Source organism: Dipodomys spectabilis, unplaced genomic scaffold, assembly GCF_019054845.1.
Source record: "Dipodomys spectabilis isolate Male_0828 unplaced genomic scaffold, ASM1905484v1 ptg000085l, whole genome shotgun sequence".
Classification (NCBI taxonomy): Eukaryota; Metazoa; Chordata; class Mammalia; order Rodentia; family Heteromyidae; genus Dipodomys; species Dipodomys spectabilis.
In genome coordinates this window covers 7,124,901-7,196,989 of record NW_024870762.1, presented here as the reverse complement: position 1 = coordinate 7,196,989, position 72,089 = coordinate 7,124,901, and the positions used below count along the sequence as shown (strand labels likewise).

The window sequence follows — 72,089 nt, the reverse complement described above, 5'->3', positions numbered from 1 at the left end:
TATGAGGATTTTGTTACCTATATTTCACATCTTATTTTGTTATCTATTTCTCATACCCTATTTAATTAGTAAGAATATAATTTTATGAATCATTGTAACTTTGTTCTGAAGTACAGAATGGAATTTATCATCTCACATACCATTTTTATAAGGCATTTCGAAGTATATTTTGTTCTGATATATAGCTTGTCAAGCAATAGACTTAAGTAAAATGTTTAGAATCTCTTTTAGAGTGGGAAGATATCCAGAACATCAGATATAGGAAAGAGATAAGAGACTAACTAGGGAGCCAAGTTTGGAAATAGTCCACTGAAAATACATTGGACAATTTTGTAATAAAGGATGTTATATGGGAAATTATTTTTCTTTATAAACCTGGACCAACTAATATGTATATTATGAAAGTCATTTTATGCATTTTCAATAAAAGAATGTGTTCTTTTAAAATGAGTAATTTTTGTTGTCTGGTTGATTATCAATGATAGCCAGCTGCACTAAGTGACTTTCTGTTACCCTTTGAAATGTCAGTCATTTCAACTACAATAAAGTAATGACTAAAGGACAAGTCTGTAGAAAACAACATCTGAGCAATGCTAAATTTTTATCTGCAGATCAGACGTCAGTTGTACTTATTGAGGCCTTTAGAACTTGTCTGTGATTGATTAAAATATTACTTACCACTTTGTAAACCTACACCTAAAACTTCCTCTTGATTTCCCACATGGGTAGCAGTGACACTAATTCACTTTGTTCTTTTTCCACATCTGTGACTCTTTCCTTTAAGCATGAAAGACATTTAGTTTGTCCTTTTGTCCTTTACCTGATAACCAAAGAACAATAGTTGTGCCTATAAAATAAGTTATAGTAATAGCTAAACCTACGTTGAGTGAAGTAATACATAACTACTAATTCTTTAAGACATTAAAACAGTTTAATGGTCTTAACCACTTAGCAATGCAGAAATATTTTGGTTTTGGAGAATTTTGGACAACATATTGATCTTTCATTATTGAATTCTGTTCTGTCCATTTTAAAAACTATTATTGTAAAGGTGATTACAGATGTATTACAGTTACATAAGTCAGGTATTGAGTACATTTCTTTTTGAACAGTGTGACCCCTCTGTCATTTTTTCCCTCCCCATCCCTCGATACCCCAAATTGTATAATTCATTTCCAACATAGAGTCTAGTATCACTGCTGAACTAGTTTACCCTTTGTTCTACCATTTGTGTGTTTCCCCTTCCTCCCCCTAAATCAGATACACTTACACACAAGACAAAAGGTACAGAAATCAAAAACAGTGACTATTGTGTTAATGTGATATTTTGATGTATGCATATATTAAAAACTTATTTATTCAAATTGGTTGCCATGTCTAGCATCATGTTGTATAATACACCTCAAAAGATCTATTGATATTGAACTGAAGTTTTGTACCCTTTTACTAACATGACCCTGTTTCCCATTTCTGAATCCCCAGCACCAAAGGCAAAGAGCATTCTAGTAGCCCTTTGTGCTTTTATGTGTTCAACTATTTTAGATTCACATATAACTGAAGACAGGAGGGATTTTTCATGGTCCATATAGCTTATTTTATTCAATATAATGTTCTACAGGTCTTCTATGCTGTTGCAAGCACCAATTTTTCCTTCTTTTTAAAGGTAACATACTGTGCATGGATGTGTGTATGCATGCATGTTATTACATTTTATTTATTCATTTATCTTACAATAGCCAGCTTTTTTGTGTGTCTTGGCTACTGTGAATAATGTGAATAATACTGTGACTAATCAATATAGACAGAAGATGCCTTTTCAACACAGTGATCTTATTTCTTTTGGATATACATACAGAAGAGGGATTATTGGATCACATGGTGGGTCTATTTTAAGTGTTTTGAGTGTTTTCACAATGGCAAACATTCCATCCATAGTGAGAGATTCTCTTTTTCTCCACATCCTTGACAGTGCTTGTTATTCTTTGTCTTTCTCATAATAGATTCTGTAAAGTATGAGAAAAGAAACATTGAGGGGGGCTAGATTACATATAAACTGGAAATTCAGTCCATGGTGGGGGTAGGAGAACTAGTCTGGAAGCTAGAGACCAAATGGGCTGCCTGGTCCAGGATTTCTTTTAGGAGGTTGGAGACGGCTGTGATGCATAGCAAAGCTCACTCTCCATCCCTCTTTTGGGTCAATCTTGCTTTGCTAGATTTCCTTTAAGACCTTGAATAAGGAGTGAATAGTAATAGGAAATTGCTCTTTCTACATTTTCAATATGACTTTTCTTATTTCTGTTTTATACTAGATACTGTGCTATCTGGATTCCTTAGCTGCTGTGAGAATAATTTTTTATATGTGTGTGCATAAATACTATTCAAATGACCATTTCTGTGTGTAGGAGATCAAAGTCCCCTGGAAATATTTTGTAAAATTATCTTTAGGTAGTTATACAAAGGAGTCGCCACTTGACAAAGCAGTTTATGAATGTAATATATCTTGATCAGTGTTACCCCCTTTCAATGGAAATCTTTTTAAAAACATTTATTGTAACGGTGATATACAGAAGGGTTAGTTACATAAATCAGGTAATGAGTACATTTCTTCTGGAATAGTGTAACCCCTCCCTCATCCTTTCCTAGTCTCCCCGCCCCCACCAGCCTGCCTTCCTTCCGGGCAAAACTATGTAGTTCACTTCCAGCATAGTGCCTAATGAGTATCACTGTTGAATTGGTTTACTCTTTGTCTCGCCATTTCTGTGCTTCCCTTTCCCCTCCCCAAATTATATAAACATATATAAGACAAAGGGAACAGAAGTAAAAAATAGTGACAGAAGGGAATAAGCCAAAGAGAAAAGGAAAGAAGGAAAGAAAAGAAAAAAAGCACAAACAGCTCTATTAAAAATAAAAATACTCTTGTTTCCATTTCTTAGAGTTCATTTTGATAAGCATCATTTTATATAATCATATGCACAAGTTGAGTCCTTGTGATCCTCTCCTGAAGTTATTCTTCTTTGTTCTCACTGTGTGAATGTTTAGATTGCTGTTTAATTAATCATGTCCAGGTGTAATTATTTGTCTATGACTATCCTCAATGAAAATCTTGTTTAATAAAACTCTCCAATTTTCTCCATTAAAAAAATCCTGTGTTCTTTTCTGTTTCTGCATTCCAAACATATGTTTTCTTTTAATGCACAAATATCTATTTCCTTAGAAATACCATAATTATAACATATGTTGCATTGAATGCTGGTCATATCTGCAAGAAGTTCTGCTTCATTAGTAATCTAAACAAAATCAGTTAACATAATCTTAAAGATTACCACAGGATTGCCTTTATAGTTTTGTACATTTTTCCTGAATCTTGTAGAATTTCTCACAATTATAATTTTGCACTCTTTGTATATGAAAAGATTGCCTATCAATGCCATCAGGTAGAACAGCAAGATTACTACAAGGGAAGAGAAGTGCTTATTTCTGCATAAACGATGTCAATAGAAAAATTAGGGAAGAATAGACAGTTCTGGGACTCATTTTTAAGATCACCTCAACTCCTATCACATGAGGTTTGGAAGCCCTCCCATTGCCAATCTAATTCTTTAAGCCAAAGTTTGTGAATTGGCATTTTCCTAGAACTCATGAAGTTCTACTGTAAGTAAATGCACTGAAGAACCAAGAAAAGAAGTTAACCTTTTCTAAGTAGAGAGAGAGCCTCATTACTCAGAAGGATCTGCTTCTTTAACCCATTAGTCTCTCCTTCCCAACCAGATAGAGGGGTGCCAATGTTTCTACACCCTGTGTTACACTTAAACCTATGTATATATGCTGATTTCTCTATTCACATGTAAGCCAGGAGGACAGGCTTATAGACACAAATACATTCCCCAGGGATTCACAGAAAACAGCTCTGGCTTCAAGCCCAGGAACAATCAGTATTATTTTTCTAAGCATATTTTTTTCTCTGACCTCTGGGGAATCTGCATGATTTATTCTTTGATCATTGTTGATTTGGAAATCAGAGAATTCTTTTTTAAAATTGTTTCTATTTCTCATCTATCAGTGACCAGTGAGCTCCATTACTCACTCAGGTTTCTATGTCCTACCTTTCCTCTACAAATGTACAGATGTAAAGGGAATTTATCATCTTACATTAGGATAACATCAATAATGTAAACAAAACAAACTTTCAGGTGGAGCTCTCTATGTATCAAAACAACGAGAAAAAAATACACCATTATGTTCATTACAGATGCAATTTGTACCCAATATTTGCAGTCTTGTTTGGAATTTATAAATGTGAGATCCAGCTACAGTGAACTGACTATAGACACAGCTAGCCCGGGACAGAGACTAATTCTGAAGACCTCATAGAACAAGATGTAGTCATTCCCTATAGCTGTGCTTTCAACAACCAGTTGTTCTGGATTTTACTCTGAAAACTTACATGTCTGTATTTCTAAGTAATGTCAAGTTACTTGATAGACACTTTCAATGACAATAATAAACAAAGCTGTTATTTAATGTCACACAACTTTTCTCCCATTCTCTCTAGATCTCTTTCTCTATGTGTATGTGTGTTTATGATGAAATGCGTTCTCTGGAAATTGTCACAATTCTACCAATTCTTTTTTTAAAATTCTGTCAATTTTAAAAATCACCAATGTCTATTGGTCCTAAGTGGTTCAATCTCCAATACAATATCCTTCAGAACAAATCTGGATTGTAATTGATTTTTGTTTGGAATAATGTGGTGCTGTTCCTTCTGATTATTTACTTAGATCTTGATTATATAAGGAATCAATCTTTGATGATACAAAATTTTAATTCCACGTGGATCTAAAATTTATATTAGTAAAAACAGTACTGTTATTCCCTCATAAGTAATAAGGAATGAAGGAAAAGGTTTCAGGTAACTCAAGTTAACCCATTCCCTTTTGGTTATATAGTGATGGTTTGGATATAGAGTACATCTTGGTTCAGCAGTGTTGTATCACACTGGTGACATTCCTAGGACATGCTTCTAATGAGGACAATTCTCTATGGGACATTACTTGACACCTTGGGATTTACCCTCCCAAGGGCCCAATCAAGGAAATATAGCCACATTCTTCCTGTTTCCACAAAGGTCCCAATTGCTTTATTTATTTATTTTTTTAAATTTCTTTTTTTTTTTTATTTACCAATTGCTTTAATATAAAGGTCCATCCCCTGATAACACTGAATGCTCTAATGAGCTTCTTCTTCTGGCTACAAATACTTTTAGTAGACTATCAGCTCTCTGACTGTCACTTCTGTAACTGGGATAATCACATTTGTTTTGCTTTGCTAACTCCATGTAATGGACCAGAATCTAAGGTGCAGGCAATTACTCATTCTGATAACTTTATGAGACAAACTCCAGCCATCAGGTTATCCACACAGAGGAGCAATAAACTCAGAAGACATACACAGCAGGAAGAACAGAAAGGGTTCAAATACTGTGAATTATTAGGTAAGAGCATCAAAAAACCGTAATATAATAAGAATTTAAACATTTTCATTAATGATTAAAACATGAGACTCTACTCTGCTTTTACCTCTACAATGCTGACTATGAATCCTAGAAAGCAGAATTGACCTGCAACCAATACCAGTAACTTTATTCCTGCCCCTATGGTAAAAAAATAAAATAAAATTAGACCATGAAAGTCTTGTCTTTACCCTACTTGCTTCTGGTATTTTCTTTTGTTTTCTCTTGTACCTTTTACCAAACTGTCTTTATAAGAATGTTGAGTGAATCATGAAATAGAGAAAGGCAACTCATGGGTGCCAATTTGGTGCTAAGACACTGAGGCATCTTTGTAAGGAAGCAGAAAGTTAACATCTGTGTGAGTGGAAAGGACTATAGCTTTTGGTTGCATGCTTCTTAAAAATGTATTTTTTCCCATTCTATTGATTTTACAAGAATTTTTAATGAAAGATTTCCATCATTCTTCAAATGGCTCTGATCTCCAAGGAATCTTCATGATTTATTCTTTGATTATTGCTAGGTCGGAACTGAGTGAATTCTTTTTTAATTCTTTCTATTTCTAAAGAAATTAATTTACTTAGTTGTTATTTATAGAGGTGCTATACAGAGGCATTACAATGACATGAGTCAGGTAATGAGTACATTTTCTTTCATACAGTATCTTCTGTACCCTCATTATCTTCCTGTCCCTCCTTCCAATCTTCACCCATGAGTTGTATAGTTCACTTCCACCAGTGTCCAGTGAGCTCCATTACTGTACTTTTTTTAAACTTTTCCCTCACATTCAGTGCCCTAACTTCTACCCTCTCATCTCCACAACTACACTCCCCACCCCCCACCGCTCGCCTAAACTGTAAAGTTTGTTTTTTGACATAGTGTCTTATACATCTCATTGTTGCAATGGGTCAAGCTGTATCCCTGTTTAAACAATTTGTTTTTCCCTTCCCCTCCACAAATTATACCAACATAAAATACAGTGAAAACAGGGGTTATACCATGGGGTAAAGACATACAAAGCAACAAAAAAATCATGTGGTACCTTATAAATACGTTAGAAGCAATAGCAAGAAAGAATAAACCACTTCCTAACAAATGGGGCCATGTCATTCTTTCTGACGGAGGCATAGAATTCCATTGTGTGTATATACCACATTTTCTTGATCCATTCATCTACTGAGGGGCATCTGGGTTGGTTCCATATCTTAGCTATGGTAAATAATGCTGCAATAAACATAGTTGTGCTGGTAGCTTTAGTAGGGGATTGCTGGGTCATAGGGAAGCTCTATGTGGAGTCTTTTGAGGAACCTCCATACTACTTTCCAAAGTGGTTGAACAAGTTTACACTCCCACCAACAATGCAGTAGAGTTCCCTTCTGGCCACATCCCCTCCAGCATCTGTTGTTATTAGAGTTCTTGATTATAGCCATTCTAACTGGGGTGAGGTGTAATCTCAGTGTTGTTTTGATTTGCATTTCTTTTATGGCTAGAGAAGTTGAGCATTTCTTCATGTGTCTATTGGCCATTCTTATTTCATCTTCAGAAAAGTTTCTCTTTAAGTCTTTAGCCCACTTATTTATTGGGCAGTTGTTTCTTTGAGGATTTGTTGTTGGGGGATTTAATTTTTTGAGTTCCAATTATATTTTAGATATGAGACCCTTTTCTGTTGTGAAGATCTTCTCCCAATCTGTGGGCTTTCTATTGATCTTGCTAGCTATGTCCTTTGCCATGCAGAAGCTCTGCAACTTCATGCAATCCCATTTGTCCAACCTTTTGTTGAGTTGTTGTGTTTCTGGGTGGAAATGACATTATTTTATTTATTTATTTATTTTTTATTGGTCATAGGGCCTGAATTCTGGGCCTGGGCACTGTGCCTGAACTCTTCAGCTCAAGGCTAGTGCTCTATCATTTGCGCCACAGAGCCAATTCCGGCTTTTTCTGCTTATGTGGTGCCGAGGAATTGAACCCAGGACCTCATGCATGCAAGGACTCTACCACTGAGCCACCTTCCCAGCCCCCATTATTTTATCTTATTTTATCATGGCTGTGTAAAATTCCATTGTGTATAGGTATCTCATTGTTCTGGATCCACTCATCCATTGTGGGACATCTAGAAGCAACTTCTTCCCTTTTTTTTTTTTTTTATAGAGTTCCTTTGTAAAAATGTTTTGACTGATTATCCCCGGATGGCTACTGAGTTGTTAGAAGTAGTGTAGCCTAGTAGGTAATTATTTACATTATTAATACATTATGAACTATGGGATCTGAATAATGTTGCAGTCTTAACCTGAATGTTACTAGATTTTCTCCTAAACAGACTTAAATTTTGAGTGTTGCATTTTTACCAGAGTCACGTTTGCACACAGAGGCAATTATAAGACCTCTTCCCCCGAAAGAGGAAACCATAGATGATTCTGTGTGACTTATTTTTTTTCTTATACAACAGCCTGTTAGGAAACAAGATATAAACTGCAGACCACAGGACAAGTAGTGAAAAAGTATGTGGTAAAAGTGGAAGAGGCAGGACTTGAGGTAAAAAAGGATTTTAAATGGTGGATTCTCCTGTATTAACAAGACAATTATAAGATAAAATGAAATATTAACCTTTCCACTGGGAAAAAATGGAAAACACACAGGAGAAAAAGAACCACATATGAGTTATAGATCTTTGTGTATTATAGAAGGTGAAAAATGGGAACTAATGTTCAATCGGGTTAAAAAGTAAGTAGTGATTGTATCACATTTTCTACGCCTCTGTAAAGTAAAATATGACCAAATAAACAACCCTACCAAATGACAACAATGTAATTTTATATTTCATATAGATATTTGTGTTATCATAGAATAAATTACTTTCTAAGCATCAAGGTGACAGCTGAGTTAATGATAATCAAAGATATCCTTAACCTCACTAGGGAAGATAACTGTCACAAAATAGTCTTTTGATAACACATTAGTGACTTCAGCTTTCTTTTCAGCATTTTCCAGGTGATTTCTATTTAGTGCATTACACAAAAGAATGATATATCACAAATATCCTCATATAAGGATGAACAGTCAGAAGAAAGAATGACAAAGTTAGTAGAATATCAAATGGCCTATGTAGAATAAAGTACATCTAACCCCAATTACATCCTTATATTCTGATTTGCTTGTTCCACTCAAAGCTCATTTCTAAGTGAAAAAATAAAGCATAATTAGGGATACCAACAGACACAAAGACACAAAGATGCATGCACAATAACCTATGAATATGGAGTGTAAGAATACTCCTAAAAGGATGTGTAAATATCACTAAATTGGAAAATAGATAAGTATAGGAGAAGGAAGATAAAAATTCTGTGTCAAAGCATAAAAAAACAAAGAAAATACGAGAGTTAGGCAAGGTAAAGTTGCTGATAGCATTTAGAGTGACACATATATATGCCACAAGGCTGAGAAATCTAAACACAGAGACTGGACAAAATCTCCACATAATATCAGTTACTTGTTGCACTTAACTTATACAAATTAAAAAAATACGTATTGTTATTGTTGAGGTGATGTACAGAGGGGTTACAATTGCATAAGTCAGATAAAAACTACATTTCTTTTTTTAACAATGACACCCCTTTCCTTACTCTTTCCCAGTTTTTCCATCCTGTACCCTCCCACAAGTTGTATAGTACATTTTCAACAGGGTCTAGTGAGTACCACTGCTGTACTTATTTGTTCATACTTTGGCCCACCATTTCTGTGAACCCCCCCCCTTATGCCCCAAAGACAGATAAACAAACAAGACAAAAGGAAAATGATAATTAAAATTCTAAGAAGAAATTTAAATTACTACATAATTATGCTCTTTAGCTTAGAAAAGAATTATGAATCATTAACAAAGGCTATGAAGTGGATGTTGCCATTACTGTACTGTCCTTGTGAACCATAGGGTGTTTAATTATATGTTTTTGGAGATGATGTGATATTTTTCCTTCAGGTCACAGGGAGCACATAATGATGGAACAAACCAACACTTCTTCTAATGATTATTTTGTTTTGCTGGGGTTTTCCAACTGGCCTCATCTAGAAGTAATTCTATTTGTGGTTATCTTGATCTTCTACTTGCTGACACTGATAGGAAACCTGTTCATCATCATCCTGTCATACCTGGACTCCCACCTCCACACTCCCATGTACTTCTTCCTCTCAAACCTCTCTGTTCTGGATCTCTGCTACACCACCAGCTCCATCCCCCAATTGCTGTTCAACCTCTGGGGCCCAGACAAGACCATTTCTTATGCTGGTTGCATGATTCAGCTCTATTTTGTTCTTGCATTAGGAGCCACAGAGTGTGTGCTGCTGGTGGTGATGTCCTACGACCGCTATGCAGCTGTGTGCAAACCCTTGCATTACACTGTCCTCATGCACCCTCGCTTCTGCCGATTATTGGCTATAGGCTCATGGGTATGTGGCTTTACCAACTCAGCACTTCATTCCCTCTTTACTTTCCTGGTACCCCTGTGTGGACATCACCAAGTGGATCATTTCTTCTGTGAAGTTCCAGCTCTGCTGCAAATATCATGTGTTGATACCCGAGCCAATGAGATGACCCTCATGGTCACAAGCTCTATTTTTGTTCTCATACCACTCATCCTCATTTTCACTTCCTATGGTGCCATTGCTCGGGCAGTGTTGAGAATGAAATCAAGCACTGGACTTCAGAAAGTCTTTGGGACATGTGGAGCCCATCTCATGGTGGTGTCCCTCTTTTTTATTCCAGTCATGTGCATCTATCTCCAGCCTCCAACTGAAAACTCCCAAGACCAAGGCAAGTTCATTGCCCTGTTTTACACGGTTGTCACTCCTAGCCTCAACCCTCTCATCTACACCCTCAGAAACAAAGATGTGAGAGGGGCAGTAAGGAGACTGACGGGACGAGGGTAGTCTGTGTCCTTGTTACACTGACTCTAATCTGCATCTCTTCTTGACCAATAAGTCATAAATTCATCAGCTCACCAACTACCCTTCTATTCAATAAACATTTACTAAGATAAAACTTTCACAAGCATGGAGGAGTTCTTCCTGACAAATATATATTAAGCACAATTTGCCTAACTCATACTAGTATGGAGAATACAGCCATGTAAATTCAAGATTGCCACATTTTTTCAACATCCCAACAAATATGAATCTGAAATCCTTTCTTAGTTAAACGTGATTGTAAAACAAATCGTAAATATTTTCAGAAGAGCAATGTATAATTCCGGTGGAAAGTCGAATTTTTTGATTAAAAACATCTCTACAATGTATCCTTGAATATCTTGTTTCCTACATAGTCAAGTTAGAGACATTGTGAAATATTTTAAGTAAAGCTGGGTGTGGTGGTAATTCAAGCACTCAGGAGGTAAAAATAGTAATATGAAAAGTTTCAGGCCTAGACAGGGTTTGGTGTGGCCTATGTCTATAATCCTAGCTACTAAGGATGCTGAAGTCTGACAGATTCAAAGCCAGCCCAGGCAGGAAAGTCTGTGAGACTTGTTATCTCCAATTAACTACCAGAAAAACAGATGTGGCACTGTGGTTCAAAATGGTTGAGTGCTAACCTTGAGCAAAAGAGCTCAGGGAAAGTGCCTAGGCCCCACAACCAACCATAAAAAAACAAACCTTTAGCTACTCCTCTACATAATGAGTTTTCTCCCAGCCTAGGCTACATAGTATGATTCTGTTTGAAAACAAACTAAACAAAACAGAAAAAAAAAAGAAATAACGGAACAGGAAAAGGATTTTTTACAATAATTTTCTTTGTTGAGCTAGGGCTATTAGTTTTGAAATAAGTATCCTACAAAGGTTCCTGTGATCACATTTCTCACCATCTAAAGTTTTCCCTCCAGTTATATTAAGGTATATTTGACAAATATTGTATGTATTTATGATACATAATATGAAGTTTTAGTATATATATGTATATATACATCAGAAATTCACTTATTCAAGCCAATTGTTATGTCCATTTTCCTTTTTCTACTTAGTATCCTTTTTTCAAATATAACCATAGATTTGTTACATCACCATATTTATCCTTTTTCTACCATATTTTCATGCCCCAGGGGCCTCTGGGATTCCTAAAAGTAATATAATTCTGAGTATTACAGTTTGAAAAGAACACTGGATTTATATTAGTTGTAAATGAATTTATTCTAATCATCTTTCTTATAAAAAGGATGACATACTTTTTTTGTCAAGCCAGTATTATGCTGTGCCAATCTACAAATCTCTCTTTTTTTTATTATGAAAATACTGTACAGAGGAGTTACAATTACATGGGCAAGACAATGAGTACATTTCCTATCAAGCATTGTTGCCTCCTCCTTTGTTTCCCCTTCCTATCCCTTCCCATCTCCCCCACCACCACCCCCCATCTCCCCCTCCCCTTCTCCCCCCCCTCCCCTGCAAGTGTTGAGGAAACCATTGTTTAACTACCTTAAAGATTTTCACAACATGCACTTTTGTTTTCTTTAAGGAAAGTGTTCAATGTTTTGATATCTTTCATTTGTTCCATAAGAAAGCCCTGCCTGGCTTGCTTGGCCTTGAGGAAAGTTTTTGGATCTCTTTTATGGAAAGTGTAATCTCAGCATTTGTTTCATCTCCTGCTTAGTTTCAAGGACTCAGCATACCTTCTTCACCCAATAGGTACTTTTCCTTTAACATATTTTTTCCAAAGTTAACTGACCCAGCATTCATGCTGCTTATACTGAATATACACCCCAGAAATACATTATTTTCTAGGAAAGTATCATATAAAATATTACTGTATTTTTTTACCCTTTAGCACTCATCATAGTCTTTATCCTGTGATATTCAACATATTTCCTAGAATTCCTATATTTTCAGAGTTTGGGTGAATTAAGAGTATCTGTGGACTTAAACATGAGTGCACACATTAACTAGCCCAGGATTGAGGATGACTGAAAAACTTACATTTGTAACCTGTCTCTATTGTAATGCTTACAACACACATAGACCTTTCTAGTACCAAGCTCTAAAACTAAAAGCATTCTATATTTCTCTGTATGTAACACTGACAAAGATACTTTAACTGGTAATTATGATTTGATTTGATTATGATGTACTTTCCCATCCGAGAATCCCAACTCTTAATATGGATATGATTTGTGCATGAATGCAAAATTCAGAGATTTTGGTGGTCAGAAATCTGCTAATTTTTAATTTCTTACCATTAGCCTTGAGAATTAAATTAGTACCACATGGTCTGTTATTTTTCAGCATTAATCTGGGTTTTTTGTTGTTTCTTGTGTGGAATAATATGAAATTAATTTTATTTCCAATTATTTTCTTTGATGGTTGGTCATATAAAAAGTATGTTAGAAAGATTCTATCAAATTGTTTTAATTACAAGTGTTTATTTCTTCATTACATTTGTATTGAATTCTCAACACAAAATCAATATCACATGACCGTACAATCTATTCATTATTTTTATAAATTGTAACTAATTTAAGGACAGAGCATTAAATTTTCATTATGAGTCATAGATCTGTATGTTTATCATTTTCATCGTTTAGTGATACAGACTTTGAACATTCTTATGCTCAAAAAATACATAAATAAATACACACTCATGTTGTTGGTTGAAGTAATTAAATTGCATTCTAATCGAGGGTAAGGTATTACTTTTTCATGGTGAGTGTTTTAGGTTGAAATGTTATTTTGTGTTTGAAGGGGTTTTGTTTAATTTGATAATTTATGTAATGTACTTTGATTCGACTTATCACATATATATTTTTTTTGATTAAATCCTTTTTTCTCTTCCCCCACTGTACTTAAGTTTTTAGTGAATTTCATTGTGTAAATAATCTTTGTTTCAATGAAACACTGAAATGTTTGCAAGTGGTCAACCCTAATAGCATATCTTCCTTCAACTGACTCAGAAAACTCATGCTAAAATATTTAAAAAGACTTCTTAGAAATTTACCAGTAGTATAGCTTCAATTATACTACATGTTTTATTACTTAATGATAAATTCTTCACTGAAACATAGAAAGACATAGCACACTTGCTAGTCAAGCAAGATTAACTTTTTGTGGTAGAGGTGTTTAAACTCAGAGCCTCATGTGTGATAGGGTCTCTTCCGCTGAGCTGTGTATCCATCTTTGTTACTGTGCGAGTTATCCTTAAGATAAGGTCTTGCTTCCTACCTTGTCTGAGCCTGGACTGAGAACCAACGATTTTAGGCTTCCTTCCCATGGCTAGGATAACAAATGTGTGCCACCACCCCTAACTTCCTCTGATGAGACGGCATTTAACAAACTTTTCTGCTTGGGATATATAATAGGTGCCAGACATTTGCACATGGCATAATATTCTTCTTAAATTTTCTTAAAAAGATAAGGCATCCAAATATATTAAAGTTGAGGAAGTTATGACTCATGAGTCTTTGAATGTTCTCCAAATGATGGCTTGTGCGAAAAGCTGCCCCAGACTCTTGGGAAGCTCAAAGGATCATGGAATGTTTCTTAAGAGGCACAAATAGGAAGCCCACTCGTGAGTGTTTGGAAGGGAACTTTTATGATTAGCTTAGAACAATGGAATTATATCATAGTATTTTAATATTTTTGCTACTTCAAGAAGTTACTATTCCTGATAATTATCTTATTATATTTTATTATTTTTATTCTATTTATTCTTTTATTCTATTATAATTATTATATTATCTTATTATATTTTCAAATCAGAGTGTCCATACTGGAACATTGTAGCCAAATATAATCATTGGCTGGTACAATTAAAACAATACATATAAATGACATTTTACAAAAAGAACATATAAGAACTAATGAGAGGTGAGTCAGGAGAGACAGCTTTATAAACCTATCCTAATTGTAAAATTGGATGTCTGCAAACTTTCACTTCAAACGGAAGATGCTCCTCACCAAGTTGCCTAATGCTCCCTTCACATCCTTATTCCTCAAGGTGTAGATGAAGGGGTTGAGGGTAGGAGTCACCACTCCATAGAAGAGAGCCATGAACTTGGGCTGGTCCCTTGTGATGGAGGAGGGGGGTTGAAGGTACATGCTAATGGCTGGACCATAAAATAACAAAACGACAATGAGATGAGAGGAGCATGTCCCAAATGCTTTTTTTCTTCCCTCAGAAGATTTGATATTAAGCACAGCACGTCCAATACTAGCATAGGAAGCAAGAATTAGGCATAGAGGAACGGCTAACATAAAAATGCATACCACAGACAGGGTGAGCTCATTGGCCTCCTTCTCACCGCAGGCAGTCTTGATCAGGACTGGAATCTCACACACCAAGTGATCCAGTGTATTTGTGCCACACAGGGGCAGCTTTAGTGTAACTGTGGCCTCTGATACAGCATAGGTAATGCCACACAGCCACACGATGCACATTAACAGGATGCAGAGGCGCTGGTTCATGATGAGGGTGTAGTGCAGAGGTCTGCAAATGGCCACATAGCGATCAAAGGACATAAGACCCAGAAGCAGACATTCTGTGCCTCCCATTATGTGAAAGAAATAAAGCTGAACTGCACACCCCACGTAGCTGATGGTCTTCTTAGAGCTGCCCAGGTTGAACAGCATCTGAGGGACGATGCTGGTGGTGTAACACATGTCTAAAAAGGAGAGGTTGGTAAGGAAGAAATACATGGGGCTGTGGAGCCGGGGATCTAATCTGGACACCAGGATGATGATGATGTTTCCCATCATGGCCAAGGGGTATGTGATCAGAAGAATAATGAATAGAGGAAGCTCCAGCCAAGGTCTGTCAGCAAATCCTAGTAGAATGAACTGCTCAGGATGACTTCCATTAATGAGAGCCATTCTTTTCAGTTTTTTTTTCTACAGTAATAGGGTAGGTTAATGATAACATAGAGAGAAATGACACATTAGTAACATAATATATAAAATGGAATATTAGTGTCAGTTTGAAATACCATGAAGGATCTGCCACCGTGTGATCTAGATTTCTTTCCTAACACTAAAAACTAAAAGAAGTTAAGTAAGTCACGTTAAACAAGTAATCCAATCCCACTGGATTTCTTCTGTAGGTGTCAATGGCTGAAATATTGAGATAGAGATAGAATAACGTAACTTAAGAATATATTCTTTTAAAAATAACATAAGAATGATTAGGAGTTAGACAATGATCAAAATAGGTGCCAGAGGCTCAATCTAGTTAGGTAAAAAATCATGTCATTTCTACAAGGAAGGGGAAGATTTTGAATTTAAAAAAAATCTATCTTTGGCATTTGAAATTAAGGAAGAATTTAAAACTGAACATGTCATATTATAATTATTAAGGAAGAAATTAAAAAGCTGATCGAGTCATATTATAATTATTAGTGACCTACTCAATTTCAAAGTTGAAAATCTTAAGGTTCTGAGGATTCTTCAAGAAGGATTTTTTTTGCATAATGTACTTCTCCATAATTGTTTGTTCACGCTTTTGGTATCTAGTATTTTATGTTGAATTTTCATTGCTTATCCATTCTGTAGAGATGTTTCTTTATCAAGTGACATTTATTTCTGTTAGCCTAAATTCAACTGCTGGTAATCCTGTCAAAAGAGATCCTTATTTAGGGTAAGTAGCATTGAAATCTAAAAGCTATTTTACATTTCTGTTTTTTGTTGGTCATGGAGCTAGAACTAAGGGTGCTGTCCCTTAGTTCTTTAGCTCAGGGCTAGCATTCTACCACTTGAGCCCCAGCACCATTTCTGGTTTCCTGGTGGTTTATTGGAGATAAGAGTCTCAGGGACTTTCCTGCCCTGGCTGGCTTTGAACTGTGATCCTCAGGTCTCAGCCTCCTGAGTAGCTAGGATTACAGGCATGAGCCACCGACCCCTGGCTGTTATTTTGCATTTTTACAATATATTTCTTAGTTTTTTTAGTCTAAAATAGACATTAATATAGGAATGAAAGGAAGAAAGGAGTGCTTTAAAAAAGGAAAAGTTAAATTTCATTTACCCATTTGCCTTCATCAGTGTTTCAGAGAAAGTACAATCTGTAAAATGACAGGTATTTGGGCGTCAAGTTAAGGAAACATCTCACTGATGTTATTCATTTTATTTATTTATTTTTTGTCGGTCAGGGGGCTTGAACTCTGGACCTGAGCATTGTCCCTCAGCTCTTCAGCTCAAGGCGAACGCTCTACCACTTGAGCTACAACGCCACATCAAGTTTTCTGGTGGTTTATTGGAGATAAGAGTTTCACGGACTTTCCTGCCTGGGCTGGTTTTGAACCACGATCCTCAGATCTCAGCCTTCTGAGTAGCTAGGATTACAGGCATGAGCCACCAGCGCCCAGCTCATTTTTATTCTTGTAGCCAGAGATGTGATTGTTCCAGATTATATTGTGAGAACTACCAGGTAAAATTTCCTTATACTTATTTGAAGAAGTGCTTAAAACCATCCTGTGAGCTGCCATCTAAAGTGACTCTGTGCCAAAATGTGAACCTTGCCTTTCATTATACATTATTATGAAATAAAAATGATAATGTGATAACTCATATACTAATAAAATAATAATTACAATAAGTTCTTAATATGACATTTATATTAAACTCTTCTATAAAGCTTTTCATCTTTTCAAATCATCTATTGCTCACGCCAAGTATTACAACATAGGGCATGTTATATGTATCTTAGGCTATTTTAAAACATATATTTTGGTGTTCTGCTAAATAACTGGGGATAATCTAAGCACCTACCAGTTCTCTATGCCTTGGGATCATCAATGAACATGGCACTTTGATAATCTCCAGAAAGCATCTGTATTCTAAGAATGTCACTCGAAGAACTGTGGCCCTTACAAAATGTGTGACCTCAATGATCAAAGTGTAATGTACACACAGTCAATTTAGGATCATCTTTAACCTCAGCTATTTTTCATGAGTATTATGTTTTGTATATGAGACATAAAATAAAAACAGTACTAATTAAGTTGATTATGAAATGACAATATTGTAATCTACCCATGTAATGGAAAAATTGTGATACTATACCTACCACGCATTCATTTAAATTCTTATATCATAATGTATTAGCTTGAGTCATCCATCAACTTCATAAAGAGAAATGCAAAATTTGAATATCCAACATTTTTTCTAAAATTCCTTTGATCTAACCCTAAAAGCAATGTTTATTTAGATTGCCTCAGCAACTATAGCAAATTTGTGTAGTTTGAGAGATTTTTCATATTATTTACCTTGTTAAGAGCAGTTTTGCTGGGCATCGGTGGCTCACGCCTGTAATCCTAGCTACCCAGGAGGCTGAGATCTGAGAATCACAGTTCAAAGCCAGCCCAGGCAGGAAAGTCCACAAGAAAACAGGAGTGCTGCTGTGGCTCAAGTGGTAGAACGCTAGCCTTGAGCTGAAGAGCTGAAGGACAGTATTCAGACCCAGAGTTCAAGCCCCATGACCAACCAAAAAAAAAGAAAAGAAAAAGAAAAAGAGCATTTTGTTTGTGAGTGGAAATTGCTTTGAGCTTTGCTCTTTCTTTTTGTACTTTCCTTTCAGACTTACTCTTGCAGTTAAATTAAAGTACATATTTCTATCCTTGGATTTGTCTTGTTTTATGGGCTTTTTCATGCTATTTCATTATGTTTAGCTTTTTGAATTTCATAACTTTTGAATTTTGTATTTCCAGTGATTTTTTAAATCACTATGTCAATACCTAGAGATCTATTCATCCAAGAATACTCAACTTCTCTTCAATAAATCACCTGGCTGTAACATCTTGTCTCTATTTCCACACATTTTTATTCTCTTGTAGCTAATTCATACTTTGTTATATTTCATACTACATTATATTTCATTTATACTTGTAGCACATTTTAGCTTTATAAGTTGTAAAGAATAGGAAAAATAAAAGCAATTTGAGACCATAGCAATTGAATGAAACAAGTAAACAAGTCTATTCATCATTTTGAAAATATATTTTAGAAACTGAAATGATTACAGACTTCATACATTGAAAATTTGGGCATATTGTATTTGGGGAAAATAGTGCTTGCTGAAATTGAAATAATTTTTAAGTCAGAGACTAAGAAAGAAATTAATTACAAATAATAGTCTAATTGTTCCTAAGAGGCACCAAATAAAGTCTTTGCAAAGTTTAAAAGAGGCTCTCTGAAATGCGATGTTATTTTTTTTCTTAAAAATTATCTTTTCTTTTTATTATCATCTTTAAATAGTTGTACAAAGGAGTTACCATTTGACAAAGCAGTTTATGAATATATCTTGATCAATGTCACTCCTGTCAACATTCTCACACATCCTTCACCTACCCATTTCTTCCCTCACTCTTCTTAATGTTGTAGACTATACATGGGATTGTGGACTGCATTCTCCCCTTCATTTATCTTCCCCTCTTCCATTCTTCCCCCACCCTGCCCCGCCCTGCCCTTTTCAAGTCCCAGCTTAATTTCAGTTTTGCTTATTATTTGTTTAATTTTGCTGAACTTTGATTTTCTTTAACATATACATTAGGCATTGTGATCTGCTCACATTCCAACCTTCCCTGAGGATGTATGACCTTGGAAAAAATAATCTTTTTACTCACCTTATTTTGATAATCTTTGATAAAAAAAAATATGAAGGAATATCCTTGATTTGTTCAAAATCTGAGAGAAGGTCAGAGAAATTTGTCATAGGACTGTTAATATACTGGATAGAAAAATGCTTAGTGAAGGAAGGCAATATAGAAAAAGCTCACAGAGGATTGTGAGTATACTATTTGACTGCTATTCCTGAGGCCCCATGAGCATTATTTCTTTGTAGGACACTCATTAATTCCTCTTCCACATCAGACATATCCTGGGAATAGAATTCTCTATGGAAATATTCCTGTGCACAATTAGGTATCTGCTGAACTGAGTTGGTAGCAAGTATCTTCAATTGTTGGATGTGTTTCTGAAATAAACTGGTTCCATTTCCCAGCACACTGAACACCAGCTTAAAGTAGTGTACAACTGAAGGTCAGCTAGTAGGATAAATACTTCTAAGGAATTTAAGTGAGAATTTCTTGAAATTGTTACTTTATTGAGCAAGATTTTTTTTAAAAAAATAGGTTATATTTTTTTAAAAAAAATAGGTCATGAAATGATTGCAACATGAAAATGAAGTCGAATGTTTACTTGTCATAATATTTAAGATCATTGACTTACTGTTTTGAGCTGTATTCTTTCACAAATACAATCAAACATTGATTACCTTGCAACATATTTAACCGTTTTCACCCTACTTTCATTCCTCAATGATCTTTGAACGTTTGAAAGATACTGTAAGTCTGAATATCACATTGTGAAAAGACTTGGATTTATATTAGTTATAATGTATTTGTTGAATTATAATCTTGTAAGAAATATGATGTATTAAAAAAAAAATCTTAGCAGGTATAGGGCACCAGTGGCTAATGCCTGTAATCTTAGCTACTCAGGAGGCTAAGATCTGAGGATCATGGTTCAAAGTCAGCTGGGGCACAAAAGTCCATGAGACTCTTATCTCCAATAAACCACCAGAAAACTGGAAGTGGCACTGTGGCACTGTAGAGTGCTAGCCTTGAGCTGAAGAGCTGAGGGACAGCACCTAGGCCCAGAGTTCAAGCCCCATGACTGAAAAGAAAATCATAGCAGGATTTTTTGTATATATTTTTTATTGTAAAAATACGATACAGAGGGGCTACAGTTACATGAGTAAGGTAATGAGTACATTTCCTATCTTTGATTGTTACCCCCTCCTTTGTTTTTTCCCTAACATCCCTTCCCTCCCCACCTCCCCAACTTCTCTCCCCCCTGCCACAAGCTGTAAAATTGGTTTTCAAAATAGTGTCTTGTACATCTCATTGTTACAATGGGTCATCCTGTTACCTTATTTCAGCATTTTGTTATTTCCCTTCCCTTCCCCAAATTAGAAAAATGTATGTACAAGATTCAGGGCACAGGAATCAAATGCAGTGAAAACAGGGGTTATTTCATGGGGGAAGAACATACCAAAGAAACAAAAAATCACATGTTACCATTTAAATACATTAAAAACAATAGCAAGAAAGAGAAAACCAATTGTGTCCCTATCTTGGGGTTCATTTTGCTTATCATCATCTTATATGGTCCTATGTACATAGCTTTTGACCTTTTCTTCTTGTCCTAGACATATACTAGTTATTGCAAATAAGGGTAACCATGGGACCTATGTGTCCTTAGGCCTGGCTTACTTCACTTAACATAATTTTTCCAAGTCTTTCAATTTCCTAACAAATGGGGCTATGTTAATATTTCTGCTGGAGGCATAGAATTCCATTGTGTATATATACCACATTTTCTTGATCCATTCATCTATTGAGGGGCAACTGGCTTGGTTCCATACCTTAGCTATGGTAAATAATGCTCCAATAAACATACTTGTGCTGGTAGCTTTAATATAGCCTTGTTTGTAAACGTTTGAGTAAATGCCCAAAAGTGGGATTGCTGGGTCATATGGGAGCTCTATGGGAGCCTTTTGAGGAACCTGCATACCGATTTCCAAAGTGGTTAAAGTTTATGCTCTTACCATCAATGCAGTAGGGTTCCCTTTTGGCCACATCCCCTCCAGCATCTGTTGTTATTCAAATTCTTGATGATAGCCATTCTAACTGGGGTGAGGTGGAATCCCAGTGTTGTTTGATTTGCATTTCTTTTATGGCTAGAAAACTTGAGCATTTCTTCAAGTGTCTATTGGCCATTTTTATTTCCTCTTCAGAGAAGTTTCTCTCTTTTTTCTTCTCTCTTTTTTCTTAATATATATTTTTATTGTAAAGATACTGTACAGATGGATTACAGTTACACGAGCAAGGTAATGAGTCCATTTCCTACTGAGCATTGTTACAACCTCCTTTGTTTTTCCCTTTTATTTTTAACCATCCCTTCCTTCCCTACCTCCCTAACTCCTCCCTCCTTCCCCACCTTCCTGCAAAGATGTAAAGTTCATTTTCAACATATTGTCTGCACATCTCATTGTTACAATGGGTTATCCTGAATCCTTATTTCAGCATTTTGTTATTTAAGTCTTTACCCCACTTATTTTATTTCCATTAACTCCTTTTGTCCACCATCGATACTGGCATTTAGATTTTTGTTTGTGATCAGAATATTTCATAAAGAAAAAGAGATTGTCTTAAAAACAAAATTCAAGAGCAAAATGTGTCAGTAGTTTTCCTATCTCCAGTGTACCCCAGCAAAATATTCACAGCTGCTAAGAAACTGATAAACTGCCAAGCTGCAATTTACCATGTACTTAGAAACAAATGTTCAGTATATTCCTGAAAGCATACCACATTCATACAAAACAAGAGAGGCTAAAAATCAATAGTGAGCAATGACTTTCAGAGTCTCAAACTTTATTAAACCAATGACTGGGCAATTCAATCCCCTGAGCAGTTGATCTCTCACCATTTCCTAAATTCTGAAGATTAACTCATTCAAAAAAAAAATCTCTGTGCTGGGAAGTTGGCTCAGTGGAAGAGTGCTTGCCTTGCATACATGAGGCCCTAGGTTCAATTCCTCAGCATGCAAACACAGAAAAAGCTGGAAGTGGCACTGTGGCTCAAGTGGTAGAGCGCTAGCCTTGAGATGAAGAGCTGAGGAACAGTACCCAGGCCCAGAGTTCAGGCCCCATGACTGACAAAAAAAAAACAACAACAACAACAAAAAACACCAAACAACAACAGAAAAAAAAACACCTATGTGTTTTCCCATTGTTTTCGCAAAATTCAACAGATGCATATAGGGGTAGTGATAAGTCTTTGAATCTTTTTTTATTAAGTTTTTAAATTGTAAAATACTGTACAGAGGAGTTACAGTTACAGGAGCAAAGTAATGAGTATGTTTCCTATCAAGCATTGTCACCTTCTCCTTTGTTTTTCTCCTACCATCCCTTCCCTCCCACCTCCTCAACTACCCTCCCCAAAATTGTAAAGTTTGTTTTTTAACAATGTCTTGTACATTTCATTGTTACAATGAGTCAACCTGTATCCTTATTTAAACATTTTGTTTTTTCCCTCCCCTCCCCAAATAAGAACATCAAATACAATAAAAACAGGGGTTATACCATGGGGGAGGAACATACAAAGCAACAAAAGAATCCCATAGTACATTCTAAATATGTTAAAATGAAAGCAAAAAAAGAAAAAAATTATTTGTGTCCTTATCTTGGGGTTCATTTCACTTAACATTATCTTATCTGGTCATATGTACATAGCCTTTGAACTACTCTACTTGTCCTAGACATATACTACTTATTGCAAAAAAGGGAAACCATGGGACCTATGTTTCTTTGGGACTGGCTTATTTCACTTAATATAATTTTTTCCAAGTCTTTCCACTTCCTAACAAACGGGGCAATGTCATTCTTTCTGATGGAGGCATAGAATTCCATTGTGTATATATAGCACATTTTCTTGATCCATTCATCTACTGAGGGGTATCTGGGTTGGTTCCATATCTTAGCTATGGCAAATAATGCTGCAATAAATCTAGTTGTGCTGGTAGCTTTAGTATGGTCTTGTTTGTGATCATTTGGGTAAATGCCCAAAAGTGGGATTGCTGGGTCATAGGGGAGCTCTATGTGGAGTCTTTTGAGGAGCCTTCATACTGCTTTCCAAAGTGGTTGAACAAGTTTACATTCTTACCAATGAGACCCAGAAACACAAAAAAGCAAAGAAAGGTTGGACAAATGGGATTGCATGAAGCCACAGAGTTTCTGCATGGCAAAGGACATAGCTAGCAAGGTCAATAGAAAGCCCACAGATTGGGAGAAAATCTTTACTAGCCATACAATGGATAAGAGTCTCATATCTAAAATATACTTGAAGTCAAAAAATTAAATCCCCCAACAACAAATCCTCAAAGAAACAACTGCCTGATAAATAAGTGGGCTAAACAAGTTTACATTCCCACCAACAATGCAGTAGGGTTCCCTTCTGTCCACATCCCCTCCAGCATCTGTTGTTATTAGAGTTCTTGTAGCCATTCTAACTGGGGTGAGGTGGCATCTCAATGTTGTTTTGATTTGCATTTCTTTTATGGCTAGGGAGGTTGAGCATTTCTTCATGTGTCTATTGGCCATCCTTCTTTCCTCTTTGGAGAAGTTTCTCTTTAATCTTTAGCCCGCTTATTTATTGGGCAGTTGTTTCTTTGAAGATTTGTTGTTGGGGATTTAATTTTTTGAATTCCAGGTATATTTTAGATATGAGACCCTTGTCTGTTGCCCGGCTAGTGAAGATCTTTTCCCAATCCATAGGCTTTCTATTGATCTTGCTATCTATGTCCTTTGCCATGCAGAAGCTCTGCAATTTCATGCAATCCCATTTGTCCAACCTTTCTCTGATTTGTTGTGTTTCTGAGTCTCTATTGAGAAAATTTCGACCTGTGCCAAGGAGACTTAGGGTTTCTCCTATTCCATCCTGTAATGTTTTCAGAGTGTCTGCTTTGACTCTGAGGTCTTTGATCCATTTGGAGTTGATTCTGGTGCAGGGTGATAGATAAGGATCTAGCTTTAGTTTTCTACAAGTAGTTAACCAATTTTTCCAGCACCATTTACTGAAGAGGCTGTCTTTCTTCCATTCTATTTTATTAGCTCCCTTATCGAAGATTAGATGGCTATAGGTCTGTAGGTCCATTTCTGTGTTTTCAACTCTATTCCATTGGTCCTGGGGTCTGTTCTTGTGCCAGTACCAAGCTGTTTTGATTACTATGGCTTTGTAGTAGAGTTTGAAATTTGGTATTGACATTCCTCCAGCACTGTTCTTTCTGTTAAGGATCATTTTTGCTATTTGGGGTCTTTTATTGTATATTTATACAATAAATTATATATAATTATATAATTTTAATTATATAATTATATACAATTATATATTTTTTGGATTGCCTCTTCTATTTCCTTGAAGAATGAGGTTGGAATATTGATAGGTATCACATTGAATTTGTAGATAGCCTTGGGAAGTATTGCCATTTTCACGATGTTGATTCTTCCAATCCAGGAGCATGGGAGTTTTTGCCACTTTTTAGATCTGTTTTGATTTCCTTTTTCAGGTTTTAAAAGTTTTCATCATAGAGGTCCTTCACTTCTTTGGTTAAGTTAATTTCTAGGTATTTTATTTTTTGTGGGGTTATTACGAATGGAGTTGCTTTCCTGATTTCAACTTGTTCAACCACTTTGGAAAGTAGTATGGAGGCTCCTCAAAAGACTCCACATAGAGCTCCCCTATGACCCAGCAATCCCACTTTTGGGCATTTACCCAAATGATCACAAAGAAGACCATACTAAAGCTCCCAGCACAACTAGGTTTATTGCAGCATTATTTACCATAGCTACGATATGGAACCAACCCAGATGTCCCTAAGTAGATGAATGGATCAAGAAAATGTAGTATATATACACAATGGAATTCGATGCCTCCATCAGAAAGAATGACATTGCCCCATTTTTTAGGAAATGGAAAGACTTGGAAAAAATTATATTAAGTGAAGTAAGCCAGACCCAAAGAAATAGGTCCCATGGTTTCCCTTATTTGCAATAACTAGTATATGTCTGAGTCAAGCAGAAAAGGTCAGATAAGTTGATGTTAGGTGAAATGAACCCCAAGATAAGGATTCAAATGTTTTTTCTTTCTTGTGATTGTTTCTAACATATTTATAAGAAGATTTCTTTGTTGCTTTGTATGTTCCTCCCCCACAGTATAACCCCTGCTTTCATTGTATTTGATGGTGGTATAATTTGTGGAGGGGAAGGGCAAAAATAAACCATTTAAATAGGGATACAGGTGGACCCATTGCAACAATGAGATATACAAGTTGTTATGTTGAAAAATGAACTTTACAACTTTGGCTGGGCAGGGCGGGTGGCGGGGGGCAGGGAGATGGAAAAGGAATGGAAGGGGAAACAAAGGAGGAGGCAACAATGCTTGATAAGAAATGTACTCATTACCTTGCCCATGTCATGGTAACCCCTCTGTATGATATTTTCACAATAAAATTTTTTTTTAAAAGTGGACTAAAGATGTAAAGAGATAAGAAATATAGTTGTTATCTTGCCCATGTAATTGTAACTCCTCTGTATGGTATTCTCACACACACAAAAAAAAAAGACAAAGAGAAACTTCTCTGAATACGAAATAAGAATGTCCCATAGACACATGAAGAAATGTTCAACCTCTCTAGCCATAAAATAAATGCAAATCAAAACAACATTGAGATTCTACCTCACCCCAGTTAGAATGGCTGTAATCAAGAACTCTAATAACAACAGATGCTGGAGGGGATGTGGCCAGGAGTCTTTGAATCTTTAACAATAATCATGTTTCTTCACTGTAAGATATATTAAAAATGTTGACATATGCAATATGTTATCAATATGGAAGATGCAGCTTTAAAGATTATAAATTTTTTCTTTTTTCTTTTTTGGGTCCAGTCGTGGGGCCTGAACTCTGGGCCTGGGCGCTCTCCCTTAGCTCTTCAGCTCAAGGCTAGGGCTCTACCACTTGAGCCACAGCACCACTTCCGGATTTTTTCTTTTTGGTTATGTGGTGCTGAGGAATCGAACCCAAGGCCTCAGGCATGCAAGGCAAGCACTCTACCACTGAGCCACCTTCCCAGCCTCCTATAAAAATTTTCTTATGGTGTCTTTGGAATTTAAATAAATTATGTCCCAATAAAGGAGCCTAATGTAATTTCTAATTATCTAAAATCTTGGAAAAAAATGTTAAACTTCTAGTCTTTAAAAAATTCATTCTTGACATATTCATTAAGACAAATTAAAAAAGATTTAGCTACGTTCCTTTAAAAAAGTTGGTATTGTATAACTGTTATACATTATCCTCCCTAATTTATTTTCATTCTTGGACCTTCAAATCATCTTGTAATAAATATGAAAATTTGTTAGTATAAAAGTGAGTTCATGATTTTGTCACTTTGGAAACAAAATTAACAAATATTTTCCTGTGACTTAATAGGAACTGTCATTCTTGTATACACTTCTGAACTTTATAACTTGTAACAAATATATTGCTATCATACAAAATGTTTTTAAGATTATATTGAAAGCACTAAATATGTACATGGTTGTCTAAAATATGTGGATTGTTTTTTTAAAATTGATATCCATGCATCCATATTGCATTGAAAACATACTCATCAGACTTATATGCACTTTTTAGAAAGCAAGTTTAAAAATCTGGAATTTTTTTTAAAGTGATATGACTTGGAAGAGAATCTTAAGCATGCTAATCATACCTTATCTGAACTTAGCAAGGACTTTTAAACTAATTTAGAAAACAAAAAATTCCCTGCAGTTTGAATGCTCCTTCTGAAATATATTGCAATATAAATGCAATAACTTAATGGTTACCATTTGGTTACCATTTACAGAAAATTGCATTTCTTTTAGATCATTGTATTGAACATTCAAATTACTGAACAATACATAATATTACAGTTTACATTTTTTGAAAACAAAGTGAAGGAGTATTTATGTCACCTTAAATATAAGATGATGAGTTTAAAAGGGTTTCATATCTCTTTTAATACCTTTAATTTATATTAATGGTTCAGGAATGTTTTAGATATATATATGTAAATATATATCTATATGTGTATATATTTCAACAAGAAATGTAAGTATCTTTAAAACCAGAACATAGCACTGGTAGCTGCTTTACATATGGAGGTCTTAGGGTCATTAAGGTCAAGCTACTACAGTTACAGTAAGTATACTTTTAAAAAGACTGAAAACGGCAGCAAACTTGCTGAAATTCTTATTAGAAGTCCATTTCTTTAAATCCTACTGATGTGTCAATTCAAGGTGTAATTCACTTTACAGAAAGCATTTGTCCCTTCCACTTGGATTCACTTCTGGAAGTCTCTATGTTCCTTGATCTTGTATGAATAGCATCATTTTCCATGTCAGTTAAAGATCAGGAAAACAGCTGGGGTCTTCCTTGTAGTCATCAGACATGATAAAGATAGAGCCAACAAACTCATCATATTGAAACTGATCATGGGAAATACAGGCTTATCTAATTTTACAGGAAGCTTCATTTCAACAAATTCTCTAAGCTTGTTAAATTGCTTGAAGGGAGCTATTACTTCTAGAACATTCAATAATAATTCAATCCCTATGGGAAATTCCTGGCTCATGGCTCTTGTGGTTTTAAATGTCTTCTTACTTTCTTTGGACACTAGTTCTTTCCCCAGATGAAGATATATACTCTTCCCAAGTAAAAGTTTTCTGAGGAGGAGGGGTAAGGGACTCTTCGAATAGGTTCAAAATTCTGTTCCGTTATGTTTCCACCATTACTCAAACTTTCCATGCCTTATTTCGAAGAATATCCACTTTCCTAAGATGTTCTCTTCTTTTCCTTGATTCTAAAACAAGTCCATTCACCAGATAGAAGTCTGCCAAAAACTTTCCTACTCTCTGTTTTGTCTTCTCCAAAAGGCATCTGGTTAGGGAACATGTGAAAGAAATTGATTTGGTTGATGAAGTTGCAGAATATCACTGCTCATTAAAATGTCAACCTCTTCTTTTGTGTCCATCTCTGATTTATCATGGTATATCTGCTGATAAACCTTTGTTCATTGTCTAATACCACAAAAGATTCAGAGGGTGCCACATACTCATTGAAAATGAAGCTCAAATCCCTCGTTAGCACTTCATGTCAGTAAAGTCTATGAGAGTTGTGTCAAGCCTGATATTGATAGCTTGTTTGTATATTTTACATGCATCAGCAGGCAGAATTCAGGAAAATAAAGGCAACCAGCTTCAAAAAGTATTAGATAAAATAGATATTAGCTCTTTCAAGATTTTCAATAATCCAGGTGGTTTTTCTTCAACACTTTCTCTGGATTGCTGCTTAGGTTTACTTAAAAGAGCTGTAGCCGTCTATCTCCATTGCTGATGGCTTTTGCCAGAGATCTCCATCCCTCAGCACTTTGCGCTTTTACTGGAGCATTGTGAGCCAAAAAATAATTTCTTTATTTCCTAACAGCACAGCAAGCTGTAAAGGAGTGTTTCCATGATTACCCTTCTGCCCCATCCTGTGCGTGCGGATGGGGGAGGAGAGTCTCCTCACCACCCCCTTTAAGATGCACTGGTGCACCAGATAGTGTGCTGGGCAGTTGAGTCTCCACAGCCTTAGGGTTGGTGCCAGCCACAGGAGCTGCAGCTGGTGCCGATGGTTACTGACGATCTCATGGCAGGTTTGGCAGCCCTTGCCCACTCCTGTGGTGAGGTTAAAGGTAGCCTCCACTTCCTCATCGCCAGGCTCCAGCAGGTGGCCCTCCTCCTCCTTGCTGGGCTTGTGGTCCCTCCGCAGTGAGTGGATCTTCTCCCTGTCTTCACCTTCACTGGGGGACCTTGAGGGGATTTCAGAGGCTCACTGTGAGCTGCTAGCTGAACCGGGTAGCTGTAGCTGCGGTGGCACAGGTTGCTTAGAGCTGCAGCCTGGGGCATGGGGCAAAGCATGAACTACCAGAGTGCCCCGGGGGGCCACATCTCCCGGATAAGCATCATTTTGTATGCGCATATTTTCATAGCTATTGAGCCTTTGTGATCCTCTCCTAAGAATATCCTCCTTTGGTCTCACTGCCCAGAGATTTGGGATAACTAGAAGAGAATAACAAAATATAGGAAATCAGCTGGTGAATGTTGGCAATGCTGTTTTACTGATAATCTAATTAACTAAAATTTAATGGTCTTTATAATTAATTTTATATTATATTGTTAATAGAATTGTATGTAATATTTTACATTATTAATATTTGGCTACTTCAAGTGAATACTGTATACTAACTGAAATAGAATTATTATTATTTATATTTATATTTTGTTATTTTTTGGTGGTTGTGTGCTTTGTTTCTAGTTTATTTCTAGAGAAAGTCTCATTTTTTTGTCAAGATGGACTTTAACCAAATCTTTTCTGCCTCTTAAGTAGGTAGGATTACTATGTCACATACATGCCTGACAAATTATTTGTAAAATATCCACAACACAAGGCCATAGTGATGCAAACAGCCTAAGTATAATCCGTACTAACATGAATATAAAAGAACATAAGTAAAATGGCATATTTTAAGAGAAGAACAGGGACTTTATAAGAGAAATCTGAGTGATAAAATGTGAATTTATGTTTACAAACTTACACTTTGAATGGTAGATGCTCCTCACCAGCTTACATATTGCCCCCTTCACATCCTTATTCCTCAGGGTGTAGATGAAGGGGTTGAGGGTAGGAGTCACCACTCCATAGAAGAGAGCCATGAACTTGGGCTGGTCCCTTGTGATGGAGGAGGGAGGCTGAATGTACATGCTAATGGCTGGACCATAAAATAAGAAAACTACAATGAGATGAGAGGAGCATGTCCCAAAGGCCTTTTTCCTTCCTTCAGAAGATTTAATCTTCAGTATAGCACGTCCAATGCTAGCATATGAGGCAAGTATTAAACACAGAGGAACAGCTAAGAGAAGAGTGCATACTAAAGAGAGTGTGAGTTCATTGGCTTTCTTCTCACCACAGGCAGTCTTAATCAGAACCGGAATCTCACATAACAAGTGATCCAGTATATTTGTGCCACACAGGGGCAACTGTAATGTGAGAGTGGCCTGTGAGACAGCTATGATCACTCCACACAGCCACACAGTGGACACTAACAGAATACAGAGGCGCTGGTTCATGATAAGGGAGTAGTGCAGAGGTCTGCAGATGGCCACATAGCGATCAAAGGACATAAGAGCCAAGAGGAAACATTCTGTGCCTCCCATTATGCTGAAGAAATAAAGCTGAACCACACACCCCACGTAGCTGATGGTCTTCTTAGAGCTGCCCAGGTTAAACAGCATCTGAGGGACGATGCTGGTGGTGTAACACATGTCCAAAAAGGAGAGGTTGTTGAGGAAGAAATACATGGGGCTGTGGAGCCGGGAATCTAATCTGGACACCAGGATGATGATGATGTTTCCCATCATGGCCAAGGGGTATGTGATCAGAAGAACAATGAACAGAGGAAGCTCCAGCCAGGGTCTGTCAGTGAATCCTAGTAGAATGAACTGCTCAGGGTGACTTTCATTAATGAGAGCCATTCTCTTCAGTTTTTTCTGCAGTAATAGGGTAGGTTAATGATGTTAGCATAGACAGAAATGACACATTAGTAAAATAATATGTAAAATGGAATAGTAATGTCAGTTTGAACTACCATGAAGGATCTGCCACCAAGTGATTTAAATTTCCTTCCTGACACTAAACACTAAAGGAAGCTAGGTTAAATGAGTAATCCAATCACTACAAACACACTGAATTTCTTCTTCTGTAGTGACAATGGCTAAAGAATTGCGATAGTGATAGAATAAAATAACTTAAGAATACTTAAAAACAGGGAAAAACAATTACCTAAATAGGTGCACCCTGCTCAGTTTAGTTAGTTGAAAAATTATGTCACCTCTGCAGGGAGGAAGAAGATTTTTGAATTTAAACAAATCTATTCTTGGCGTTTGAAATTAAGGAAGAAATAAAAAACTGATTATGTCATATTTCTAGATTTTTTTCATATTCTACTCACTTTCAAAGTTGGAAATCTTAAGTTTCTGAAGATTCTTCAAGAAAGATATTTTTTTGCATGATACTTCTCCATAATTGTTTGCTCAAGCTTTGGTATTCAATATTGTATGTTGAATGTTCATCACTTTTCCGTTCTGTACAGATTTTTCTTTATCAAATGACATTTGTTTTCTGTTAGCCTAAGTTCAACTGCTGGTAATCCTGTCAAAACAGATTCTTATTAAGGCTAAGTGGCATTGAATCTAAAAGTTATTTTGCATGTTCATAATATATTTCTTTGACTTTATCTAAAAATGACATTAATATAAGGATGAAAGGAAGAATGGAGTGCGTTAGAAAAGGAAAAGTTAAATTTCATTTACCCGTTTGCCTTCATTAGTGTTTCAGAGAAAGTACAATTTTCTGTAAAACGATGGATATTTGGATGTCAAGTTAAGGTAACATCTCACTGATAATATTCATTGTTATTCTTGTAGTCAGAGAGTTGATTGTTCTAGATTATATTATGAGGGCTACAAGATAAAATTTCCTTATATTTTATTTGAATAAATACTCAAAATTACCCTATGAGCTGCCATCTAAAGTGACTCTGTGCCAAGATGTGAACCGTGCCTTTGATTATACATTATTATGAAGTAAAAATGATAATGTGGTAACTCTTACACTAATAAAATAATAATTCCAATAAGTTCTTAATGTGACATTTATGCTAAACTCTTCCATAAAACTTTTCATCTTTTCAAATCATCTATTGTTCATCCCAAGTATTACAAAATAGAACATGCTATATTCATATGTTCGGCTATTTTGTAAGACCAGTGCTCTAACCCCTGAGCTATAGGGCTGGACTCTTAGGCTGCTTTAAAATATATGCTCTGGTATTCTGCTTTAAAAAAAAAAACTAGGCATAATCTAAGTATCAACCAGTTCTCTATGCCTTAAGTGAGATATTATGATCATCAACGAACATGGCACTTTGATAGTCTCCAGAAAGCATCTGTATTCCAAGAATGTCACCTGAAGTACTACGTTCCTTATATTGTTTGACCTCAATGATCAAAATGTAATGTGTCTGCAGAAAACTAAAAGTGAACCCCAGCTTATCACCATGCACCAACATCAATTCAAAATGGATTAAAGACCTTAACATTAAACCTGAATCTCTGAAACTACTGCAGGACAGAGTAGGAGAGACACTTGAACTAATAGGCACAGGAAGGAACTTCCTGAACAGAGTCCCAGGGTCACAACAAGTTGGAGAGAGACTCGACAAATGGGACTACCTTAAAATAAAAAGCTTCTGCACAGCTAAATCTATCGCAACCAAGCTAGAAAGACAACCAACTAATTGGGAAGAAATATTTACCAGCAATATATCAGACAAGGGGTTAACATCCTGTATATACAGGGAACTCAAGAAACTAATCCCTCCCAAACCTAACAAACCAAGGGAACTAAAGAGGGACTTCTCAAATGAAGAAATAAAAATGGCAAAGAAACACATGAGAAAATGTTCATCATCCCTGGTGGTGAAGGAAATGCAAATAAAGACAACCCTGAGATACCACCTTACCCCAGTCAGAATGTCCCACATCCACAAATCAGCCAACGACAAATGCTGGAGGGGATGTAGAGAAAGAGGAACCCTATTACACTGCTGGTGGGAATGTACACTTATACAACCACTTTGGAAAGCAGTCTGGAGGGTCCTTAGAAAGCTAAAGATTGACCTCCCTTACGACCCAGTCATACCACTTCTAGGCATCTACCCTGAACAACAGGAACCAATATACAAGGACACGTGCACCTCCATGTTTATTGCAGCACTGTTCACAATAGCTAGGATATGGAAACAACCCAGATGCCCCACCACAGATGAATGGATCCAAAAATTGTGGTATCTATACACAATGGAATATTATGCAGCCATTAGAAATGACAAAATAACGGCATTTGCAGGGAAATGGATGGAGCTAGAAGGAATCATGTTGAGCGAGGTAAGCCAAGAGCAAAGAGACAAACGGTACATGGTCTCCCTGATAAGTGGATGCTAAATCCAAAATGTTAGGTGATACGACAAAACTAACAGGACTTAAGAAACAAAGAACTCCCACTCATCTGGTCGAACCACTACTAAATATCGCCATGCTGCTGATCACATGTATGGTGTATATGTGTACACTGTTAAATGTTATAGACTGTGATAGACAATTTGCTCCAGGAAAGTTAGAATGAACTTGTGACTTTAAATGAGCATCATTAGTCCACAGTACTATGAAATTTGGGAAATTATGTAATCACTTAATCACAATTAAAAAAAAAAAAGAACCTCAAGAAAGGTGGGGAGGGAAGGGATGGTAGGGGGAAAACAATGGAGGGGGTAACAATGCTCAATAGGAAGTGTACTCATTACCTTACTCATGTAACTGTAACCCTCTGTATGGTATCTCTACAATAAAAAATAAAAAAATATTTTAAAAAATGTAATGTGTCCACAGTCGATTTAGGATCATCTTTAACTTCAACTGTTTTTCCTGAGTATTCTGTTTTGTACATGAGACATAAAGTAAAAATATATTGTTAATTAGGTTGATTATGAAATGACAATACTGCAACTTATCCATGCAATAGAAAAATTGTAATACTATACCTACTATGAATTTATTTAGTTTCTTGTATCATAATATACTAACTTAAGTCATCCCATCAACTTTTTAAAGAGAAATCAAAAATTTAAGTATCCACCATTTTTCTAAAATTCCTTTGATCTAATCCTAAAAACAATGTTCATTCAGATTGTCTCAGCAATTATAATAAATTTGTATAGTTTGAAATTTGTAGTTTAATTTTGTATACAAAAACTAAACAATTCTTTTAGATTGCTAAGAGCAGATTTGTTTGTGAGTGGTAATTCCTTTGAGACTTTTGCAGTTAAAGTCTATATTTCTACCTTTGGATTTCTCTTGTTTTAAGTTTTTTTCATGCTATTTCATTATGTTTACCTTTTGAATTGTGTATGTTCAACTATTTTTAAAACCACTATGCCAATGCCCAGAGATCTATTCATCCAGGAATATTCAACATTTCTTTAATAAATCACCTGGCTGTAACATCTTGTCTGTATTTTCACACATTTTTATTCTACTACACCTTATTCATACTTTATTTTCATCACCCTGTATTTCATTTATATTTATAGCACATTTTAGGTTATAGGCTGTAAAGCATAAGAAAAAAAAGAAAAGAAATTTTGAGACCATAGTAATTGAATGAAACACATAAAGAAGTCTATTCATCAAATTTTGAAAATATATTTTAGAAACTGAAATGACCAAAGACTTCATACATTGAAAATGTGGGCATTTTGTATCTAGGGAAAATAGTCCTTGCTGAAAGTCAAATACTTTTTAAGTGAGAGACTAAGAAAGAAATTAATTACAAAGAATAGTCTAATTGCTCCTAGGAGCCACTGAATGGAGGCTTCCCAAAATTTAGAAGAGACTCTCTGAAATACAATGCTATTTTCTTTTTAAAAAGTTTTTACCCAGGCTGGGAATGTGGCTTAGTGGTGGAGTGCTTGCTTAAAATGCATGAAGCCCTGGGTTCAATTCCTCAGTAACGTGTAAGCAGAAAAAGCCAGAAGTGTTGCTGTGGCTCAAGTGGAACAGTGCTAGCCTTGAACAAAAGAAATAGGGACAGTGCCCAGGCCCTGAGTTCAAGCCCAGGACTGGAAAAAAAGAGCTTTTAACCTTTTCTTTTTAGTATTATCTTTAAGTAGTTGTACAAAGGAGTTTCCATTTAACAAACCAGTTTATGAATATAATATATCTTGATCAATGTCACACCTGCCAACATTCTCACACATCCTTCCCCTACCCATTCCTTCCATCCCCCTTCCTCCTCCTCCTCCTCCTCTTTCTTCTCTTCCTCCTTCTCCTCCTCCTCTTCCTCCTTGTTCTTCTTCTTCTTCACCAGTTTTGGAGCTTGATTGAACTCAGGGCCAGCACACTGTCCTTGAGACTCTCTATGATCAAGGCTCTACTACTTGAGCCATAGCGCCACTTCCAGCTTTTTCTGTTTTCTGGTACTGAGGAATCAAACTGAGAGCTTCATGCATGCTAGCTTCATGCACTCTACCACTAAGCCACATTCCCATCCCCTCACTCTTCTTAATTTTGTAGAATATACATGAGATTCTTGTTTGTTTGTTTTTTTTAACTGCATTTGTTTTTGTCTTTTCTTTTTTGGTACTGGGGATCGAACCCAGAACGTTGCACTTGCTAGGCAAGCATTTTGCCACTGAGCTACATCCCAGCCCTACATGAGATTCTTGACTGCATTCTCACTTTCATTTATGTTCTGCTCTTCCCTTGTTTCCTCCCCACCCCTTTTCAAGACCCAGCTTAATTTTAATTTTCCTTAATTTTTTTTAAGTTAAACAAGTGAAGGGAAAGAATTATTTTATTATTGTCAAGGTGATATTCAGAGGGGTCACAGTTACATAAGTAAGGGAATAAGTACATTTCTTGTCAAACTTGTTAGGCCTTTTTGCTGAACTTTGATTTTCTTTAACATGTATGCATTAAGCACTGTGATCTGCTCACATTCCAACCTTCCCTGAGGATGTATGACCTTGGAAAACAATGACTTTTTTACTTACCTCATTTTGATAATTGTTGATAAAAAGTATGAAGGAAGACACTTGATTTGTTCAAACTCTGAGAGAAGGTCAGAGAAATTTGTCATAGGACTGATAATATACTAGATAGAAAAATGCTTAGTGAAGGAAGGCAATATAGAAAAAGCTCACAGAGGATTGTGAGTATGTTATTTGACTGCTATGCCTGAGGCCCCATGAGCATTATTTCTTCGTAGGACACTCATTAATTCCTCGTCCACATCAGACATATCCTAGGAATAGAATTCTCTATGGAAATATTCCTGTGCACAATTAGGTATCTGCTGAATTGAGTCAGTAGCAAGTATCTTCAATGGTTGGATGTGTTTTGAAATAAACTGATTCCATTTCCCAGCACACTGAACACCAGCTTAAAGTAGTGCACAAGTGAAGGTCAGCTAGTAGGATAAATACTTCTGAGAAATATAAGTGAGAATTTCTTGAAAATGTTACTTTATTAGACAAGGATATTCTTAAATTCTGGATTACTTCTAGTCATGAAAATGATTAAACCATGAAAACTAAGTTGAATGTTTACTTGTCATACTATACAAGATCATTGACTTTCTGTTTCAATCTAAATTATTTCACCACTACAATCAAACATTGATTTCCTTACAACATATTTAACCATTTTCACCCAACTTTCATTCCTCAATGATCTTTGAACTTGTCAAGAGTATTTTGACTCTGAGTACCACATTCTGAAAAGACTTTGGACTTTATCAGTTATAATGTATTTGTTGAATTACAATCTTGTAAGAAATATGATGCATTTTCACTGTATTTGAGGTTGGTATAATTTGTGGAGGGGAAGGGAAAAAACAAATCGTTTAAATAGGGATACAGGTGGATCCATTGCCACAATGAGATGTACAAGTCGTTATGTGGAAAAACGAACTTTACAACTTTGGTGGGGGGGGAGGCAGGAGGATTGGGTGGGGGGTGGGGAAGGATGGGAAGGGATGGGAAGGGGAAACAAAGGAAGAGGCTACAATGCTTGATAAGAAATGTACTCAGTATCTTGCCCATGTAATTGTAACCCCTCTCTACAGTATTTTCACAATAAAAAAAATCTTAACAGGATTTTGCTATGTGGATCCTTGAGCATTTCTTAGTGTTGTAGAAAAATATTTTTTAATCTTTAAAAATTCTTCTTTGAGAATTTTCCCCATGAATCTACAGTACTTTTCAAGTTAGGGTTAAATGCCTGATGATTCCCATTTGTTCTTTAAGAAAGGTTTGCCTGGGGGCTGGGAAGATGGCACCATGGTAGAGTGCTTGCCTTGCATGCATGAGGCCCTGGGTTCGATTCCTCAACACCACATAAGCAAAAAAGCCGGAAGTGGCCCTGTGGCTCAAAGTGGTAGAGTGCTAGCCTTGAGCTGAAGAGCTGATAGACAGCGCCCAAGCCCAGTGTTCAAGCCCCACTACTGACAAAAAAAAAAATTGCCTGGAATATGAGAAAAGTTTTAATTACCTTCCTGGAAAAAATAGTCTTGGCTTTGATTATGCCTATGAAGGACAGAGCATATTTTCACCATTCAATATATACTTTCTTCTTAACCTGGCTTTTCAACAGTCAACTAAAGTAACAGTGATGTTGTTTACAAGGAATGTGAAGCATTCTGGTACCAGTAAAACATTTCTGTGATTAATACCATTCCCTACTATCTTTTTCACTCTGAGATTATTGCTCTGTGTGTGTGTGTGTGTGTGTGTGTGTGTGTGTGTGCGCGCGCGCTTGTGTGCTTGTGTGTGTGTGTTTGTGTGTGTGTGTGTATCCCGCCGGGGCTTGAACTTAGGGACTGGGTGCTGTCCCTGAGCTTTCATGCTTAAGGCTAGCCCTCTACAACTTGAACCACAGCTCCACTTTTGTCTTTTCAGTAGTTAATTAGAAATAAGTCTCATAGACTTTCTTACCCAAGCTGGCTTTGAGCTACAATTCTCAGATCTCAGGCTTCTGAGTAGGTAGGATTACAAGTTTGAGCCACTAGCACCTGACATATTATTATTATATTTCCTCATATTGTCAGCATCCTGATATTATAAAGCCTCTTTTTTTTTTTTTTGGATCCGGTCGTGGAGCATGAACTCTGGGCCTGTCCCTCAGCTCTTCAGCTCAAGGCTAGCGCTCTACTACTTGAGCCACAGCACCACTTCTGGCTTTTTTCTTTTTGCTTATGTGGTACTGAGGAATGGAGCCCAGGGCCTCACGCATGCAAGGCAAGTGCTCTACCACTGAGACACCTTCCCAGCCCCTTATAAAGCCTCTTGAAATGAGAATCTTTATAATCCTAAATATTAGTAGCAAACTTAAACTACTGGAGAATAGAAGATGATTTTAAAAAAACACAGTGTTTACTGGTGTGTGTGTGTGTGTGTGTTTCTTGCCGGTGTGGGTCCTGAATTCTGGGCCTGGGCACTGTCTCTCAGCTCTTCGGCTCAAGGCTAGCACTCTACCGCTCTGAGCCACAGTTCCACTTCTGGCTTTTTCTGCTTATGTGGTGCTGAGGAATCAAACCCAGGTCCTCATGCATACAAGGCAAGCACTCTACCACTGAGCCATCTTGCCAGCCCTTACTGATGTGTTTTTGATATTTTTCCTTTTGTATTTCATCTCCAAGACTAAACCACTATTTTATGTAATACTAACATAGAATATATTAACTAGTATATATTACCTAAGATATCATTATGCATTTTAGAATTATAATTCTTTATTTTCCTATATGTTTATATGAGAAATTTTAAACATTTTCTAACAATCAGGCAGAATCTGCCAATTTAATTTCTTAGTTTTCTTTTCTAAACTGTACAGGGACTATCGGTCCAAAGAATTGTTCAATACCCAGTGACCTGGAATTTTTCCGAGGGAATCTGGGTTTTCAGTTAGTTCTCATGTGGAATAGGATGAGGCTTTCATCCAATTATTTTGCTTTAGGTCTTTATTATGTCAGAAGTTTTATTAGAAAAATCTGAATGACTTTTCATTTTTCTTTAAGGTATTTATTTTTTTCACAACATCTCATGCTAATTCCTAAGATATTAATTCAACAGCACAAAACACTTTGATCCACTCATTTGTTTTACATTAGCTACTACTAATTTTATGAGCCAGTTTCAGCTTTTTGGTGTGAGGCCTAGCTGTGTGTTTTAGCACTTTCAAATAGTAGCAATACAGATTTAACAATTCTTATGTCCAAAAATGTATATCAGTAGGTCCTCTTACTGTTTATCAAATAAATGAATTATAAATTATAATGCTTTGCTTTTTGAGTTTAATCCTTTGTACTTTTTTTTTCTCTTGTGGGGCTTAAACTCAGGGCCTGGGTACTGTCCCCAAGCTTTTTTGCTCAGGGTTAGGGATCTACCACTTTGAGCCTCAGCTCCATTTCCAGTTTTGAGTGGTTAATTAGAGACAAAAGCTATGTACATATGATCATATAAGATGATGCTAAGTGATAGAGGCACAAGTGGTTTTTATCTTTCTTGCTGTTGTTTTTAATGTATTTATAATGTACCATGTGATTTTTTTTTGTTTCTTTTGTATGTTTTTTCCCCATGACATAACCCCTGTTTTCACTGTATTTGATTCTGGTGTCCTGCATCTTGTATATACATTTTTTCTAATTTGGGGAGGGGAAGGGAAGTAACAAAATGCTGAAATAAGGATATGGGTTGACCCATTGTAACAATGAGATGTACAAGAACCATGTTGAAAACAAACTTTACAACTTTGGGAGGGGGGAGGGAGGAGTTAGGGAGAAGGGGAGGGAAGAGATGGTAGGGAAAAAACAAAGGAGAAAGTAATAACACTTAATAGGAAATGTACTCATCACTTTACTCATGTTGTAACCCCTCTGTACAGTATTTTTACAATAAAAAATGTATACCAAAAAAAGAGCTTCACAGAGACTTTGCTGCCCTGGAGTTGGCTTCAAATCAGGATCCTCAGATCTCAGCCTCCTAAGTAGCTAAGATTACAGGCATGAGCCACCAACACCAAACTAATCTTTTGTACTTCTAAAAAAGATTTCTTCTTGTTTCAATTTATGCACAGAAAACTTCTCAGGTTGTCAATATTTATACCACTTTCTTCTTTCCAGTACTTTCACAGGTTCAGAAGACTCAAAAGATTTTAAAGAAATCAGTAAAATATTTCCCCTTTTTTATTCTGTCCCTTTCAGTTTTTTCACTAATTAACCATATAAAAACCACTGCACATTTATGTGTCCAGCAAAAAATAACAATACATTTTTAAGGAGCAGATCATCTACACAAACTGAAGTAGAACAGATAAAACACGGGATTTTAGTTTTATTGTTATTGTAAAGGTGTTATACATGGGGATTATAATTACCTAAGTCAGGTAATGAGTGAATTTCCTTTTGAACAGTGTCAACTCTTCCCTTATTTTCTCCCAGTTTTTCTCGCCCAGCCCCCATCCCCGCAAAAGTTATATGGTTCATTTTCAACATAGTGCCTACTGAGGGTCACTGCTACATTTGTTTAGCCTTTGTCCTATGATTTCTGTGCTCCCACTTACCCTGCCCAAATCAGATAAACTTACATGCAAGACAAAAGGTCTAGAAAACAAAAGCAGTGACAAAGGAAGAAAAAAACCCAAAAAACTAAAATAACAAAAACCCCCACTTGTTTCCATTTCTCAGAGTTCATTTAGATAAACATCATTTTACATGTGCATATGTTCATAGCTATTGAGCCTTTGTGATCCTCTCCTAAGACTATTCTTTTTTGGTCTCACTGCCCACAGACTTGGGATAACTAGAAGAGAGTAAGAAAATATAGGAAATAGGCTGGTGAATGATGCAATGCTCTTTTTCTGATAAACTAACTGTCATTAAATTAATTGACTTTACAATTAAATAATTTTATATTATATTATTAATAAACCTGTACAGAATAATATTTTATATTATTGGTATTTAGCTACTTGATGTGAATACTTCACGAATTCAAATAGTATTATTACTATTATTTATATGTTATATTTTGTTATTTTTCATGGTGCTGAGATATGAACTCAGGGTCTTGTGATTTGCTTTGCTTATTTTCAGAGAAAGTCTCATTTTTTTGTTTTTGTTTTTGTCAAGATGGACTTTAACCAGAATCTCCTCTGCCTTTCGAGTAGCTGGAATTACTAAGTTATACACAAATTATTTGTAAAATATCCACAACATACAATGCTGTAGTGATGCAAACTGCCTAAGTATAATCTTACTAACATGATTATATAAAAGAACATAAGCAAAATGGCATATTTTAAGAGAACAGGGACTTTACATTAGAAACTTGAGTATTAAAATGTTAAATAATGTCTACAAACTTTCGCTTTGAACGGGCAATGCTCCTCACCAACTTACGTATTGCCCCCTTCACATCCTTATTCCTCAGGGTATAAATGAAGGGGTTGATAGTAGGAGTCATCACTCCATAGAAGAGACCCATGAACTTGGGCTGGTCCCTTGAGACAGAGGAGGGAGGTTGAAGGTACATGCTAATGGCTGGACCATAAAATAACAAAACCACAATGAGATGGGAGGAACATGTTCCAAAGGCCTTTTTCCTTCCTTCAGAAGATTTAATCTTCAGTATAGCACGTCCAATGCTAGCATATGAGGCAAGTATTAAACACAGAGGAACAGCTAACACAAAAATGCATATCACAGGGAGTGCGAGCTCATTGGTCTCCTTCTCACCACAGGCAGTCTTGATCAGGACTGAAATCTCACACAACAAGTGATCCAGTGAATTTGTGCCACACAGGGGCAGCTGTAATGTGAGAGTGGCCTGTGAGACAGCTATGATCACTCCACACAGCCACACAGTGCACACTAACAGGATGCAGAGGCGCTGGTTCATGATGAGGGAGTAGTGCAGAGGTCTGCAGATGGCCACATAGCGATCAAAGGACATAAGAGCCAAGAGGAAACATTCTGTGCCTCCCATTATGTGAAAGAAATAAAGCTGAACCGCACACCCCACGTAGCTGATGGTCTTCTTAGAGCTGCCCAGGTTAAACAGCATCTGAGGGACGATGCTGGTGGTGTAACACATGTCTAAAAAGGAGAGGTTGGTGAGGAACAAATACATGGGACTGTGGAGCCGGGGATCTAACCTGGACACCAGGATGATGATGATGTTTCCCATCATGGCCAAGGGGTATGTGATCAGAAGAATAATGAATAGAGGAAGCTCCAGCCAAGGTCTGTCAGCAAATCCTAGTAGAATGAACTGCTCAGGATGACTTCCATTAAGGAGAGCCATTCTCTTCACTTTATTTTTACCTATGACAGAGAATTGTCAGGGAAGTTTAGCAAAGTGGTGAAAAGAGAAGGAGATTGGCACATCGTTTGCATGGGCACAAAAATAGGCTATGGTAATATGCTCTTAAAATTACGTATCTAAGCCGGGCGCCAGTGGCTCACATCTATAAACTTAGCTACTCAGGAGGCTGAGAGCTGAGTATTGAGGTTCAAAGCCCACCCAGGCAGGAAAGTCCTTGAGACTCTTATCTCCAATAAACCACTAGAAAACCGGACGTGGAGTTGTGGCTAAAGTGGTTGAGTGCTTGCCTTGAGCTGAAAAGCTGAGGGACAGACCCAAGCCCAGAGTTCAAGCCCCACAACCACCACCACCAACAACAAAAATTACATGCATGATCTAGCACCAGGTGATTTAAGTTTCCTTCAAACAGGAAAGTATTAGAGGTAGCTATCTTAAGCAACCAAGACATTCAGATATTGAATGTCCTTTGTCTGGTGAGGCTGGCAATTCCTGTTTTCTAGTGACGATTACATGAAAATAAAGTATGCTTGAGAAACTCCAAAACAATGGATTCCAAACTTTTACCACCATAAAAATCAGTTGAGAAAAGTTATTAATATCAAATTTATCACTTTGTATTTTCAGTTGTTGCATCTGAGTATCTGAAGCCAAGGAACTGAATGGTTTAATTTGCAAAGCACAGCTGTAAGATGTTAAAAAGTCTGAAGAAGAAGAAACAACTGCTCAATAAATAAGCGGGCTAAAGACTTAAAGAGAAACTTTGCAGAAGACGAAAGAAGGATAGCCAATAGACACATGAAGAAATGCTCAACCTCCCTAGCCATAAAAGAAATGCAAATCAAAACAACATTGAGATACCACCTCACCCCAGTTAGAATGGCTATAATCAAGAACTCTAATAACAACAGATGCTGGAGGGGATGTGGACAGAAGGAAACCTTACTGCATTGTTGGTGGGAGTGTAAACTTGTTCAACCACTTTGGAAAGCAGTATGGAGGTTCCTCAAAAGGCTCCACATAGAGCTCCCCTATGACCCAGCAATCCCACTTTTGGGCATTTACCAAAATGCTCACAAACAAGACCATACTAAAGCTACCAGCACAACTATGTTTATTGCAGCATTATTTACCATAGGTAAGATATGGAACCAACCCAGATGCCCCTCAGTAGATGAATGGATCAAGAAAATGTGGTATAAATACACAATGGAATTCTATGCCTCCATCAGAAAGAATGACATTGCCCCATTTGTTAGGAAATGGAAAGACTTAGAAAAAAATGATATTAAGTGAAGTAAGCCAGGCCCAAAGAAACATAGGTCCCATGGTTTCCCTTATTTGCAATAACTAGTATATGTCTGAGTCAAGCAGAAAAGGTCAGATAAGTTGATGTTAGGGAAATGAACCCTAAGATATGTATTCAAGTCTTTTTTTTCTTTCATGCGATTGTTTCTAACACATTTATAAGATTATTTCTTGGGCTGGGAAGGTGGCTCAGTGGTAGAGTGCTTGCCTTGCATGCATGAGGCCCTGGGTTCAATTCCTCAACACCACATAAGCAAAGGAAAAAAGCCAGAAGTGGCCGTGTGGCTCAAGTGGTAGAGCGCTAGCCTTGAGCTGAAGAGCTGAGGGACAGTGTCCAGGCCCAGAGTTCAGGTCCCACAACCAGACCCCCCCCCCAAAAAAAAAGATTATTTCTTCGTTGCTTTGCATGTCCCTCCCCCACAGTATAACCCCTGCTTTCGCTGTATTTGATACTGGTATAATTTGTGGAGGGGAAGGGGAAAAACAACTCATTTAAATAGGGAGACAGGTAGACCCATTGCAACAATGTGATGTACAAGTTATGTCGAAAACGAACTTTACAACTTTGGTGGGGTGGGGTGGGGGTGGATGGGAAGGGATGGGAAGGGGAAACAAAGGAGGAGGCTACAATGCTTGATAAGAAATGTACTCAGTATCTTGCCCATGTAATTGTAACCCCTCTGTACAGTATTTTCACAATAAAAATATTTTTAAAAAGTCTGAAGAAGAAATTATGTACTGAGAGAATAATAGAAGGAAGAGAACACATTAATATGTGAGAAACAACAAAACAGGCATGTCCAGCAACTTCCTATTAGTTGAATAACATATTTTCTTCGTGAGGAAAAAGAAAACTGAATTTCAACAAATCTAACCTAGATATTTGTAATGGAACAATTTAAACACCATGAACATACATTTCTTCATGCTTGTACAGTATTGAGGAGATACTTACAAGTTGGAAGAATTAAGTAACCCAAACAGAGCCTTTTTATATTTGCAATTTGATCTTGTAGTCTTTTTAAAAATATATTTCATTGTTATTGGAGAGGTTATGTATTAAGAGGTTACAGTTACATAAGTCAGGTAATGAGCATTTCTTTTTAAAATAATTTTGTGCTCTTGTATATAACGAGTTCAAGCTTTGAGAAATTAATATCTGCTGTAAAATTTTAGTTAGTTTATCCACCTTGTAGGGATTTTCTTTTATCAAGCAAATTTAATATTTTCTTTTGTCTAACAGGTTTTGTATTTGTCAGGGACCCACTGATTTTATGTAAGTACAAATACATATTTCAACTCAGATAACTTTGGTCAAAAAAATCCTAGTTCAGCTGTAGCAACATTCAAATCTTGGATTATACATTTTCAGCATTTTTTTTTGGTTTTTGTTTTTTGCTTTTCAGATAAAAGGCATATTGAATAACAAAATCACTGAGTTGAGTGAAGCAGTATTTTGGAAAAGAAAAATAGTTTTTATTTACAGATTTTCCTTTATTACTATTTTTTTAAATCCATCAGCTTCTGTAACATAAGGAATATTCAATTGCAATTATGAGATGATATCCCACTGACAAAATTTCATCTTACCCTTTCACTCAATGAGCAATCTCGTGGAAACTTTATATTGTTAGTTTTACAAATCACGATTTTTGTATTCTCTATTTCATTAAATTCTCAAAGCATTTATGTGAATTTTCATACATAACTACTACTACTCACTACTCAGAGGTAAGAGGTGAATGTTGCCCTTTCATTATATATTATCCTTCTTCACACATATACTATATTAATTTGACAATGTAATTAGTTATAATAATAAAATAATAATAATTCTAAGGAATTCTTAATGAAGACATTTTGCTAAATTCTAAAAAGCATTCACCACCCTTTAAAGCATGTAATATGCACCCAAAATATTATAACAAAGGCTACTTTGTATCTATGTTGATATATATTTGTTATGCTGGTCTGATAGAGATAATCTAAATAGTAAAGGATAATAAACAATAAATAATCTAAGTTAATAGATAATCAAATAGTTCTCAATGCTTTAATTGAGGTAACAAAATTGTGGACTATAAAAATCAGTAGTTCAAGATGCCATAGAAAACATTTCTTCTCAAAGGATGTTATCTGAATAAGTGTGCCCCATACACATGGACTCACTTCAATTTTTATTTCAAAATTTAATATTTACACAGATAATTTAGGACCATCTCATGACCTAAATTATATTCTTCTAGGAACAGTTCTGTGTCAGAACTAAGATAGAAAACTGTGGTATCAATTAATTTGATATGAAGTAAATTAAATGAATATCTTAAAAACCTATAACTCCATGCTATTGAACAACTAGAATATGACAACTACCACATATGTATTTAACACTTATAATTATCTTTTCAATTCATCAGTTTTTAAAGAGGGATTTTAGATTTGGGCCTCCATGAATTCCCCTATAATTCCTTTGATCTAACCTAAATAATAATGCTCACTACAGTATGTTTTCAGTACCTTCATTAAATTTGCAGTTTTTTAGAGTTTTTTTCATATTACTCTCTGTATTTGGTTTGTGCATACTAAATCATCCCAGAGGTATTTTCCTTTCTTGTAGTTTCTATTTTCTTACAGATCAATGAATATGATTTACTTTGGTAATATATTTACAACCTATACTTTTTTCATTTTTATATGTATTTTTATTGTAAGATACTGTACAGAGGGTTACAATTATATGAGTAAGGCAATGAGTAAATTTCCTATTCAGCATTGTTACCCCTCCTTTGTTTGCCCCCTACCATCCCTTCTCTCCCTACCTCCCCAACTCCTCCCTCTTCTCTGCGTGCCCCCACATCCGAAGATGTAAAGTTCTACAACCTATACTTCTATCTTTGCTTTTCCATCAAGTATGTGTTAGTCCCATGATATTTTAATCTATTTGGCTCTCAGATTCCATTATTTTTGAATTTCTACTTCCAGTGATTGTTTTTATTCATTATTTCAATGCATGAGGAATTACTTATCCAGTCATGTTTCAAAATCACATTAATAAATTGTAACAATATGTTTCTATTGATTCTTCAATTGTGTGTCCACTCACATTTTTATCTTAGTATATATTATTCATATTTCATTTCCAATGCACACAGCATTTTATTTATATTCATAGCAATGTCGGCTTTATTGATAACAAAAGATAATGAAGAAACAAAAATCCTTTTACCTGAGACTTTATCAATTGGATGAATTGACATAAATCAATCCCTCAAATTTTAAGCATAGATTTGTAATTCTGAATGATAGATAGAACACTTCATACTTTATTTAGACATTTAAAATCTGAGTATTTACTAATATTTAATAACTTTTTAAAGTTTAGTCAAAGTAAAAGAGGAAGAGAGTTATGAGAAAGAGAAGTCAGATTTTCTTAGAGCCAATGAACTAGGAATTTCTGAAGTTTGTGAATGCTTCACTGAAAATATTTGCTCAGTCTGTCAGATATATATTAGGTGCTATGCACTATACACAATATAACTTTCTTAAGAAGACATGATCTTCAAAAATTATCTTTTTACTTACCTTCTTTTGATAAGTATCTCTCAATAAAAGGAATTTTGAAGAAAGACACTTGTATTTTCAAACTTTCAGAGAACAGAAAAACTGTTGAAAAGAGATGTATTTAAGAATTTGCAAACAGTATAATTCTTTACAAAGACTAAGTCAGAGCCCAACAAAAGTACCAAGAAATGGGAACTTGTAAGAGGGAAGGATGGGGCCAAGGAAAGAGGGGTAGAAGAATGAAGGGGGAAGTGGGGAGGACTCAGGCAAGAATTCATTGTATAATCACAGAATTGAGAAATACAAAGGAAGGAATGGGTTAAAGGGAGCTGAAGATATTGAAGTGATGACACAGATCAAGATTCATCGTACATATAAACTGCTTTGTTAAATCGTACATTAAAAACTGCTTTGTTAAATTGCAAAAAAATTCAATGCATAACCTAAAAAGTAAGCATGGGAAGGGATGGGTTGGGTGGGGTGGGTGAGAATGTTGAAAGAGTAACATTGATCAAGATGCGCTGTATTTATAAACTGCTTTGGTGAATGGCAATTCCTTTGTACACCTACTTAAAGGTATATATATATATATACATATATATATATATAATAGGTATGTATGTATTGTATATATGGAGGGAGAGAGAGAGAAAGACAGAGAGAGAGAGAGAGACAGAGAGAGAGAATTTGCTATAGGCCAGGTGCCAGTGATTTATACCTGTAATCCTAGCTACTTAGGAGGCTGAGATCTGAAGTTCTTTGTTCAAAACCAGGCAGGGCTGGAAAATCTCCAATACTTATCTCCAATAAACTACTCCAAAAAGCCACAAGTGGTGCTGTGGCTCAAGTGATAGAGCACAAGGAGGCTCAGGCACAGTTCCCAGACCCTCAGCACCAGCCAAAAAAAAAGGAAAAGAATTTTCTATAAACTGAGACATTCAGTTGTAATGCATTGCACAACTACTAGAGGATAATTAAAAAATAAGAATTTACAAAATGCTGAAACAAGGATACAGGTTGACCCATTGTAACAATGAAACATACAAGATACTATGTTGCAAATGAACTTTACAACTTTGGGGTTGGTGGGCAGGAGGAGGAAGGACTTGGAGAGCTGGGGAGGGAAAGGATATTAGAGGAAAAACAAAGGAGGGGGTAACAATGCTCAGTAGGAAATGTACTCATTACCTTACTTATGTAATTGTAACCCCTCTGTACAGTATCTTTACAATAAAAATATTTAAAAAAATTACCATACAATTCTTAGTATTTCAGTTGACATAAATGTCCCTGAGTTAGAAAGACAAGAATAGAAAATGTCAAGGATGTTTGTGCTTGTGGTATTTGGATATTATTATGGAGGACTCTTGAGCTTTGTTTTTACACAGGACATTCATTTATTCTTCTCCCAAATGAGTTAGCAGAGATAGTTCCTGGAAACAGAACTTTCTGGAAATACTCCTTATGTTATACAGCGAATGGAGATTGATATCATGTGTCTTCTGTTGTTGAATGTGTTTTGAAATAAGCAGATTCAATTCCCAACATATTGACTATCAATTTTTATCAGTATAAAACTGAAGATGAGCTTGTTTGAATAAATGATTCTGAGGAATTTGTGAGTTTCTTGAATGTGTTATTAATTGAGCCTTATAGTATGCCACACAATTATCTCTAGCCATAATACTAAGGGGCCAAAAAATATAAGCTGAGTAGAAAAAAACTACAAGAAAGAACATGTCCAAATAAAAAAGAATGAAGTTATACTTGAAAACTTTTGTTTATTATTTTATAACAAAAATATGAATGATAAATATTTTTGTTGATATAAATGCACAGTATATAAGTCAGATATTTGGATAATAAGATTTTAAATTCCATATGTTAGTCAAAAATACACTGATTTACTAAATGACAGGTGTAATTTCTGTGGTGTCCAGGATGCCTATAGCAGAAACCTGTCATTCAAGCAGAAAGCTCCATAGCTCTCAAGGGCAGTCCAGCTACTTTGAACAAAGTAACAATTGTCATTAGGGAATCAGATTGTCCCATCTCCCAAAACCAGGCTTATTTAAAGGAAAAGCAAATACCAAATTTTTGTTTATGTAATAGAAAGAATGATAATCTTTCCCTGACATTAATAACAATGTAGTTATTAGCATTTTATTAAGAGTTTTAATGGGTTGCCATTTTTCAGTTTCAACCTGCTGTATTTTTTAATCTAAAATACATTTCTATTAGCTAGCATATTCATGAATCTTATTTTCATGCCTTCTATGAGTGTTGTTTTTTTTATCAGTTAACTGGATACCTAGATTATTATCTGGTTCTTTTAAAAATAATGTGTATATTTTATTAATAATCTGTATGTAAACATAGTTTTCAGATCATCTTATAGATATTTACGTTCTACACATCATCCATACTTCATTATTCTTTTTCTAATTTTGTGTTAAGATAAACATTTAAGGTATTATAAATGCATATCAATATTTTATACATTTTATCTAAAATAATGCAAGATGTATTTTATTAAGTATAATGGCTACCCATTAAAGAGTTACAGTTTCAGACAAGAGACACATTTTCAATTAAAAAATATTATTTTTCTTTATTTTAATTTTTAAAATATAACTAAGTTATCATATATGTAATAACTACTCATACTATTAGTAAGAGGAACAAATTAACCTAGGAAATAGTCTTGAAAATCACAAACATAATATTTAAACACAACTAATATATTAAAATTATAAACACTACTGATGCTTCAGATACTTGGGAAGATAGGCAGCTTTCTCTTAATATCCACAAGACTTTAATAATAAATTGACTTCACATTCAACACAAAGGTGAGATTTTCCTTCCCCCTTCAACTCTGCTGCAGTTCTAGGATTCACTGTCTTCTAAGGCATTGTTTATTTACACTGTGCTTTGATTTCCCAGTTCTCAGCTGGCATGGCTGTTCTAGGAAGTCAACTTCCCTCCAAAGTACAGCCCTCAATAAGAGCAAATCTGGATCCTCCTTCCCTTGAAGTCTAAAAGGGAAGGGGTAGCTTATTATATTAAATAAAGTATAAATTGAAGAGAGAAATTACATTTTAGTTACTTATTGTAATAAATGCATCTCTGAGAAAAATATGGCTGAAATCAGGAAAGCAACTCCATTCAGAATACCTCCACAAAAAATAAAATACCTAGGAATTAACTTAACCAAAGAAGTGAAGGACCTCTATGATGAAAACTTTAAAAACCTGAAAAAGGAAATCAAAACAGATCTTAGAAAGTGGTTAAAAACTCCATTGTTCCTGGATTGGAAAGATCAACATCGTGAAAATGGCAATACTTCCCAAGGCTATCTACAAATTCAACTCGATACCTATCAAACTTCCAACCTCATTCTTCAAGGAAATAGAAGAGGCAATCCAAAAATTCATATGGAACAATAAAAGACCCCAAATAGCAAAATTGATCCTCAACAGAAAGAACAGTGCTGGAGGAATGTCAATACCAAATTTCAAACTCTACTACAAAGCCATAGTAATCAAAACAGCTTGGTACTGGCACAAGAATAGATCCCAGGACCAATGGAATAGAGTTGAAAACACAGAAATGAACCTACAGACCTATAGCCACCTAATCTTCGATAAGGGAGCTAATAAAATAGAATGGAAGAAAGACAGCCTCTTCAGTAAATGGTGCTGGAAAAATTGGTTAACTACTTGTAGAAAACTAAAGCTAGATCCTTATATATCACCCTGCACCAGAATCAATTCCAAATGGATCAAAGACCTCAAAGTCAAAGCAGACACTCTGAAAACATTACAGGATGGAATAGGAGAAACCCTAGGTCTCCTTGGCACAGGCCCAAATTTTCTTAGTAGAGACCCAGAAACACAACAAATCAAAGAAAGGTTGGACAAATGGAATTGCATGAAATTGCAGAGCATCTGCATGGCAAAGGACATAGCTAGCAAGATCAATAGAAAACTCATGGATTGGGAGAAGATCTTCACTAGCCATACAACAGACAAGGGTCTCATGTCTAAAATATACCTGGAACATAAAAAATTAAATCCCCCCAAAACAAATCTTCAAAGAAACAACTGCCCAATAAATAAGTGGTCTAAAGACTTAAAGAGAAACTTCTCTGAAGAGGAAAGAAGGATGGCCAATACACACATGAAGAAATGCCCAACCTCCCTAGCCATAAAAGAAATGCAAATCAAAACAACATTGAGATACCACCTCACTCCAGTTAGAATGGCTATAATCAAGAACTCTAATACCAACAGATACTGGAGGAGATGTGGACAGAAGGGAACCTTACTTACTGCATTCTTGGTGGGAGTGTAAACTTGTTCAACCACTTTGGAAAGCAATATGGAGGTTCCTCAAAAGACTCCACATAGAGCTTCCCTATGACCCAGCAACCCCATTTTTGAGCATTTACCCACATGATCACAAACAAGACCACACTAAAGTTACCAGCATGACTATGTTTATTGCAGCATTATTTACCATAGCCAAGATATGGAACCAACCTAGATGCCCCTCAGTAGATGAATGGATCAAGAAATTGTGGTATATATATACAATGGAATTCTGTGCCTCCATCAGAAAGAATGACACTGCCCCATTTGTTAGGAAATGGAAAGGCTTGGAAAAAATGATATTAAGTGAAGTAAGCCAGGCCCAAAGAAACATAGGTCCCATGGTTTCCCTTATTTGTAATTACTAGTATATGTCTGAGTCAAGCAGAAAAGGTCAGATAAGTTGATGTTAGGGGAATGAACCCCAAGATAAGTATTCAAATTTTTTTTGTTTTCTTTTCATGCAATTGTTTCTAACATATTTATAAGATGATTTCTTTGTTGTTTTGTATGTCCCTCCCCCACGGTATAACCCATGGTTTCACTGTATATGATGTTGGTATAATTTGTGGGGGGAAGGGAAAAAACAAATCATTTAGGGATACAGGTGGACCCATTGCAACAATGAGATGTACAAGTTGTCAGGTTGAAAAATGAACTTTACAACTTTGGTGGGGGGTGAGGGAGGATTGGGTGGGGTGAGGAGGGGTGTATGGGAAGGGATGGGAAGGGGAAACATAGAGGAGACAACAATGCTTGATAAGAAATGTACTTGTTATCTTGCCCATGTAATTATAACTCCTTTGTATGGTATTCTCACAATAAAGTAAATAAATAAATAAATGCATCTCTGAGTCAGATGGCTATATACTATGAGTGTTCTTGCTCCTTTGAAGTGGATAGTGCAGCTACATCAAGGATGAGGAGATATATGAAGACTTCACTTAATCAGACTTATTTGTGAGAACAACAATTTTCCTTAAATAAAAGCTGAGAGAAGAGAGTATTGTAAGGATAGGATCATACAACTATGATATAAAATGACTGGTTTTAAAGGATAAGATTTGATATTATTGATAAAATCAACAGGATATCATCTCTTACTTCATCAATCTTTCTATTTCACCTCTATGTCATAGTTGGTAGTCTCATGAAAAATTTATTTTTCCATTTTTCCCTACTATCTTGCTCTGTTTCTCTTATGCTAACAACCTAATGCTTTGATTCCTAGTTGATCAAGCAATCCCATTGCTTGTTTATCTATTCAACACATAAAAATTTGTTATTTTGTGTAGATGAGCAAACCAGCAGAACCTAAGTGATTCTCAGTGCTAAAATCCACATATGGATTTTTAATGATTTGAATCACCAACATTGGAAACACTGGAAAAGTTATATACTTCAGAAGAAAGGAATCCATAGAGACCTGAAGAAAACAAAGTCAGACACTCATGAATTATCTATTCTGAAATAATCAGTGGATGTGTGGCTATAAAGGCTGGTTATAGAATGTATGCCTTTGATTCTGCTGGTAACTCACAGAATGAGTTTGTTTGCACATAAAAGATTAATAATAAAATCTTTTCCATAAGAACAAAAGGATATTTGTATTTGAGTTACTACCTTTTCCTTCAAATTACACAAAAATGTTTTGAATGTGTCTGTTTTGTTTTTATAATTAATTTCATTGTCAAAGTGATGTGCAGACAGGTTACAGTTACATACATAAGGTAGTGAATGCATTTCTTGTTGAACAGTGTTAACCCCTCCCTTGTTTTTCTCCCACTACTCCTCCAGTTCTCTCCCCAAGTTGTACAGTACATTTCCAACATATTGTCTTGTGAGTATTGCTGTTGCATTGGTTCTCCCTTTGTCCTTTGCACCATTTTGTTGTTCCCCTTCCCTTCCCTAATTCAGTTAAATGTATATACAATACACAGGGTATCAAAATCAAATACAGTGACAATAGGGGATAAACCATAGTGTGGGGGGAGAAATGACTTCACATAGTACATTAAAACAACAACAACAAAGAGAAAACCTCTTGTTTCCATATCTTGGAGTTCATTTCTCTTACCATCATCTTATGTAGTCACATGTACATAGCTATTGAGCTATTGTGATCCTGTTCTAGGATTCTCCTAGACACACACTAATTATTGCAAATGAGAGAAACCATGGAGTCTATGTTTCTTCGGGAATGACTTACTTGACTTAATATGATTTTTCCAAGTCTTTCCATTTCCTTACAAATGGGGTGATATCATTCTTTCTGATGGAAGCATAGAATTCCATTGTGTATATATACCACATTTTCTTGATCCATTCATCTACTGAGGGGCATCTGGGCTGACTCCGTATCTTGGCTATGGTAAATAATGTGCAATAAACATGGTTGTGCTGGTAGCTTTAGTATGGCCTTGTTTATGGTCATTTGTGTAAATGCCCAAAAGTGGGATTGCTGGGTCATAAAGGAGGTCTAGGTTTAATTTTTTGAGGAACCTCCATACTGCTTTCCAAAGTGGTTGAACAAGTTATTCCCATCAGCAGTGTAGTGTGTAATGTGTCTGTTTTAACCCAAAAATGTATCCACCAGTAAGTATTTATTTTTTGCTTACTCCTTAGATTTTGGCAGCAAATTCTTTAGATGGATACAAACTAACTTAATTACATGGCCCTCACTCTCATAACATTATAGAAAAATGAGTTTAGCATTGATCCTTGATAGTTAACAAACTACACTATTATGGTACAAAGCCATATGTACATAGAATAGGTATTAAAGGAGTCCAACAGTTTGGAGGGGCTTAAGTACAAAGATAATTTTACAATTGGAGATCTTCTAAGCCAAACATGGTGGATGTAGAACAGAGATATAATTATGTTTCATCTCTTCCCTGATGGGAGAACGAGACAAGAAGCCTCTTCATTGCTCCTTTCATGTCCTTATTCCTCAAAGTATAGATAAAAGGGTTAAGCATAGGAGTGACCAAACTGTAGAAAAGAGACATGAGTTTGTTCTTATCCTGGTAATTCGTTGCAGAGGGTTGTACATACATGATGATTACTGGCCCATAGAATAGAGTCACAACAATAACATGAGAACCACATGTATTAAAGGCCTTCTTCTTACCCTCGGAAGACCTGATCCTAAGCACAGTAGCTACAATAAACCCATAAGAAACAAGGATAAGGGACAGAGGGACCAAGGAATAGAATGTCCCCACAATGGAGAGCATGGCGACATTGAAGGTAGTGTCAGCACAGGACATCTTAATCATCACTGGAACTTCGCAGAGGAAGTTATCTACCTTATTGTTGCCACAAAGTGGCAGCTGGACAGTAAGGGAAGACTGAAGCAAGGAGTTAGCCAAGCCACTTATCCATGCCACAGCCACCAGGAGGATACAGAGTCGCTGGTGCATGATCGCTGAGTACCTCAGGGGTTTGCAGATGGCAATGTAACGGTCCAAGGACATAACAGCCAGGAGGATGCACTCCGTAGCTCCCAGGAAGTGAAACATATAAAACTGGGTCACACAGCCGCCGTAGCTGATAGATTTATCTGGGCCCCAAAGGTTCAGCAAAAGTTGAGGGATGGTAGTTGTAGTAAAACACAGGTCCAAGAAGGAGAGGTTGGAAAGGAAGAAGTACATAGGGCTGTCAAGTTGAGGATCTACTCTGGATACCACAATGATGGAAATATTGCCCACCAGTGTGAAGACGTAAGCAAGGAGCACCACTGTGAAGAGGGGGGTTTCTAACCAAGGGTGATTGGAGAAACCCAAGAGAATGAAGAAGTCTGGAGCGCTTGCATTGCCTGGGTACATGACTGTTGCTGGTGAAAGTACAGACTTGAATTTTGTTATTACATGTCTGCAGTGGTTAACCTATTCAGTTAGGTAAAATGAAGGGAGTTGAGAGATTTTTTTTTTCCTTTGTGATATCACGCCACCAAAATGAGTTGATATGGGTGAAAGCTTAAAAATGAATAATCAAAGAAAAATACTGCTTCTGTAATGTCTCCAAATTTATTTCACGAAAGAAACAGGATCCCACAGAATCTAACATAATCAATCTATCAGGGAAAAAGAAAACTAGCCACTGATCTCATATAGAATGGAAGAAGAATAAAAATGAATGAATAACTGATTATAAAAAAGCTGCTCTAGAATCACCTCTACTCACTTACCACAAGTTCAGTTCTTTTTTCTATGATCTGCTTGTCTGTCCCAGGTACTGCTTAGATTTAGGAGTTGATTTAGGTGAGCTCAGAACTCCAGGGGCTCGAGGTGGATCACCTTGGTTTGCACTGAAAAAAAATATTGTTATTCTTTAAGTTCTATTCTCCAAAAAGAGCCTAAGTTTTGCAACTTAACCCTTTGTTATAAAAGGGAATAAGCAGGTGAAAGGAAATGATCTCTTTGAATACATTCAGAACTTTAAAAACAAGACACAATAATTGATTCCAAAGCCATCACAAAGTATGATATTTACTACTGCTCTGAAGATTGTGAGCTGTAAGTGGTCATATAATTTTACATTTATGCTATTAATTTACTGTATTTATTTCCATTAAAATGTGAAGATACATATTTTTGTGATTTGAATTATGATGTAAAATATATTTCTTACTATAGACAGTGGTAAATAATTTGAAAAACACTGGTGTAGTAAAAAAGAAAAAGGATATGACATCTGAACAAAAACTTGGATCTAGTTCATCAACAATTGTTAATAGGCATTGCACAAATATTCAGAACGCCCTTATTGACCTTGCTGTGAGAATTAATTAGTGCAGTATACGTTGCCACACCTTCATAAGAGCAGTGCTTAATGTTGAGTTTGATATTTTCACAAAATAAAATGTCATATTTATTTTGTATCTATATAAGCAAGGCATTTTTCTTCAGGTTGGCCCGTCTCATCCTCATAAAAAAAAATCTCAAAGGACTGAATTTTTAATCTTCCATTTCCTTAAATTACTTAGATCATCTGACTGGACTCTTGTTGATGCCTTTAAAATTTTTATATCAGCACACATTTATCTTGAGAGAAATTCCCAGTAACGTAAACAGTACTCCAATATGACTTTTGAAAATCTGATTTATATTTTAAATTCTATATGATGGCCATTAGTATTAAAAAGTATCAACTTATTTACCCATTTTCTAATATGCAATTTTCCTAAAGAAATCATAACACACATGAAGTTGTCGCAAGATTAACTCCTACAAACTGAATAAATAATTTCCACCAATACGTAATGCCTACCTTACACAATATTGATGTTCCATAGTGGTATCACATTCTTCTTATTATAATGACTGTTGATCTTTGCATCTGAATTCAGTATCAATTGGAAGATTATATATCCTCCCTTTATTTGATAGCTTTGTGCAATATCATAGATCCTTTCTTACATAATGTAGCTCCTTACTTTAAATGAGGGAAACATTTTCTCCTTCAATAATAGTTAAGGGACTTTTCTCTTTTTATAAAGCTGTGGGAGTTTTATCTCCATATAGTTAATAAATCTCAGTGGAAATTTCTCAGCAAGAGACACTATAGAAATTCCCTAGTGGATATAATTCCCTCTAACATTCTTATACCAAAAATTGAAATGAAAAAATATTGACACTTGTGGAGATTGAGTTTAGGTTGAAAAGACTTTTAGAAATCTCCATATAACAAAAAAAAACATGGGCAGAAAATTTTCTTACATCACCAGAGAAAAATTAAGAAACTTATTTTTGGTGTCAATATCCATTTTACATATGTATGCATATATATGTATATATAGTTTTTCTCAAGGGATTATTCTTAAGAGTCCAGATATGCTAATAGTATAGTAAACCTGGTTCTACATACATATGGTGAGGCAGTCATTTTACAATATGATTTTTGTTTTGTTTTGTTTTGCTTTGGTACTGCAGTTTTGAACTCAGGGCTTTGTGCTTGCAAGGATTCTACTTAAGCCAACAATATGATTTTATTTTTAAAATAGGAAACCACGGGTGACTCTCCCATCACTTCTGTCTCCCTTTTTCTTAGCTTCTAGGCAGCATGACTGGAATGCATTCTTCACACAGGGAGGAGAGGAAAGGAAGCTGGTGAAGTTAGAGGGGGCAAAGAATTCAAAGAGTAAAGGATGTATTAAATGGTGTGTTACTATACCTTGCCACAATAACTACACAATGAAAGGGAATCCTAATCTTTCTTACAAAAACTCAAAAACATGGGAGAAAATGCATCACCCATCATTACTATTTGTATTTCTCTGCTATATTTCTTTTTTTGGGGGGAGGGGTCCGATTGTGGGGCCTGAACTCTGGGCCTGGGCGCTGTCCCTCAGCTCTTCAGCTCAAGGCTAGAGCTCTACCACTTGAGCCACAGCGCCACTTCTGGCTTTTTTCTTTTTGCTTATGTGGTGCTGAGGAATCGAACCCAGGGCCTCATGCATGCAAGGCAAGCGCTCTACCACTGAGCCACCTTCCCAGCCCTCTCTGCGGTATTTTGTGCAGTTGTTAGAATAGAAAGCTCTTTCTTTTGTTATTTATATTTATTTTTTTAATTTTTATTTTTTTATTGTGAAAATACTGTACAGAGGGGTTACAATTACATGGGCAAGATAAAGAGTACATTTCTTATCAAGCATTGTAGCCTCCTCCTTTGTTTCCCCTTCCCATCCCTTCCAATCCTCCCCCCCCACCCCCCCCCCACTCAATCCTCCCCGCTCCCCCTCCCCCACACACAGCAAAGTTGTAAAGTTCGTTTTCGACATAACAACTTGTACTTCTCATTGTTGCAATGAGTCCATCTGTATCCCTATTTAAACGACTTGTTTTTCTCCTTCCCCTCCACAAACTATACCAACATCAAACACAGTGAAAGCAGAGGTTATATTGTGGAGGAGGGACATACAAAGCAACAAAGAAATAAGCTTATAAATGTGTTAGAAACAATCACATGAAAGAAAAAAAAAGCATTTGAATACATATCTTAGGGTTCATTTCCCTAACATCACCTTATCTGACCTTTCCTGCTTGACTCAGACATATACTAGATATTGCAAATAAGGGAAACTATGGGACCTATGTTTCTTTGGGCCTGGCTTACTTTACTTGATATAATTTTTTCCAAGCCTTCCCATTTCCTAACAAATGGGGCAATGTCATTCTTTCTGATGGAGGCATAGAATTTCATTGTGTATATATACTAAATTTTCTTGATCCATTCATCTACTGAGTGGCACCTGAGTTGATCCCTTATCTTGGATATGGTAAACAATACAGCAAGGAACATGGTTGTGCTGGTAGGTTTAGTCTGGTGTTGTTTGTAGTCTGCTGAATAAATGTCCAGGAGTGGGATTGCTGGGTTATAGGGCAGTTCTATGTTTGTTTAGTCTTTTTTTTTTTTTTTTTTTGGTCTGTCATGGGGCTTGAATGCTGCGGCTTGGGCGCTGTCCCTGCACTCTTTAGCTCAAGGAGAGCACTCTACCATTTGAGCCACACACCACTTTGGTTTTCTAGTGATTTATTGGAGATAAGAGTCTCAGGGACTTTCTTTCACGGGCTGGCTTTTAAGGAGATCCTCAGATCTCAGCCTCTGGAATAGCTAGGATTACAGGCCTGAGCCACCGGCGCCTGGCTCTATGTTTAGTCTTATAAGGAACTGAAGTTTTCTCTTGGGATCACAGTCTTTACTTTCACTCAAAGGTTAGAAAACAAACAGGGTGACTATTCAAAAACAAGTCACATATTTAAATGTAGTTAAAAAAAAAGAATCCACTACACTCTTGTTAGATTTGTCCTCTCCCTTAGCCATGAATCAGACTATTTTGTTTCAGGGTTGTACCATCTTTCAGGTATCTGTATCTTAAGTCCAGGGACAAAATTTTACATGAACTCTGTACCCTACTAGAAGAAGCAAATTCGGTAAGGATGAAATATTCTAGTCCAAAGCCTGGCACTAGTGGCTCATACCTGTAATCTTAGCTACTCAGAAGGTTGAGATCTGAGGATAAAAGTTCTAAGCCATTAGGAAGGTCTGTGAGACTTTTATCTCCAATTTAACCACCAGAAAAAAAACAGGAAGTGGTGCTGTGGCTCAAGTGGCAGTCCCTACTTTAACTGCAAATATTTTCCAGTGGTATCACAAAGTTTGTTTATATTTTTCCAAGTGCAAGTACAGACATTTAGATATCACACCTTATTGATTTCCTCTAAGCTGAACTAATTCAGAGTTCCTCTGTCTTTATGGATCTTGGCAATTTGAAGAATATAGGCAAGGTATCTAGCCTCAATATGAATTTGTCTCATATCTCTTCATTATTAAAATTAGTCTGCAAAGTTTTTGCAGGCATGTCACTTTAGTGGCATCATGGCCTATTGAGAGCATCATGTGAACAGCCATATATCATTCATCTGTCTCCACAAGTGATGCTGATATCTAGCACATGGCACTGACCAGTGCTAGTGCCGAACATCCACTGGGTTTGATGGTGATCACCCAGGCCTTCAAGCGAAACTTCTACTACTTTTCACTTTGGAAATAACAAATTGTGGAGAGAATGATTTAGACTTTACAAATAACTGTATACTCATTTAATTTTTAGCCACTAATTTTACCTCCAATTATATCTTTCTAGTGTTACCATTCCTATTTCTGTGTATGTATTCTGGTCCTGGCCCTTCAACTCAAGACCTCGGATGCTGTTACTGAGCTTTTTTTTCTCAAGACCAGACTCTACCATTGGAGCCTCTTCCAGAGGCTCTTGGAAGCAAGAGTCTCACAGACTCTACTGTCTGGGCTGGCTTCAAACCATGATACTCAGATCTCAGCTTCCTGAATAGCTAGGATTACCGGTGTGAGCCGCTGGTGCTCAGCACCACTACTCCTTTTACACTTATTAATTTGGATATTAGTGTATGAAACAGTTTTTGTTTCCATCATTCTTTTTTTCCTTTCATATTTTATTTTAGTATATCTTTTCCTTTTATATTTTATTTTAGTATAACCTTGAAGATTCTGTTTGATATAGGAAATTCATTTTATTAATGTCAAAATTCCTCTAGAATTGAATAGTGATAGGCCCTTAAATTTGGCATTGTATAAGTTAATATATCTCTATGAAGTTTAGAGCATTTCCTTCCTTTTTATGAGTTTATGCTATTCATTTTCCTCAGGCAACAGAAAACCTACAATAATGGATAATAGCAATGTTACTTCTCAAAGCTCCTTTATCCTCCTGGGTTTTTCTAACCTGACTCACCTGGAAATAGTTCTCTTTGGGATTATCTTGATCTTTTACTTGCTGACACTGATAGGCAAACTGTTCATCATCATCCTGTCTTAGTTGGGATCCCACCTCCACACTCCCATGTGCTTCTTCCTCTTAAACCTCTCTGTTCTGGATCTCTGCTACACCACCAGCTCCATCGCCCAGTTCAACCTCTGGGGCCCAGACAAGACCATTTCTTATGCTGGCTGCATGGTTCAACTCTACTTTGTCCTTGCCCTGGGGAGCACAGAATGTGTCTTATTGATGGTGATGTCCTATGACCACTAAGCAGCTGTGTACAAACCCTTGCATTACACTGTCCTAATGCACTCTAGCTTCTGCCCCTGGTTGACCATGGCCTCCTGGGTAAGTGGCTTTACCAACTCAGCACTGAATTCCCTCTTTACCTTCTGGGTGCCCCTGTGTGGACATTGTCAAGTGGATCATTTCTTTTGTGAAGTTCCTGCACTGTTGCAATTAGCATGTGTAGATATTTATGCTAATGAGTTGACCCTCATGATTATGAACACTATTTTAATTTTCATACCACTCACCCTCATTCTGACATCCTATGGTGCAATTGACTGAGCCATACTGAGAATTCAATCAGCCAGTGGGCGTCAGAAAGTCTTTGGGACATGGGGAGCCCATCTCATGGTGGTGTCCCTCTTTTACATTCCAGGAATGTGTATACATCTCCAATCTCCAACTGAAAATTCTCAAGAACGAGGCAAGTTCATTGCCCTGTTTTACACGGTTGTCACACCTAGCCTCAACCCTCTCATCTACACCCTCAGAAACAAAGGTGTGAAAGGGGAAGTAAGGGGACTGATGGGGTAAGAGTAGGCTGTGTGTCTGTGACATTAACTGCCCAATGGTGAACCTCTTCACCAATGGGTCATTAGCCCGTCCATTGTCAATCTCCCTTTCTGTTACCTTTCTGACTCATTACACATATGCTTTCACAATGTTTCAGAGTTCTTTCTAATGGATATAAATAAAACACAGACTGCTCAAATACTTATACATTCCTTATGGAACAGTGAAATTATCACTATAAAACCCTCTATATTTTTGTTTTGTTTCATTCTTTCTAGGGGAAATAAGTTTGTATCTTGGTTTATTTAAATATATGGTGAAATAGCTGAAATATTTGTTAGGATACTGTTTTTTTAGTAAATTAGTAAATATTGAGAGGGAGTTTGGTCCATATTCTTCTCCTATGGAGAGTAAGAAAATAAGTCTAAACTTGCAGCAAAACACCTTTGAAGAATTTAGCAGAAGTAATTATTTTACCTTCCTCTTTTGGTACAAGGAAGTAAGAAGTGTATAATGTATAGGGTGAAAATAACTTTAAAATTTACAGGTGCTTCATCAAGTAATAACATCAGGTGAATGTAATTTTGTGAAGTACATGTTTCGAGCACCTTCATACCCTCAAGGAGCTACAGAGAATGCAAAAGGCAGGTGACCAACTAGGCTCCAAAAATGATATGAAGCTGATAGGCTTCTGGGAAAATTTCTTCATAATATACTGTATTGGAAAGTGTTTTTAATCATAAAGTCTGTTCCTTTGGAATTATATTTTTCTCTTTATGTTTGATCTAATTTGAATATTTGTAGTTAATAATTATATTGTTACACTAATATTTCATACCTAAAGAAATGTATTTTTATTAAAGAAATTTTGTTTATATTATTTTCAACTATCTCCATTTGACCTAATCGAACTATAGATTTCATCCTTTGATCTGCCAAAATATCAACTGGAGTGGAGTAATGACAGAAGTCATTCTAAACTAAGATAGACGTAATATAATTTATCTCTAAGCCAAATGTCAGCTGTAGTCTCTGAGGCCTTTACGATTAGGCTGTGATTGACTCCATATGACTTACTACCTTGTAAAATAAGATGACATTCAAGTTTCCATTTCGTTGGTGCATTGCTGCTATACTGGTTCTACTGACTTTATCCTTTTCTGTGTCTGTGACTCTTCCTTTCTCACCAAGTAGCAAGAGTAAGAGTCTGGAATACATTCCTTTGCACTTCGTCTTCTACCCACAAAATTAAGAACCACAAATTGTGTACATAAAAGAACTGCTAGTAATATTAAAGGCTTCAGAGAGTGGAACAACACATAAATTGAGATAATGCAAAACATAGGAAGTATAGCTGTCTTGCAGTGAGCAAGTATGGACTGTCTTGCAGTGAGCATCTTTGGGCAATTTATGTAGCATTCTCATCTTTTATCAACTAACTATTTTCCTACAGTTTTAGTAAGATATACTTTACAAAAATTGCATGTGGTTATATTACTTTAGATGAAGTTTGGATATATTAATATTTTCCTTATCAATTCATCTTATAAATCCTCATTTGGTCGATTAACATTTTTATCACTTCCCATACTTAGCAGATGGTATCTAATAGATACATGACCTCCTCTGGGCTCTATTCATTTGAAATCCTATCATCTACATCAAAAGCAGAGAGCTCAGGCCCATGAAGGAATTTTCTATCATCAACCTTACAACATTAATATTCTTGAAGCCATTTTGTCTCATTAATTAGTGGATTTCCTATTCTTTTACATTTTTAATAATTTTTATTTTTAATCTTTTGTACAGGAGGTTTGAATTTATTTTTATAATGCATCTTGATCAGAGTCATCGTTTCTATCATTCTCTGCCCCTCATCTATCCCTTCTTCCCATCTGTATCATCATGTTTTCTAGTTCCATTTGAATGTGCATTGAAAAGTTAAAGCGTTTCCTATTTTTCTGAGATAAAGGAGGTGTCCTTTGGGCCATCATAGGTAATGCACTTAAGTGGGAAACTCTCTGTTTATACCAATCTATGCAATACTTACCTCGCTAGTCTATCAAAGCATGCAACAACTCTACTTCATTCAATAGAAATGTCATTGCATCAAAATATTACAGAGATAGTCTGAATTACTAGAGCTGGATTCACATTGAGTGTGAATCCAGAAGGTTGAGGCAGACAGATCTGGACTCAAGGCCAACCTGACCAACATAGTCAAACTCCATTTTAAAACCAAATCATCTTCAAACCAAACAAAGTAAAACAAAACAAGGCACTGGGCTCAACAATGGTTTCCAGAAATTTTACTCTTATAGAGTCTACTCATGCTATTTTCCTTTATCTAGCAATACAAACTGTTTTCACTCAAGACATGTTTCTGATAGGACATACTAGTGTGGCCCAGCACATTTTGGAATAAAATGCTTTTCCTTCTAATAGGAATAATAAGTATTCCCCTGCAGTTTTGAGTAAGGCAGTGAGAAATTTTGAAAAGTCTGTACTGTACTACATTGACTCAATCTAAGATAAAAGCTTTATATGATTTCAATTGAGTAAAGGCTTTTCTCCTCTAGCAATCAGGATACTGATCTTGGCAGTTTGAAAAGATCAAAGGGAGCTGGTGTTTTGATGTACAACTGTACAGTATCCACCACGCTAGCTTTCAAAGTCTCCCCCCTTCTCTTTCAGGGTCCTGGCTTTAGCATATAAAAGATGGTGAACTTACTTTTTTTTTTTTTTTGCCTTTTCTTGCTAATATGTAATCCTCAAAAATTAAGACCTAGTCTGATTTTCTTTTGTGTGTGTGTGTTGGATGTGGGGCTTGAACTCTTGGCCTGGGGACTGTCCCTGAGCTTTGTTTTTTGCTCAGAGCTAAACATTCTGCCACTTGAGCTACAGCACCAATTCCAGCTTTTTCTGAATGGTAGTTTATTGGTGACTCTTATGAGTCTCCCTGACTTTCCTGCCTGGGCTAGCTTTGAACTGTGATCCTCAAACCTCAGCCTTCTGAGTAGCTATGATTACAGGCATGAGCAGCCACCAGCACTCGGCCCTAGTCTGATTTTGAACAGCCTTTCTCTAGGACTACAGAGAATAAGAATCTCTTTAAATGTGGCCCTGAAAGTTTTCTTCTTTTCACACTAAATCAGTGGACCTTACAATGTAGTTCCTGGTCATACATCATTGCTGTCACCAGAGAGCTTGTTAGAGTCTCTAATTTTTGGACCTAACTAAAGACATAGAATTGAAAACTGTGGGTAGTGCTCTAAAATGCTGTGGGAGAACCCTTTGTTGATAAGTTGGCTGATTTAATTGTGCTAATAGTTCACTTCAAGTCAATGAAAGCCAAAGAAATTGAAAATAATCTTGACATTGTCCTCACGCTTTCTAGGGTTAAAGGTACCACATACCCAGTGTTTTTCCTTCCACTTCTACCTTTTATCACAGGTGAAAGTAAGAACATTAGGAATGATGACATTGGCCCCTGCCCAGAGTTTGTTGCAATCTGACTGGTATGTGATTCATCCCCTTACTATGGGTCTTATTTCTAAGTCTACTTTCAGAACCAAAGCTTTTATGTTAGGTCCTCTGAGAGCAGAGCTTTGTTTAAGAAACTAGTTAGAAATAACTGATTTTTGGAAGGTGATCTAGGGATAGATATAGGAGAGGAAAGGAAGTATGAGATAACAAAGAAAGGCAATCTTGGGGTGTAATGGCCTGCATGTGTCCACTGGGAGCTCAATTCTCTCAGGACCTTCCTGAATAAAAGAAATTGTCAACTGAAGAGTGGCTGAAGTATTTATTTACTTGCTACCATACCTTTATAGTTTGAGGGTTTCCCCATGGGTCATTAAATCTTTTGTACTTTGGGGCAGCACTTGTTTGTGTGCCTGACGGGTCCCTTGGTGTCAGGCAAGGACTTTGAACAGATATGGAAGATATATACCACACTTGATATATATATATAACACTGTCAGTATGTGTGAGATGAGTCAGTTCACACAAAACTGCTCCATAAAGTCTGGACGGAGGAGGTGAGAAACACCCTCATCAGAAGCATTTGCTTTAGTGGATAAATTGCAAATGCAGTCAAAAAAATCAGAGTGCATCCGATTTCTTCATGAACTCCCCGGGGTACTGTTCCAAAAAGCAAAAGAGGTGAGCTGATAAAAATCACAGGAACATTTGATATTTTCAGGCAGAACTATCTCAACAGAAACAGATGATGCATATATGAAGTAAAAAATGAGTTAGATTAAGATTTTGCCCCCTAACACAAACCTTTTGAAAGTATTTGAATTATATAAAAAAAAGTTCATCTCCTGAAAGACTAGAAAAGAGCAGTCTCAATACACAAAGAATATGAACCAGATGTTGGTTTCTAAGAATTGGATAAAAATCAAAGGATGCCACAGGAGGCACAAGCTTTTGGAGAATCATAAAAATCTGTTAATACTAAATTTATTAAAACATCCAACAATTCCTCTATAACAACAAACTCAAATTCACAGCCAACGTACTAAGATTTCCTCACTAAATTCAAATGAAAATTCTTCATGGAGTAAAGGAACAATGACACACAAAAAAGGGAATGGAGGCACAGGAATAACATTGATTTTCTAAAATGTATACGATGGAAAGACAAATCTAAATAAGGTAAAAATACATTGAAATTTGAATTGTGAATAACCAATGCATCTAAAGTCCTTGTTTTGGCATTACTGTGGCTTTAAATGATTTAACCAGAATAACTATTGATTGTGATAACTTGTCCTGAATCTGTTTCTAGTATGTGACAAAGTAAAATTATGATAATTTAATAAATTGCGAATACTAAGCCAGATCATAATTTTTTTCTTAAAAAGATGATCGTTTATTTGATAAGCTAAGAAAAGTGAAAAGGAAAAATGGAAGAAAGAAGAAAGAGAAGGGGTTGAAAGCACGTGGGGCACATAATATGACAGGAGAGATGAAGAAAAAGGGGAAAACATAAGAAAAAGACAGACACACTGAGATCCACAAAGACAGACACTCCAAGACAGAGACAGGGAGATACGAAAAGACGATACACATTGAACTGCATTGTATGTATAAAATAGTCAAAGAGGTGCTAAATAGTCAATCTTTAAAAGCAAAAATACAACAGATATGTCATACTGAACAAAGTAATAATATGCACAATACTTAAAAAGGACAGGAATAATCAGAGACAAAACTAAAGATGATGGAAAAGGAAGAGAGAATGTGAGGGGGAGAGAGAGAGAAACAGAGAGAGTAAGGTGACTATCAAAGTTTAAAATGCTTAACTAAATGGGTGTTTCCCCCAAATGTAGGATCTGCAAGTCTTATTCTTAAGTCAAAAGGAATCAAATATCTGGTGTCCTGCATCTTGTATCTACATTTTTCTAATTTGGGGAGGAAAAGGGGAATAACAAAATGCTGAAATAAGGATATAAGTTGACTGGTTGTAACAATGAGATGTAGGACACACTACGTTGAAAACGAACTTTACAACTTGGGGGGGGGGGGGGAGGAGTTGGAGAGGTAGGGAGGGAAGGGATGATAGGAGAAAACAAAGGAGGTAACAATGCTTAATAGGAAATGTACTCATTACCTTACTCATGTAACTGTAATCCCTCTGTACAGTATTTTTACAACAAAAAAAATATTCACAAAAAAAGAAAGGAATCCAATAGTCACACTCCCTATCTTCCTGTCTCAGTACTTGAAGAATCACAAGCCTTGGAACAGCTAGTTCAAATCCATCCGCCGAAGAGGCAATTGTCCCAGAAGCTATGGTCACACTTTGCAATGACAGCCAAAGTGATTTCATCCTCCTGGGCTTCTCCGACAAGCCATATTTGGAGAAGGTCCTTTTCTGGGTCATTTTGATCTTTTATTGCTTGACCATTTCAGGAAATATGGTCATCATCCTTGTTTCCTGGAAAGATCCCAAACTCCATATTCCTATGTATTTCTTCCTCTCCAATCTTTCCGTCCTGGATCTGTGCTTTACCAGTAGCTGTGTTCCTCAGATGTTGGTGAATTTCTGGGGCCCAGAGAAGACCATCAGCTACCTTGGCTGTGCCATTCAGCTCTATGTCTTTCTGTGTATTGGAGCCACTGAATGTGTCCTTCTTGTTGTCATGGCCCTTGATCGCTATGTAGCAGTGTGTCATCCACTGCAATATACAACTATCATGCACATCAAAGTCTGTGTGCAGCTGGCCATCCTGGCCTGGGGCACTGGCTTGGTTCACTCTCTGATTCAGTCCTATGCAACACTCCAGTTACCATTCTGCTCTCGCGGATGCTAGATGGCCTTTTCTGTGAGGTCCCAGCCCTGATCCAGCTCTCCAGTGCAGACACTACCTACAATGAAGTCCTGATGTCTATGGCCAGCATTATTCTCCTCGTGGTGCCCTTGATCCTTATCCTTTCTTCATATGGTCCTATTGCGAAGGCAGTGCTGAGGATAAAGTCAGCAGCTGGACAGAAGAAGGCCTTAGGCACCTGTACTTCTCACCTCCTGGTGGTCTCCCTCTTCTATGGCACTGTCACTAGCGTCTACCTTCAACCCAAAAATCACTACGCCCATGAACGGGGCAAGTTTCTCACCCTTTTCTACACTGTGGTGACTCCAACTCTTAACCCCCTCATCTATACTCTGAGGAACAAGGAAGTAAAGGGGTACTAATGAGATTAGGAAGGAAAACCTGGGATTCCCAGAATATCTAGTCAGGCTAGTCTATGCTTGCTAAACCTGACAATAGAGAATAATCTTGTCATTAAGAACCTTGAGATTTCCCCATCAAAGTTAGGTAAGAGCTGCATTTCTTAGGGGAGATTTCAATTTCATTTATTAATCATTGATGATAAACCAACTTCTTCACGATGCTCTCTAAACACAATGTGCTATACAAATCAATGTATTTTATAGTTATTGTCTTCATTTGGGGGGAAATGAAACACAAAACTTATTGTTCTTATTTTTAATGTACTATGTGATTTCTTTTGTGTGTGTTTTTTCCCTATACTTTATCCCTTGTCACTGTATTTGATTTTGGTGCCCTGAGTATTGTATATGCGTTTATCTGCATAGGGAAGGGAAGGGGAACAACAAAATGTGAGACAGAGGACAAAGGGAGAATCAATGCAACAGCAATACAAGACAATATGTTGGAAACTATCTGCACAACTTGGGGGGTGTGGCGGGGGGGGGGGGGAGGAAAGTGGGAGGAAAATGAGGGAGGGGGTAACAAGTTCAACAAGAAATGTATTCACTATCTTCATATGTAACTGTAACTCCTCTGTATATCACCTTGACAAGAAATTAAATTTAAAAATAGATAAATAAAATACAAAGTGAAATATATACCATGTTTTTCTGTTTACTTGTTTTTAATTCTATTTTTCTATAAGTTGAAGTAGTTATTTTATCCAAGAACCTAGAACTTACATATTTTCTAAAGTTTAGAGATAGCTACATTTGAACAAATTTACACGTACATCTTGACTTAAGTCCAATGGCTCTGCCTTTTATCTTCCTGTCTCTGACCACTAATGAAGTTTGACTTGCTACCTCTACCCAGGACAAAGTTCGATATAAGCAAACCTTGCTCACTGTTCTCTGTGCCCATCTGCTTTAGTATTATCACTGATATTCTGGAGTTATTGAAGTGCTATTTTCCCACTCACTCTAAGTTCCAAATTTAATAAAATGTTTGTCTTTTAGTTTAGCAGATGTTGTTCTTTTCCTTCTTCCCTCTCTCCCTCCCTTCATCCCTCCCTTTCTCTTTCTCTCTCTCCCTCTCTCTCTTTCTTTTTCTCTCTCTCTCTTTCTTTCCCTTCCTTCCTTCCTTCCTTCCTTCCTTTCTTTCTTTCTTTCTTTCTTTCTTTCTTTCTTTTTCTTTCTTTCTTTCTTTCTTTCTTTCTTTCTTTCTTTCTTTCTTTCTTTCTTTCTTTCTTTCTTTCTTTCTTTCTTTCTTTCTTTCTTCCTTTCTTCCTTTCTTCCTCTTCCTTTCTTCCTTTCTTCCTTTCTTTCTTTCTTTCTTTCTTTCTTTCTTTCTTTCTTTCTTTCTTTCTTTCTTTCTTTCTTTCTTTCTTTCTTTCTTCCTTCCTTTCTTTCTTTCTTTCTTTCTTTCTTCCTTTCTTTCTTTCTTTGGTGTCTGTCCTGAGTAATTTACTTTGCTGTCCCTAAGCTTTTGTGCTCAAGGCTACCATCTGAGCCACAGCTCCACTTTTAGCTTTTGGTGGTTAATTGGAGAGTCTCCTGGAGTTTCCTGCCCTCTGGATTCAAACTGAAATCTTCAGATTTCAACCTCCTAAGTAGCTAGGATAACAGAGGTGAAAAATTGGTACCTGGCTAACAGGAGATAGTTTCAGAATAAAGGCATTATTGTCTCAAGGGCTATATGTGATGCTGCAAGATGTCACTTATCTGAAACCTTCGTTTGGGATGATTTCATTTAAGTAGGGCTCCTTCATTTAAGCCTGTAGTACTTTTCTAGGAAACCTAAATTGAATCCCAAGGGAGTTTTAAATTTTGATCTATTTCCCCAACTCAAGATGTGGCCTGATCTTTCATTTCACACTGATGAATCTCTGTAGGATGTGGTGGAATTTTGTAAAGCAGGAAATCTAACTTGACTTTATCTTCAATCCCTTTCCTTTTTAGGATGCTGATTCAATAAACCTGCATGCTTGTCTCCATCCCTGAGGCTACTTCTTGTGAAACTTGATTATTCAGTGTATATTTAAGAATCAGCAGATCAAATGGCAATACATTTGTAGTCAAACTTCCACCAGTATGGCATATCCTCCTGGTTTCAGCCATTATAACCAACATTGAGCCTGGCACTTTCTGACTTGTGCACAACTCATTCCCTGAATATTCTTCCAATCTCAACACGTATCTTAGCTTAGGTTCCATAAACTAGAAAAGGAATTAGGTGCAAACTGCTAATTTTGGAAGTGATTAGAAACAAAAAATATAATGGAAAAGTAGGGCAGGTAAGAAAGGGAGGAAGATAGGGGATGAAAGAGCCAGGCTGTATGCAATGGGAATTCAGTTCTCCCAGGACTATGCTGAAAAAGGAAACTGTGAAGAGTGGAAGAACATTTATCTACTTGCTTTTACTTCAATTGTCTGACAGTTTCCCGAGGGTAATTAAATACCTTGAAGTTTGGGACAGCATTTGTCTGTATGCCAAATGGACTCTCACAGTATCCAATAAGGCCTTGTGGCACAGGTGGAAGAAATATATAGCAGTTCAGGTACATCAATGTCAGTGTGAGTGAGATGAATCTGAGTTCATATCAGGTCACTCATCACAGCTGTATTAAAATACAAGCTGCTCTGAGGAGATGAGCAATATAGGCACCAAGGCCTTCTGCTTTCTAAAGGATGAAATGCAAACTCTTGTGCACCTTTGCGAGTCCAGGAATGAGGACACTAGATTTCTTCTTGAACTTCCCTGGTTAGTCTTTGGAAAAGTAGAGAGGTGAGCTAAAAGAAATACCAAAGGGTGTTTGGTATTTGTGGCAAAAATACATTACAGAAATACAATATATAGATGCAAATTCTTGCATTTTTTTCATACTGGAAACCAGAGAGACTAAAACTTTGCTTCTAGCCAAAATGCTTGTGGAAGGAGTTCATTGTGGAAAAAATTAATTTGCTGTAATGATTAGTCATTGATTTGGAAAAAAGGGAAAAAAGGAACTGGATGTGCATGTAAATATATGGAATCAGTTTGACATAGTTATATATAAACTAATAGTAAAAAGAAAACTGGGCCAGATGCTGGTGGCTCACACCTGTAATCTTAGCTACTCAGGAGGCTGAGAGCTGAGGATTGCAGTTTGAAGCCAGCCTGGGCAGCAAACTGTCCTTGATATTCTTATCTCCAATTAACCACTCAAAAACTGAGAGTAGTGCTGTAGCTCAAGTGGTAGAGCACTAGCCTTGATTACAAAGGCTCAGGGATAGTGCCCAGGCCCTGAGTTCAAGCCCCACATCTGTCAAAAGAAAAAAAGAAAGAAAAGAAAATTGGGGGTAGCACTGATCAAGATATATTATATTCATAAACTGCTTTGTTATATGGCAACTCTTTTGTATAAGTACTTAAAGATAATTTTAAAAAGAAAACTGGGAAAGGAAGAATAATATGAACAAAGAACTAAAAAGTGGTTGCAGTGCAGTGGGTAAAAGAGAAAGGATGGAATTATAGATCATGTATTTTGGATGTGGGAAAGTCTAAAATTCCTTACAGCATCAAAATAAACCTTTATTATAATATCAAATTCACAACCAAACTAATAACAATACAAAATTAAATTTATAAATTCAAAAAGAGAGAGACCATAGTCATCAAGACAATATATAGATTCCCGACAATGCATAGAATCTTAAAGAAAACTTTGAGCAGGTAAAAATAATCTGATGAAATTTGATCTACAAGGGCTCATTGGCTTTAAATGATCTGAAAAAATAGATATATTAGGGATAGCCCTATATATTAATGTTACTGATGATTATGAAAATTTCAAACAAATCTTATATATATTTGTATGTATCATGTAATAAGTATGACTATGTGATAGATTGTTAATATTAAGCCACAGCATAGTGCTATTTAGAATC

The 72,089-nt window shown here is 36.3% G+C and overlaps 5 protein-coding genes and 3 pseudogenes across 5 annotated transcripts; 3 read left to right on the top strand and 5 right to left on the bottom strand.

Annotated features, from left to right (window-relative positions):
* Positions 1 to 9,496: 9,496 nt before the first annotated feature.
* LOC122111414 (olfactory receptor 2J3-like) lies at positions 9,497 to 10,426 on the top strand. The gene has a single exon (XM_042684237.1). The coding sequence runs from the start codon at positions 9,497 to 9,499 to the stop codon at positions 10,424 to 10,426; it is 930 nt and encodes a 309-aa protein (XP_042540171.1).
* A 3,981-nt stretch (positions 10,427 to 14,407) lies between these two features.
* Positions 14,408 to 15,346, bottom strand: LOC122111375 (olfactory receptor 2B11-like). Its single transcript, XM_042684181.1, has one exon. It carries the CDS (start codon positions 15,344 to 15,346, stop codon positions 14,408 to 14,410), a length of 939 nt encoding a protein of 312 aa, XP_042540115.1.
* An 11,998-nt stretch (positions 15,347 to 27,344) lies between these two features.
* On the bottom strand, positions 27,345 to 32,857 carry LOC122111374 (annotated as a pseudogene).
* On the bottom strand, positions 29,625 to 30,632 carry LOC122111135 (olfactory receptor 2B6-like). The gene has a single exon (XM_042683870.1). It carries the CDS (start codon positions 30,630 to 30,632, stop codon positions 29,625 to 29,627), a length of 1,008 nt encoding a protein of 335 aa, XP_042539804.1.
* An 8,259-nt stretch (positions 32,858 to 41,116) lies between the features above and the next one.
* Positions 41,117 to 42,076, bottom strand: LOC122111214 (olfactory receptor 2B11-like). Its single transcript, XM_042683940.1, has one exon. It carries the CDS (start codon positions 42,074 to 42,076, stop codon positions 41,117 to 41,119), a length of 960 nt encoding a protein of 319 aa, XP_042539874.1.
* A 12,139-nt stretch (positions 42,077 to 54,215) lies between these two features.
* Positions 54,216 to 55,166, bottom strand: LOC122111450 (olfactory receptor 2B11-like). Its single transcript, XM_042684289.1, has one exon. The coding sequence runs from the start codon at positions 55,164 to 55,166 to the stop codon at positions 54,216 to 54,218; it is 951 nt and encodes a 316-aa protein (XP_042540223.1).
* Positions 55,167 to 60,544: 5,378 nt separating this feature from the next.
* Positions 60,545 to 61,459, top strand: LOC122111492 (annotated as a pseudogene).
* Positions 61,460 to 67,239: 5,780 nt separating this feature from the next.
* LOC122111213 lies at positions 67,240 to 68,182 on the top strand (annotated as a pseudogene).
* The last annotated feature ends 3,907 nt before the right edge of the window (positions 68,183 to 72,089 follow it).

Coding starts and splice junctions, on each gene's coding strand:
- LOC122111414 (XM_042684237.1), top strand. CDS start 9,497: ATGATGGAACAAACCAACACTTCTTCTAATGATTATTTTGTTTTGCTG.
- LOC122111375 (XM_042684181.1), bottom strand. CDS start 15,346: ATGGCTCTCATTAATGGAAGTCATCCTGAGCAGTTCATTCTACTAGGA.
- LOC122111135 (XM_042683870.1), bottom strand. CDS start 30,632: ATGGCTCTCATTAATGAAAGTCACCCTGAGCAGTTCATTCTACTAGGA.
- LOC122111214 (XM_042683940.1), bottom strand. CDS start 42,076: ATGGCTCTCCTTAATGGAAGTCATCCTGAGCAGTTCATTCTACTAGGA.
- LOC122111450 (XM_042684289.1), bottom strand. CDS start 55,166: ATGTACCCAGGCAATGCAAGCGCTCCAGACTTCTTCATTCTCTTGGGT.